The sequence below is a fragment of the Corythoichthys intestinalis genome, chromosome 14 (assembly GCF_030265065.1).
Source record: "Corythoichthys intestinalis isolate RoL2023-P3 chromosome 14, ASM3026506v1, whole genome shotgun sequence".
Classification (NCBI taxonomy): domain Eukaryota; kingdom Metazoa; phylum Chordata; class Actinopteri; order Syngnathiformes; family Syngnathidae; genus Corythoichthys; species Corythoichthys intestinalis.
The window spans coordinates 47,154,796-47,215,034 of NC_080408.1; the positions used below are offsets into that span (position 1 = coordinate 47,154,796).

The 60,239-nt window shown below is 39.5% G+C and overlaps 2 protein-coding genes across 2 annotated transcripts; both read left to right on the plus strand.

The window, feature by feature from the left end:
• The first annotated feature begins 10,903 nt into the window (after nucleotides 1–10,903).
• LOC130929449 (tomoregulin-1-like) lies at nucleotides 10,904–40,584 on the plus strand. The gene is made up of 10 exons (XM_057856578.1): nucleotides 10,904–11,240; nucleotides 19,694–19,803; nucleotides 19,879–20,008; nucleotides 20,143–20,172; nucleotides 24,652–24,748; nucleotides 30,139–30,287; nucleotides 30,370–30,429; nucleotides 34,997–35,120; nucleotides 35,294–35,455; nucleotides 35,541–40,584. Exons 1-10 carry the CDS (start codon nucleotides 11,093–11,095, stop codon nucleotides 35,623–35,625), a joined length of 1,095 nt encoding a protein of 364 aa, XP_057712561.1. The 5' UTR covers nucleotides 10,904–11,092; the 3' UTR covers nucleotides 35,626–40,584.
• A 163-nt stretch (nucleotides 40,585–40,747) lies between these two features.
• On the plus strand, nucleotides 40,748–54,739 carry cavin4a (caveolae associated protein 4a). The gene is made up of 2 exons (XM_057856579.1): nucleotides 40,748–46,045; nucleotides 52,171–54,739. Exons 1-2 carry the CDS (start codon nucleotides 45,647–45,649, stop codon nucleotides 52,771–52,773), a joined length of 1,002 nt encoding a protein of 333 aa, XP_057712562.1. The 5' UTR covers nucleotides 40,748–45,646; the 3' UTR covers nucleotides 52,774–54,739.
• The last annotated feature ends 5,500 nt before the right edge of the window (nucleotides 54,740–60,239 follow it).

A 60,239-nucleotide genomic window follows, 5' to 3' on the forward strand; every position in this document is an offset into this window, starting at 1 on the left:
TTTTTGCACGACCAAATTTAGGATATTTTTTAGATTTGTCCGATAATGACTTTTTAACCGATATCCTAGTGTTGTCCAACTCCAAAAATCCAATTATGTTATAAAACCAATACTGATATAGACAAGTTTCCGGAGGGAAATAGGGGCGGCACCATCTTAGAAAATTTGTGCTTTGAACTTCCAGTTTAGAAAAGACCTTATGAGTTAGCAGTGTGTTGACAAAGTTAAAACTGCAAAATCAAGCCAGAGGAACCAATGGAATCTTCAAAAATGGATTCAGTATGACGTAGGTGACACGTAGAAGAGATTGTATGATTGTTCTCATCACTTTGTTGATCATTTGTGGACAAAATTATAACAACCTGTCAACATGTGTTGACGTGAGGTGTAGATTGATATGCCGGCCACTTGAGTGACCAAAATGAGGTGAAATTAAATATTATATTACATTTGCCGAATGCGGAAGGGCTGACACAGATTTGTTGTGACTAGGAAATACAACAAGGTATGTACATATAAACAAAAATACTATGTCATTCTTTTTTATTGCCGATATTGATCGCAATAAAACATTTTGGACAACATGATTCCATTTCTTGTTTTATTCAAAACGATAGGTGCAAAACAGGTCAATCAATCACAATTTATAAAATTATTGGAAAAATAGCATATGAGAATGTAATATCGGACAGCAGAGGTCCGGAGCCTCGCCAAACTTTCACCTGACAATACGAGCTTTCTCCTGCTGTCCTCGAGAATTCCAGCTCCAATAGCGTATCTTAAAGTTGCTGCAGTTAAAAAGCTCGTAGTTGGATCTCGGGATCGAGTTGACGGTCTGCCACGAGGCGAGCCACCGCTTCCAGCCCCAGCCTCTCGGCCACCCCTGTGTAGAACGACGTAGTCTCGATATACTGTATGTCCATCAACGTACAGTAAGTGTTGCTGTGAGGCACATCAACTTATCTTCCCTTGCCTAACAGCGTTTTCCACCTGTAAACAAACGAACAAAAAACTTGTAACACTTGCATTTATGCGTTGATTTAATTGTGCCATGCTACACGTACTGATTAGCAACAGGCTAGCTACAGTAGCTGTAGTAAATATTAATAAAGTGCGTGTGACACCAAAAAGTATGTTTCTTTCATATTTCACGCAGTGTTTTATGCTCCTGAATGAAATGGACCGCTTGGATGTGTGTGGAAGCAATCGTTGTATATTTTCCATTTTTGAATCCTGCGCCATGAAAATGAGTTACTTCCGGTGTAGGTGCACTATCCTATTCCCCTCACTATCCACTCGCGGGGGCCTGCGCTTGTCAGTGACGTTCCTTATTCTCGCTTTATGATTATACAACTTTAACATTTGTTGATAATACGCTCTGTGTGTAATATCATCCATCGCTTTTCCTTTTTAAATGGGCACTTTTAAGCGAACGCAAGTAGTAACAAAGGGAACATTTTTAAACAGGCATTTCACGGGAGTGCCATTTCGACTCTTCGGCCAATCATATAGCGAGAGCGAGTGGATGGCGAGGGGAAGAGGATAGTGCACCTACACCGGCTCCAGTTTCTGGTTTAGGAGGAAGGCAAATGTGACGTCACCTGGGTCAGCGTCTCACAATACAGCATTGCTTTATAGCATGCAAATGGACTGCCGATTCAGCTGAGTTTGCGGATTAATTCGTTTATTTTTCGCATCACGTCAGCCAGACAGCTGCAGAAAAATGTTGCTGCACCAAGGAGAGGCGTGTGAGCCTTTTTGGGGTTTCAAGAGGTTCCCATTCTCCGGCGGATATTGGCCAAAACAAGCCGTACTACTGTGGGACCATTGGACTTACAAGGAAGTGAGTGAACATCGTGTTTTGTATTATGTCAAATACTGGGATCATTTTAATATGGAAGTGGCTTGCATTTTGTGGCTAACATGCTCCTTGTCCACTTGGCCGACGACCGGCGGCTTGCCGCACATCCCCCCGCCGGGAGAGCACTATACTCTACTTCTTGCATTCTTGGTGTTCCCGGAGTTCTGTCAAATTTTCCACCCAACTTTGTGTTAAAAATGGCCGCAAATACAGTGATTACAAAGTAAATTCTACAAACTTTCTTTAAACAAAGGGACTATTTACTTACGTTTGATCATGGATGGACATGTAGAAAAGCTCTCCTAGGCTCAGACACATTCTGCCATGTTAGCTGCTCAACAACTGCAGCCGCTCTCCTATGACTCGCCGTTTACGTCTTCGCCGTGAAGTGAAGCATTATTTTGCCATATTTGTTTTGACCATGTGGCAGCTACGCGCTCCTCCGACGTCAACCGGTTTGTCCGGCTGTCATTGTCCAGCTGCTTCCCCGCAAACGAGCCCTCTGCCCTCAGCAGGGGAACAACGAGCTCTAACTTGCTCGCCACCGGGTGGGTTCCGATCGGCTAAGACAATCGACAACCCCGGTGCCGTGTGAAATGATCCGGGCTAGTGCTGTGTGATTTTTCGCTTCGGAGACTTTGAAACATTACTCGATTCAGGTTAGCATGTTGGCTAGCTGTCACACCTCTTGGTTTGTTTACATTCTCCGAAGCCGGGGCAGGGAAATGACAAAAGCCCGACTAACTACGGTGGCATAAAATATCGTTCGGGAGGTGCGAGAGTAAAGGTGAAGTCGACAGTGTTGGCCATTATGGAGTAATTTTGCCATGTCGTACTGAATAAATGCATTTTTATTATTTCATATTCCATTTAGCACAAGACTTATTTGTCATGACCATACCATTTATTTAGCTATTGGGGAAAAATACTTGGATAAAAAGAATGTCCTGTAAAAATAATGGAGTAGAGAGACTGAAACAATGACATTTTGCGGCTCTCTTCGTCGCATTTTCCACTTTCTGAATAATTCCTCCTCAAGGGGCTGAATAGTAAAACAGATGAAACCATTCTCCTGCCGACGTCATCCTCCTCTTGGGGACGCTAGGCCCTATAATGGTAGGCGTGGCTAACTGGCAGATTAAAAGACTAATTTCTCGTCATCTGCGCTTTGCCAAATTGTTGTATATAGTCGAATTGTCTCAAAATATGATTCTAATTGACATAATAATGCTACATAAGACTTTTTTTCTCTTCTGTCGTACCCACTTTAAAGATCATCATAATTACAATCGTCATTGTAACAACAATATCATAGACAACAAGTCGTTTCAAGATTTTAGCTTTAGTATTTTTGGAGCACCGGACACATGAAAATGCAGGGATAGGAACATACCTTCCATAACACAGCAGCAACATGGCTACAAGAACACGTGTTACGAGCTTGGTTCCACATCTGCCTTCATGAACATGTTGTCCTTCCCTGTCGTGATGATGGCGGATGGATGCGGTATTTTCAAATTGTCATTTTTTTAAGGGATTTTGATGAGTAGTGTTACTCCAGCTCTACTGTTGTTTTGGATGGAGAAATTCTAAAATAAAAGTAGCTTGCAGACATAAGAAAGTAGAGCGGAAGTACCTCAGAAACTTGTCTATATGCAGTCGTGAACTACACATATTATAGCTAATTCATGAATTTATAATTCATTATTTTTCAATTGTTCATTTAATTTTTGCGCCATGAATGCAAATGGTCTGCTCACATGAAAAATCCTACGCTTGTTAGTTTGGCGACCTCGAATGGTCAATAAGCATAACTGCTGTGCTAAGTATTGACCAGCCCTTGTGCAAAGGCAGAAGTCTTCTACATTCACTTTTAAGTCAACATGCATATTGGCCCAAAACTTATGTCGAGATTATCTGATATCATTTTAAAATGCTTTTATCGCCCGATATTGATGGCTGCAATTCCTATTATTTTTGCATTTTCCTTGTTGACTAGTTGGCTGCCATTGATGGCGCTAGATGTCCAATCCATTGTAAGTGGGAAGGTTCGCAGTTGGTTCATTCACTGCTACCCTCCCCGTTCAAATGGATTGAATGTCTACTAGTGATAAACTGGGGTAAATTTGATTGTAGGAGAAAATTGACCCATGTCACATGATTAGTTGACAGGAGGAAGGAACATGCTTTCAAGTAAGCAGTTCAAAGGAGCATGCTTCCAAGTTCATTAGGCAGATGAAAACAGCTGATGTGGAAGCGAGACAGTTTTTTGACCAACATCAGCAACAGCATTCAATAGCAGATTACGGCAGCATTTCAAAGTTCAAAGACAAAGTTGTCTTGTCGTTGTCTACTGCGTCAAGACTCATCGTTTGCCTGGCTTCTAGGTGCGTACGTGTATGGAATATCGCACCATTACTGATTTTGCACTACTCTTGAAAGTAATGGAGGATATTAAGCAGATAAACACATTGATACTATGAGAGTACATTAAATATACATTTGGTTAAATAACAGAAAAACACATTTGTAAAAGGACAATGCACAAAGGCCTTAATGTTTTTTTTTTTTTTTTTTTTTTAATCTTAAATAATAAATCTTATTTCAGTACACTGCTGGCCGAACGTATTGGCACCCCTGCAATTCTTTCAGATAATGCTCAATTTCTCCCAAAAAAATGATTGCAATTACATATGCTTAGGTAGTAATATCTTCATTGATTATAAACAAAAAAGTGAATGGGAAAAAAATTCATTATCATTTTACACAAAACTCCAAAAATGGACTGGACAAAAGTATTAGCACCGTTTGAAAAATCATGTGATGCTTCTCTAATTTGTGTAATTAACAGCACCTGTTACTAACCTGTGGCACATAACAGGTGGCAATAACAGTTAAAATAGATAAAAGTTGACTCAACCTGTGTCCTTCTGTGTACCACATTGAGCATGGAGGGAAAAAAAGAAGACCAAAGAACTGTCTGAGGACTTGAGAAGCAAAATTTTGAGTTGAGGAAGCATGGGCGATCTAAAGGCTACAAGTCCATCTCCAAAGACCTTAATGTTCCTGTGTCTACCGTGCACAATGTCATCATTAAATGTAAAAGCCCATGGCACTGTGGCTAACGTCCCTAGATTTGGACGGAAAAAAATTTGATGAGAGATTTCACCGAACGTTTGTGCGGATGGTGTATAAGGAACCTCGACTAACATCCAAACAAGTCCAAGCTGTTCTGCAGTCCAAGGGTACAACAGGGTCAACCCGTACTATCCGTTGGCATCTGAATGAAAAGGGATTCTATGGTAGGATACTCAGGAAGACCCCACTTCTGTCCCAGTGACATAAAAACCCAGGCTGGAGTTTGCCAAAACCTACCCGAGGAAGCCAAAAACATTTTGGAAGAATGTTCTCTGGACAGATGAAACAAAAGTAGACCTTTTTGGGAAAAGTCATCAACATAAAGTTTACAGGGGAAAAAAAGGAGGCCTTCAAAGAAAAGAACACGTTCCCCACTGTCAAAGATGGCGGAGGTTCCCTGATGTTTTGGGGTTGATTTGCTGCCTCTGGCACTGGACCTCTTGACCGTGTGCATGGCATTATGAAGTCTGAAGACTACCAACAAATTTTGCAGCATAATTTAGGGCCCAGTGTGAGAAAGCTGGGTCTCTCTCAGAGGTCATGGGTCTTCCAGCAGTACAATGACCCAAAACACACTTCAAAAAGCACTAGAAAATGGTTTGAGAGAAAGCACTGACGACTTGTGCTAGTGGCTAGCAATGAGTCCAGACCTGAATCCCATAGAACACCTGTGGAGAGATCTGAAAATGGCAGTTTGGAGAAGTCACCCATCAAATCTCAGATACCTGGAGCAGTTGGCCAATGAAGAATGGCCTGAAATTCCAGCAGAGCATTGTAAGAAACTCATTGATGGATACCGGAAGCGGTTGTTCGCAGTTATTTTTTCTAAAGGTTGTACCAAGTATTAGGCTGAGGATGCCAATACTTTTGTCCGGCCCATTTTTGGAGTTTTGTGTAAAATGATAATGATTTTTTTTTTTCATTCTCTTTTGTATTTTTTCATTGCAAGCAAAATAAATAAAGATATTACTACCAAAGCATTTGTAATTGCAATTATTTTCTGGGAGAAATTGAGCATTATCTGACAAAATTGCAGGGCTGCCAATACTTTTGGCCAGCAGTGTACAGTATATTTTCCACATCACTTCTAGAAAAAGAAAATGGCACTAGTCAATAAAAATTGCTTTACTTTTCCCATCAATACACTCAAGTTAATAAATTTCCCGACCAAACCCGATGATGTTGACGCTGTATTCACAGCTTGCTTTTTCTCACTAAAAATGTTTGACAAGTTATCTCAAGGATAAACACAAATTGGTGGAAAACAAGTTTATCTATTATACCCCAACTCCCATGTGGCTTAAAACTGCAGACACTAATTCCCATTTTGTCTAAGCATCTGTATAGGGCAGATAAAAAAATAAAAAATAAAACAAGTCTGTCAAAATCATTAGACCCACTAAACTCACAATCAGCAGTTGTGCATGCATCCTGCGTTTGAACAAAGTTCAAATGATTTATTTTACACACGATACACTTGACAACATCGGCGGTGTTATTGCTATCCATGACCACTAAGTGTTGCTGTTATGTAGGATAGTTTGGCCACCGGCCACATATGCCATGTCATATACAGTACATCTATTTTGATAGTAAATAAACTGTTGACATAATTGACCTTAAAATTGTCCAAATATCCAGTTTTTATTTTTTAGAAATATACTTTTTTTTTTTTTTTTAATGAAAAATAAATTGAAAAATGAGAATTTTTTTTACTGTTTTTACTTTTAAAAAAGTTAGACAATTTTCTTCTCATTTGTTTTTATATCAAGAAGTGTAAACTTTACAGTTGAATAAAAATTTTAAATATTTTGAAAAAAATAAATACTGTAATTCCATTAAATAATTTAAAAAGATTAAATTTAGTTTTTCCTCTTCGTATACTCTGTATTAAACAAATAAATTGCATTTTAAACAGGAAAGCACAGACAAGACTGAAATCTCCTTCGCATGTTTTAAACTTTTAAACAAATTACGTCACAATGAAAAAAAATGGCGTCTGTAAAAAAGTCACGGATATCTACCTCATAACTATCGATTAATTGTATTTTTTTTGTTACTGTCACATTTCCCCCAATATGTTAGAATAATCGATCCAAACAAAGGGAAAAAAAAAAAAAACATTTAAAAGGGTAAATATATGAAAAAGAACATCTCAATCACTCGTTCATGTCTGCGATTTCTGCATCGCGACTGTTGTTATATTACCATGTTTCACCTATAGAATCCCCAGAAATCCGGATGTGGCCATTCAAATCTGTGTCATGACACTCGATGATACATGCTACATGGAGTATTTGGATTAAAACAAAGTAAGCACGCGATAATATCTCGTTAAAATCATGGCGTCTTTAATTGTGCTCTCAGTTAGGGTTTTGCTGTTTAAAAAAAAAAAATTTTTTTTTAAATGCCCTCCTGTTCAAATGTTTTCTTCCCCCAGAAAATAGAGATTTTGAGCTTTCCAATGATGTATCACACATGCATATAGGACAATTTTGAAAATTTGGTCAAATTGGGAGTCTCAGAGTGGAACTTCAAGTCACCTGAGTGTTTTCCGCCCTATATATATGACGGAAAACACAGACAAGACTGAAAAAGCAGTTTCTGCTCTTGCACCCCCCTTTAGAATTAACTGCTGTATTTTAAGCCAAAAGAACTGTTGCGTTTGATAGTACAATATGTCTATATACTGCTATAGCAGATTCATGGCGCATTAAGCCCCCGAACTATTTTTAATTTGTCCGCTTTACCCTGGAAACCCCCTTTTTACAGATGTTGCGCAACCGCTTTTGTTTCAACTCAGCCATAAAAAGAAGGGAAGTAATTATATTTATCATTCAAAATGTCTGTCATTTTTAGCTTAGAATCATTAATTGATGTCTAATATTTCGCTTAAAAAAAAAAAAAACGACTTAGAATGAATGAATATTTTAAACTTTTAAACAAATTACGTCACAATGAAAAAATGGTGTCTGTAAATAAGTCACAGATATCTACCTCATAATTATCGCTTAATTGTATTTTTTAAATTTTTTTTACTGTCGCATTTTCCCCAACATGTTAGATGATAAATAATCGATCCAAACAAAGAAAAATTGAAAGGAAAAAAAAAAACGTTTAAAAGGGTAAATATATGAAAAAGAAAATCTCGACTCGATTTCTGCATCGTGACCCTTGTTATATTACCATGTTTCATCCATGAAATCCCCTAAAAATCCGGCTGTGGTCATTCACATCTGTGTCTTGACACTTGACACACTAGGTGATACATGCTACATGGAGTTTTTGGATTGAAACAAGTTAAGTACGCGATAATATCTTGTTAAAATCATGACGTCTTTAATTGTGCTCTCATGCTCTCACCTCCAGTTAGGGTTTCGCTGTTTAAATGATTTTTTTTTTTTTTTTAATGCCCTCCTGTTCAAATGTTTTCTTCCCACAGAAAATTGAGATTTTAAGCTTTCCAATGATGTATCACACGTGCATATCGGACAATTTTGAAGTTTGGCCAAATTGGGGTCTCAGAGAGGAACTTCAAGTCACCTGAGTGTTTTCCGCCATATATACAGTATATATACAGTATATATAAAGTGATTATTTGCTATCATCTCATTGACTACCAATGAAGGCGGTAGACGCGAATCCTTTTGAAGTGGGAGATGAGTTGCACATCTATTAGTGATAAACTGACAGTAGAAGGATAATTGCATGGACACCGCATGAATAGACATCTGTAATCGTCAATGGCAGTGAAAATGTTAAGGTTGTAGCATTTTGTGGGAACGTTGCCTTTCCATGCCACGGGCAAGCTGCCGCCATGTGTCAATGGGAGTAAATAAAAAGCTTGAAATGAAGCAAGATTCTCATAAGTGGATTGAAAAGGAAATCCTCCTTATCGCAGTCTGTGGGCTCTCGGGCGACTGCGCCTCGTCAGGCTTCTCATCCTGATTATTCGGATTCTAAAAGCTGTTCTTTTCATCCAATAAAGGCTTGCAAATCTGCATTCTTCTTTTGCTTTTTCACTGTAGTAGAAGAAATACTATGTGCAGATCTTAAGCATTGTTTTTTTGCAGAAAACCACATTTAATTTCACATGAATGATTCTATGGGAGTAAATTACTTATATTTCTTCTTCTTTTTTTTCTAATTAAAAATACGTAAGAAAATATAAAAAAGAAAATCTACTGTTCCTATTTTTATTAAAAATATTTTCGTAAATAGATATGGACAAATAAATAGAAACAAAGACAGTAAATAGTTTGTTGTTGTTTTTTTCTAAAAATTTCAAAAATTACAAAATTTAAAAATAATCGATGAAGCTATTAAAAAAAAAGGGATTTGGACAATTTTTAGGTTATTCGCCACCAATGGCACTGAATTGTTGGCTGTCTATCCCAGCATTACAACATACCTCCTTAAGTACCCTTGGTGATATTTACCCGTTGTTTCACTAGAATGCTAAGTCGCCATTTCAGAGTGTTGTTCTTGTGGACACTGACTTTAACTCGTACTCCTCTGTCATTCGTGGCCCAATTGTCTTGAAACTTGGTAGCTGTATAGCATGGGCCAGTATTTATCTATGAGCCTGATTTTTGATATTTTGTATCAGGGCTGATTCATTATTTTCGGAATTATAGTTTGGAGTTAGCCAGTAGAGGGCAGTCTTCTGTACGTTAGGAATTTGCCAGGGCATGCACGGACAGAACATGAGTTTATTGGTGCCTGTCTTGCCTGTAGGTTAGGAATTAGCTAGTAGATGGTAGCCCGTAGCAGAACACAGGCGCTTATTATGAACAAAATATTTAAATAATAAAATGGCAAATGTACAATTTTTTTTCATTATAAAAATGTAAAAATGAATAAAATAAGAAATAAGGAATATTTACAATTAAGATGGACGATTTACAGGTCAACAATGTTGACGATTCATCCGTTATCAAAATAGTTGAATTAGATTGATAACCGATAAACCGTAGCATAGCCGGCAATCAACGTCCAATCCATTTTGACCGGGAGGGGAGGCAGGGATTATTTAATCTGTCAATGGCAGCTAATGAGTTAACGTTAGCATTGGAAATGAGATGCAAGAGCTCCCGTATATGCACTTGAAATAGTGTGCGAGATGGAAAAGTTGGTTTCCATGGCGACCAGTCGCTTATCTGAAGGAGAAGACGGACCCCCTGCAGGCCAGCCAGGATTATCCTTCGGCAGCTCGACAGGGGCGGTCGACCGGCTGCAGATGGCGTGGCACGCCGCGGTCGTCACGGCGACGGAGTCCTATGACGACCTTGTGACAAATATGTAGGAAGCATTTGTTGAGCATGTCTGACATTGTGTAGTAACGACGTGATGAGCTTGCCGTTATCGTGTGGCAAATATTTTCTAATAAGCATGTAATAAGCCTGTTATAACATGTGCTAAGCAATTAGCCTGCTTAGTGCCGATTCAGCACAAATGTAGCCATATGGGGCTCTAAATAATCGGAGATTTGGTTTAAATCTTGCAAGTGGCCAGCGAGGCTGATGAAGATTAGCTGCCCAGATAAAACCTCAGCACGGATTTCAGTCAATGTTAGGAAGTGTGGTGAAAAGCAAGCCAGTAAGTTGAACTCATTGGCCGCCATTGACTGCGATAGACGTCCAATCTATTTGAACTGGGAGGGCGTGGCAGCCTGTCAAAATGGATTGGATGCCGATTACACTCTACGCTAACACAACTAATTCGAACACGAGCTCTTTATACTGCCATTGACGGCGCGAAACGTCCAATCTATTTGAACTGGGAGCTCGAATGGATTGGACGTCTATCGCCGTCAGTGGCAGCCAATAAATAAGCACTAGTCCACCATGCAAAGAAATCCTTGCTTTGTCTTTGTTGTTGCTCCTCTTGCTCTATCAGTGGGGCGCATGCGCAGCATCCTTCCGGAAGAAGGAGGTGCCTCCCTCAGGAAGACGCACGCGCACGCACGCCGAGGAGGAAGCGCGGAGGCCAGGATGCACGCCTTCGCCGCTGCCACCGTTTGGTGAACGTCCTCCCATCATCTTGTTCTTCCTCCTCCGTCCGTCTTCTTCTTGTTCTTCCTCCTCCTCCGCCATGGCGTCGGGCGCCGCCGGGATGCTCGGTCGCCTCGTGCGCGCTTGCACCTTGTCTGTATTGCTGCTGTTGCTGATCGGTGGTCCCGCGGCGACGCGCGCATCCTACCAGCCTCAGGGCGGAGAGTGTAAAGGAAAAGCGTGTGCAGGTAAGACAAATTCATTTTCATAACTCTCAAGGATGACGACGAGGAAGATGAGCACGTTCCGCTCGCGCTGATGCGCGTCCGCGTGCGTGCAACCTGCAGCCTCCGTCGCTCTCCTGTGGCGCGTGCACGCGCTTCGGGGGGCTGAAACCACATTTGATGAAGATCATAAATACTGCAAATGGAAAAGTTCATTCATGAAGTGGCTTTCATTCAGAGATATTGTTGACGCTCTTATTTATTTGCCAAGGTTTATCATATTTGACGTCATACCACGTCATAGTCTTGAAGGCTGATAAGGAGAAGTGGTTATAGCAGAGTCTTGGGGGTCAAAGTCTGAATCTTTTGTCTTCCTTTGTGGAATTGAAAAAAATTAACGCATTTACTGCCTTCACTGCGATGGACATCCAATCTTTGAATTGGATTGGACGTTTATCTCCGTCAATGCCAGCCAATGAGTTAACCATCATTAGGGCAAGTGACTATTTTTGGTCATTTAAAACAATTAAGCCTCATAAAAGCTTGGCTTCCACATACTTTCTTTTACATATATACAATATATATATGTGTATGTATATTGCGGAAAACACTCAGGTGACTTGAAGTTTCGCTCTGAGACCCCCAATTTAGCCAACTTTCAAAATTGTCCGATATGCTTGTATGATACATCATTGGAAAGACTGAAATCTTAATTTTCTGGGGGAAGAACATTTTTGAACAGCAGGGCATTTTTACAAAAAAATGTTTTTTAAACAACAAAGCCCTATCTGGATGTGAGAGTACGCGAGAGCAGAATTACAGACGACACGACTTTAACAAGATATTATCGCGTACTTACCTTGTTTCGATCCAAAAAACTCCATGTAGCATGTATAACTGAGTGTCAAGACACAGCTGTGAATGGCCACAGCTGGATTTTTTGGAGATTTTATGGGTGAAACATGGTAATATAACAGGGGTCGCGATGCAGAAATCGCAGACATTAAGGAGTGGTCGAGAGTTTCTTTTTCATATATTTACCCTTTTAAACGTTTTTTTTTTTTCCCAATTTTTCTTTGTTTGGATCGAATATTTATCATCTAACATATCGGAGAAAATGCGATAATAACAACAACAAAAAAAACACAATTTTGCAATAGTTATGAGGTAGATATGCGTGACTTTTTTACAGACGCCATTTTGTTCATTGTGACATAATTTGTTTAAAAGTTTTAAATATGTGAGTGAATTTTTTTTTAAAGTTGTTATTTTAAACGAAATATGAGGCATCAATTAATTATTCTATGCTAAAAACGACAGACATTTTAAATAATAAATATAATTAATTACCTTCATTTTATGACTGGTTGAAACAAAAGCGGTTGCGCTACGTCTCTCATTTGAGCTATTATATAAAAAGAATGAAGGAAATTAAAAGAAATAAGAGAAATTTCCCCCTTTTTTTAATTAAAAAAAAGTCAAAAAGAAACTAAAAATTATTAAAAATGAATAAAATATTTTGTCATAACTCATTTTCTGCCATTGACGTCCAGTTCATGAAACTCACTGGCTTCCATTAACCGTGAAACACGTCTATTCCATTTGAAGTGGGATGGCTGGCAGCAAATGAACGTGACTGAAATTTTATAATAGTCTTTGGCACTGACAGAGCTAACCTGCTGACACTGACGGAGGCATTCCATTGTTTGTCCACCTCTGTGATTGACTGGTGACCAATCCAAGTCATATGCCACCTATCACTGAAATACCAATGCGACAGGTTCAAGTAACAATGTGTCCGTGTTGCTACAGCGACATTCATCAAACGGCTTGTGATTGGTCATGCATTGATTGTTTGATGGTGGTTTTTCCTAATAACGACGGCAGTGATCAATAGTCATTCCTTTTATTTTCTTTGGGATGTTGGAAGTCGCCACTGCCTCGGTTTGTCACTTTTACGAGTGCTCGTGAACACGTTGCCCTGGAAACGAGCGCCTTGGATGCCATCTTGGTGCTGATGTCACAGAATATCAAAAGACTGGCATAATAACAATGACTGAAATAACAAACAATTGACATTATTGACTGGTCACCAATGGAGTGGTATAGGTGGGTTCGCCTGAATTCCATAGCCACTCATAGGCACCCCTGCAGAAAAATGATCGATATTTAGTAGAGCCTCCTTTTGCAGAAATAACAGCCTCTAAACGCTTCCTATAGCTTCCAATGAGGGTCTGGAATCGAGTTGAAGGTATCTATTACCATTTATTACCATCAGGTTAGATGGCTGCCGAGGATCGACAGCCTGCTTCAAATCAGACTACAGACTTTCCATAATATTCATGTCTGAGAACTGAGATGGCCAGTCTAGAAAGTTGTACTTGTTCCTCTGCATGAATGACTGAGTAGATTTGGAGCAGTATCTACAGGGTCATTGTCTTGTTGAAATAGCTGCTAACTGAGACTTTGTCGCTGACTCTAAAACATTGTTTAAAATAATCTGTTGCTTTTGACTGGAGTCCATGCGACCTTCAACTTTTAACAAGATTGCATGTGCCTGCAATGGACACTCAGCTCCATAACATGATAGAACCACCACTAAATAGTAGTAGGCCTGCACAATATATCGTTTTAACATCACCATCGGAATGAGCGCATGTGCAATAGTCCCATCGGAGGACGTACAAATATTTTTTTTTTCCTTCATAAAAGCAGCAAGTGCCTCCTGGATCCCCTTTATATACTAGTACAGTCATGTAAAACAATTAGGACACCCAAGCTTGTTTGTTTTTTAACATATTTGGTCATATGGATATTTAATATCAATTTTAACAATCCTGAAAAAAAGATTTTTTTAATAACTTTTTGTAAAATGTACATTTAAATAGATGCAATTTCCGTTGAGGAAATAAATTAGGAAACCCCCACATTTAATCCAACCTAAAATGGCTAAAATCACACACGGGGTATCAGATCAGGTGCCCATGATCAGAACATTATTACCCAGTGTTTTGAAGGCAGCTTGCTTTATTTAAACCTCCCATTTAGTTTGGTGTGCCCCTGACAGTTGAAGTGAGAGAAAACACCATGGTAAGATCAAAGGAGCTGCAGACGCTTTTGAGTCTGGTAAGGGATTTCAAAAGATCTCAAAAGAATATAAAATCAGCCAATCCACTGTCCGGAAAATAGTCTACAAGTGGAGGACAATCAAAACAACTGCCAACATGCCCAGGTCTGGCCGTCCAAGCAAGTTCACCCCAAGAGCAGACGTCAAGATGCTAAAAGAAGTCACCAAAAACCCTAAAATGTCGTCACGGGACCTACGTAGCGGTTCCCTTTCTCCCATTGATTTTTTAAACCTGGCTTTGAAATGACCGTGCGCCGCCTTTGACTGACTATTACTAAATGAAAATTCAAGCTCGGCCACCTATGGTAAGGCCTCGCGCAAAGAATGACGAAGTGTCACGTCAATAGGTAATGAAGTCCATGTGTGAGCCTAGTATCGCAAATCGTATGGTATCGTGAGGTACACAGAGGTTCCCACCGCTAGTATGAACCCCGTTATAGGGTGCGTTCAAGTGGATTTGACATGTGATGCTTTCTAACTACCAATTCCAGCGCACTTCCGTACCCAGAATCTCGAGAAGAGCGAGGCAAATGAACTAACTACTTGGATCATTATTTCTCGCCTTTAGCTTTGTCCATGTGACCAAATGTCCTTCTGTGGTGACACACCTTTATTCTCCCACTTTTCTGGGTTCGCTTCCTGCTGTCACTTTGTGCGTGGCTGTTAGCATGCTAGCGTCTTGCTCGTTTACATCGTGTGAGGTCAATAACAAAAAGCTCCTATTTGCCGCTGTGTTTATAGAAATGAGTTCCAAAGTGAAGTTGGATGTTGAGTTTGTCCGACAGCAGCTCAGCACGCCGCCTGTTCTTGCCGCATGCTAACTGCTGTGAGGGGGAGCCGCGTGCGCTTCCAGAAAGACAAGTGTGTGTGTGCGTGTGATCAAAGGCGTACTGCACATCTCTGTGGTGAATTTTTAATCCATAAACATGATACTGACGCATTATTTTTTTTGCATGCACACACACACACGCACGCAAGTTGAATTTGACAAGAATGCATCCCTCACGGTTCTGAGGTTCAGAGTTGGAATCTTCTGTGGAATTTCGATTAGGACTGGTCTTCTCAGATGCTGTGTGATGCCAGGAGGCGTGGAGGTGTTGGGGGCGTGTGACCACAGGTGGACTGGCCATTGGGTGTACCCGGCACTTCTCGGTGGGCCGACACACATTTTGGGCCGGTGAAGCTGTTTAATCATATAATTAAAAAAGGTTATTCGGCCGTGGCACGCTGCCCATTCGTTAGTCCAATGAAATATCTCAGTGCTCCGCTCACCCTGCCCCCCGATATCTGAAACGGAAATGAATGAGAGGGAGGTGCAGGGACGTTGCTGACAACCCTACAGGTTGATGCGGCTATACTGGAAGAATAACTGACATATTTATACGCATAAAACCCTGTACAACATCAGCAAATGCCGGTACATTGAAGGCACTGCCACTAAAGAGCTAAACTGTTAAGCATGTTTTTAAAAATACAACACTTATTAATGAATTAATAATAAATTAAAATCTATGAATAAAATATTAATAAATTAATAAACATCCTGTGCCCCCCTCTCTCCATCATTTAAGCCAAACTGATTTTAAAAAAGTGGAGGAGTAACAGGGAGAACAGGCAGGTTGTGATTATTACTAAAAACATTGGTGTATACAGTATATAATATATACAGTTGTACCTCAACATACGATTGCTTCGACATACAATTTTTTTGACATCCGACGTAAAATTTGACACGCATTTCTTTCTACGTCCAACGACATGCTCGAAATACGCCGATTTATGACCGCCACAGTTTCTTTGTTTTACCGCAAGACGGACACATAGTGGATTTTCTTGTGAGAGAAATCAACATAGGTTCCAAGAATGTTAGTGCAGGTGGTAAAAAAAAAAGGAAAAAGCTGACGCTTACCAGTGAATAGATGGAAATGATAGAAAAATATGAGCGTGCTGCGCGTGTCCGTGACCTGGCTCGACAATACGGCGGTAGAATGTCTACGATCTCGACGGTCCTCCTCAGACCTCCTTTCGCCAGTCTTTATAAGTTAAGGTGACAAATGACAATTATTATTGTGCTAACATCGCCAAAGAAATCGCCAGCTTTGTCAGGTTTTTACTCATTTAACTTTTGCAACATAACACGCTTACTGTCCGCCGCAGTTGACGACAAGTTCACCCACAACACAACATGAAAAGTGAAAGTTAAAACTTAAAGGATATGTCAACCCCTGGGGAAATGTTAATATTCCATCATTTATCCATAAACGCATGCCGTTTGTAGTCATATCATGCCACTTCGTGTAATTACACACAAGAAAATGAGAGAAATTTGGATCGATTGTCAAGCTAAAATGACCGGCGCCCGAGATCTGGCAGATTGTGTGCGTGACGTCATTACAAGTGAAGAGAGTGCCACCGGCCACTAGGGGGGCAGCGCCTGTCTGCATCAATATAATTCCTTCTAGTGTGGGGAGAATTAGGGGTGTTTTGAGCTGTTTATGCTGTTGCATTGTTCGTCCTGCTCTGCACATATTCCAGGTTCCCTCATGAAGAAACACCCCTCGTTGTCAATAAAAGAGAATTCAGAATTGACAGTGAGGGGTGTTTCTTCAACAAGAAAAAGGCTCAGTGCTTTAATACTGAATGGCGGCGATGATGGCAGACAATTTCGTTTCTAGTTCCAGCGACGAATCCGACGTAGAAGGACGTAACGAATGTTCATCTAATGGTGACGAGGAGAGTTACGAAGCTTTAATTGGTGTTTTAGGTTACCAATTTGAGCCCAAACTAACGCAAATGCAGCGTAATGAAACGGTCATTGAGGGGAGCAATGACACTGATGAAATATCGGATATGATATGTTTTTTATTATAGAAGAGTACTCACTCTGGCCATTTCCAGCTTAGCAACTACCCTCCTTTGCTTTGCCTGGGATGGTGAGGTGGTCTCATCAGTGGCAGTCTTCTTCCTCTTTCTTCGTGTCTTGGGTCATTTGGGTGGCTGTGAGTGTATGGTGGGCACCCCATCTGCTTTGAGCAGCAATCTTTTAGCAAAACCCGATTTCACTTGTCTATAGTTCGAGAAGCTTTCAGCTGGAAAATGCGCACCACACAAAACCGTGCCAGAGGCTGTGTCTGGAACATTAGCCCTCTTTGCACGGACGAACTTTACCCATTGTCTGCGTAGTCCAGCTCTTTTTTTCGTGTTCGGGAACTCATGAATACTATATTCCGATAAATAGCTATTTGTACACCACATAGCACAGCAGTTTTGAACCATTTTAGTGATGTTTTGGTCAAACAAACCCGAACGCTACTCTCTCGTCGATAAAAAACAATGGCACCTGGCTCCACCTCGACTTTCATTCACTAGTAGTGACGTCACCGCCCCATTCGGCCGTTTCCGGAACACTTTCGGATATGTTCGTCATTTTCGATTTATTTTCGATAATTGCTCATTGATGTGATTGATTTTTTTGTTGACTTTATCAATATTTATTATCTTGGCACATAACAGTTCTATTGATGTCTCACACCACCTTTGCGTTTTCATACCCTTTAATGCACCTCTCTTACTCAGCCACGCGGTGCGTTCAGGGACACCACGCAAAACACATCCACAACATTAGAACCTGATTCGCTACATTATTACAGGTATTTATTCATTTGTTATTACTATTATTTTATTATTATTTGCATTTTTATTTATAATTAATTTGTTAGTCTCTGTGTAATTGCTTTTTGAAATAGTACCAGCAGTTTTTATTAAAGATTTAGTGTAGGTTTTCGGGTTGTGGAGCAAATTAATGGAATTATAATGTATTCCGGGGATCCTCAAATACAAATCTTGAAGGTCCAAAATGATTTTTTCCATACAAGCATGGGTCCATTTATTAATGTCGGTCAAGTACAAGGCAGGTCGAAGGTGGTTTTCTTTTGACCAAACAAAAATACAGCGCACATTCTGATTAAATAAAAATAAATTAAGAAAACATTTTCTTGACTTAAAATAAAAATACAAAAAAAAAAAAAAAATCAAGAACAATGTTTACACATGTACACTAAATAATTGACAAGATCTGTCATCAAGGTGCAAACAATAACTATTGACAGTACATTTTGAAACTGTAAAACACAGCTTGAAAAAAAAAAGAAAATGTGCAAGTAGTACAATACATGTTCACATGTACAGAACATAAATGACAAGCTCTGTCATTAAGGCACAAACATAATATTTATTGACAATAACTTTAACTGTAAAACACTGCTGAGTGAGAGAAATGGCATTTGGGGGTCACAAAGCTGTTTACTCACATCATCAGCCATTACTTCAGTGTGTCTTGTGGTTGATGAATCTGAAAGTGAGATTTGATTTTTTGTTGTCAAAAAAAAATCAGAGTTGCAAATCACCACGCTCCTACTTATTGTCCCATCAATAACGGGATAAACTGTATATATACAGAAGGACAGAAATGCCAGGGCCATTTTGGTTCCAGTCCACTCCTGCGTGACCCCTGGGAACATACGTAATTATTTCTGCCATGTTAGAATAAAGTGTATTTGCGCATCCACGACAGCAGATAGCAGCGGCGTTTTCATTGTCGAGTCAGGTAATTGCCATAACTGCCATCCCCCTATTTTTTTGTTTTTTATAATTTATACATTTTCAAATAAAAAAATGAAACCAGAAAGAAAAATATGCACTGGTTTTCAGTTTTTTTGTTTTTTACTTTTAAAAGTAAATCAAATCATGAAAAATGAATAAATGTAAATTTGACAGTAAATAAGATTTAAAAAAGACATAATTTAGATTCTTTATTTTTTCAGCATAAAAAAACAAGACATTGAAAACAATATTACTGAAATATCTACAGATTTTACGGTTTGTATTAAAAATATACTGTACTGTAATTTTTGGAAAATGAGGCCTAACCCACCATATTCTACAAGAAAACACCATTTGTTTGTAGATATACAGTATATAAACGGCACTGGACTATAATCTGCAGGCATATTCACAACAAAAGACATGCAGCTCATAAACCTGGAAAAAAAATCCCCATATATACTGCACTGGAATACTGGACATAGGGTTCAAACTAAAAAAAAAAAAAAAAAAAAAGTAGTAGCGGCTTATAGTCCAAAAATTACATTAAAAAAAAGAAAAAATATGTACAAAAATGTGCCATTAAGGGGCTATGTCTCTAAATCATTCATCCACCATAAAGATAAGCTTAATTTGATCATTGATTAGTTAATTAATGGTGGCAGCCAGACATATGGCCCTTTGTAGGAAACCACAAACCACAAGATGTGGCCCATGAAAAGTACAGTGTCTGTTTGTCGTTGTTCAGGCGTGTCTGAAAAGAAGAGCGACCTGCGCGTGTGTGACCAGTCCACGTGCCGCTTCGGAGGCGTTTGCAGAGATGATGATTCGCAGCTAAAGTGTGTTTGTCAGTTCCAGGTGGGTCACGACCAATCACCGCGCCATTGGTGAATAATCTTGTTCCAATGAGTTAACAGCTTTATACTTTTGCAGTGCCATAAGAACTACGTTCCGGTGTGCGGCTCCAACGGGGACACGTACCAGAACGAGTGCTACCGGCGCCAAGCATCATGCAAACAGCAGAGGATCATCTCCCGTGTGGCGCATGGACCTTGTTCTGACGGTCCAGACTCAGCTCCTCTTTAGTGCCATCTAGCAAAATTGAAATGCAATACACATAATTATGCTCAACCCCCCAAAAAACAACAATAACTCTTGATGATATTCAATATCATCTTGTTTGTTTTTTCTTCACAGATCCTGGCTCAGGTTCTGGTGATCCAGATGGTAAGTTCTAATAAATTACTTGCCTGAAATGAAGTAGGAAGAAGTACTGTAGAAACCAAGGGCGTAGGTTTGGTCTCAACATTAGAAGGGATGATATACTGTAACAGCATAACCAACATGTACACTTTTTGCTGGGGACGGGACATTAATAAGACCAAAAAGATTATTGAACGGGGGATAGGGCTACATTTCTCACAAGTATAAACCTAATTAATTGATAGGCTAAATGATCAATGTAAAATAAATCTCTATTGACTTACACTGACTTTCATGTGTATTGGGTAAAGTGATACAAAATTCGATTCAAACCTTTGTTTTCAATAACTATAAAAGAAACATTTTGAATTGCAAGTCACTTTATTAAAAAAACGGAGATATCCAAGAATGGGTCCATTTCTGGGGGACACGGTAGCACCCTTAGATTCAACTAAAGTATTGTAATATCAAAGTGATTTGGGGAAAAAATTAATGAAAAAAAATCTGAGATATCCTAGGACAGATCTATCTGAGGCATACTAGACTGCTGCAAGACTTGAACCAAAGTACTCTAATGAAATTCTGATGTGTGATTTCATTTCACAGATTTCTTTTTTCATGTCGGTTCATGTTCATGTCAGTTCATGTTCATGTCGGTGTCCCCCTGAAGTGGACCCATTCTTGGATAGCTCCCCATTTTCTTCTTTGCACTTGCACTCTGAAGCCATATATATTACCGCATTATTACCGCACATAATGCAAATAATGATCCAACTTAGGGACTGCTTGCTTGACTTATTGTTCGTTGTGGCTGGCCTGACCGCAGTAGTTTTGTAGGTTAGCAAGTCCACACAGTTCAATGTGATGCTAACTCTGATAAAGGTCAGACTTTCAGTAGAAAAATTAGGCATGTTTCGCCCACCTCCACAACATTTATCGTCTTTTTACATTGCTTACAGTGGCTTCTGCTGGCCGAAAAAAACCTTCTAATATCTCTCCTCGGAGGAGACGGCATGTTGTCGACATGAATCTGTTGGGGTTCTGTGAGTGGGCGTGTGGCGGGTGACCATGTCATCAGCCAATCAAACGTACGTTGGAAGGGGGGGGGGGGTGGACCAGCACATTCAGCAAGTGAAAAGGGATAAATATAAGTCTGAACATAATGAAAATAATTCACTTAATAATGGTAGTGTCTATTTTATCCTTACATATGGGAAGACAATCTAAATTACCTATCTAACTGGACTCGTCATAAAATGCAAATAAGGTTGCTTAAAAGTTGGTGGGGACAATTTGAGCATCCTGAAAAGTTGGTAGTGTTTTGTCTCTACCGTCCCTTTGCAAACCTACAGTGCCTTGCAAAAGTATTCGGCTCCCTTGAACCTTGCAACCTTTTGCCACATTTCAGGCTTCAAACATAACGATATAAAATTTTAATTTTTTGTCAAGAATCAACAACAAGTGGGACACAATCGTAAAATGGAACAAAATGTATTGGTTAATTTAAACTTTTTTAACAAATAAAAAACTGAAAAGTGGGGCGTGCAATATTATTCGGCCCCCTTGCGTTAATACTTTGTAGCGCCACCTTTTGCTCCAATTACAGCTGCAAGTCGCTTGGGGTATGTTTCTATCAGTTTTGCACATCGAGAGACTGACATTCTTGCCCATTCTTCCTTGCAAAACAGCTCGAGCTCAGTGAGGTTGGATGGAGAGTGTTTGTGAACAGCAGTCTTCAGCTCTTTCCACAGATTCTCGATTGGATTCAGGTCGGACTTTGACTTGGCCATTCTAACACCTGGATACGTTTATTTTTGAACCATTCCATTGTAGATTTGGCTTTGTTTTGGATCATTGTCCTGTTGGAAGATAAATCTCCGTCCCAGTCTCAGGTCTTGTGCAGATACCAACAGGTTTTCTTCCAGAATGTTCCTGTATTTGGCTGCATCCATCTTCCCGTCAATTTTAACCATCTTCCCTGTCCCTGCTGAAGAAAAGCAGGCCCAAACCATGATGCTGCCACCACCATGTTTGACAGTGGGGATGGTGTGTTCAGGGTGATGAGCTGTGTTGCTTTTACGCCAAACATATCATTTTGCATTGTGGCCAAAAAGTTCAATTTTGGTTTCATCTGACCAGAGCACCTTCTTCCACATGTTTGAGGTGTCTCCCAGGTGGCTTGTGGCAAACTTTAAACGAGACTTTTTATGGATATCTTTGAGAAATGGCTTTCTTCTTGCCACTCTTCCATAAATGCCAGATTTGTGCAGTGTACGACTGATTGTTGTCCTATGGACAGACTCTCCCACCTCAGCTGTAGATCTCTGCAGTTCATCCAGAGTGATCACGGGCCTCTTGGCTGCATCTCTGATCAGTTTTCTCCTTGTTTGAGAAGAAAGTTTGGAAGGACGGCCGGGTCTTGGTAGATTTGCAGTGGTCTGATGCTCCTTCCATTTCAATATGATGGCTTGCACAGTGCTCCTTGAGATGTTTAAAGCTTGGGAAATCTTTTTGTATCCAAATCCGGCTTTAAACTTCTCCACAACAGTATCTCGGACCTGCCTGGTGTGTTCCTTGGTTTTCATAATGCTCTCTGCACTTTAAACAGAACCCTGAGACTATCACAGAGCAGGTGCATTTATACGGAGACTTGATTACACACAGGTGGATTCTATTTATCATCATCGGTCATTTAGGACAACATTGGATCATTCAGAGATCCTCACTGAACTTCTGGAGTGAGTTTGCTGCACTGAAAGTAAAGGGGCCGAATAATATTGCACGCCCCACTTTTCAGTTTTTTATTTGTTAAAAAAGTTTAAATTATCCAATAAATATTGTTCTACTTCACGATTGTGTCCCACTTGTTGTTGATTCTTGACAAAAAAAATTACATTTCATATCTTTATGTTTGAAGCCTGAAATGTGGCGAAAGGTTGCAAGATTCAAGGGGGCTGAATACTTTTGCAAGGCACTGTATACCCTTGGTCGAAACATACTTGTTATAGGCCCCTAAAATCAGTTTCTAGCTTTTTCGTAGTTCTGCTTGTTCTTCTTAAGTGGCTATTATTGGTAATTAAAAAAAATAATTAAACTCATCAAGTCCTGCCGTCCACTTACATGGACTTGAAATTTTGGGTGATTTATGGCAGTATTTCCCAACCTTTTTTGCTCCACGATGTGATGTGGGCATTTTTTTCTTGGACCGGCAATATGTGGCAGGAAATTACAGTAAATATAAAATAACACGTCGGGGCTAAAAACGACCATTAAGCGCAGGGAAAATGTAACTCACCATACGCTGAAACAACCTTATTTAACATCGGCCTCTCAGAAAACTTGATGTCAAATATCCTTGGTCGCGGGCAAAATGAGTTCTTCTGCATTCGTGAAAGGTTTCTTAGCTTGAGCAATATGGTTCGCCACAAGGTATGATGCTGTCAGTGTAATCGCTTTTGTTGACTCGTTTGCTAGGTTATAGTAACATATTATGCAGGATGAACTTGGGTGTAGGCTCCTCTTCTGGCTCAGCAGGTGGCCTTTTCCCCGTAAAAAAGACGTCTGTTTTTCAGTCATCTTCGCTAACGTGTGGGCTTATTATTTCCAGGAACAAATCTGATGCGCCTACGTCATTATCGAGGACAAGTGCACATAAATAGCTAATCCGAGCAAAATGATCGGAAGTACCCAGTCCACTATTGCTGAGGTGCGCCACTTGCAGCACACAGCCAACAGCAGCTAATCTTAATTTTACATTGACCCACGATGGGCTGCTATAGGTGTGCAAACACTCCAGTAATGGCGGGCAACCACTAGAGGGGGACGTACACAAATCTCTACTTACATTATTAAATAGAGTAGACAGGTATATTGATGTGTCAAGAGGCAAAGGCCAAATTATCGGTACCAAATTATTAATTCTCTGCGGCCTGGTAGCAAACGCGCCACGGAACTGTACTGGTCCCCAGCCAGGTGGTTGGGGATCCCTGGTCTAGGCCACAATAATAACATTTGGTGTGCAAGTGTGGCAAAATGTGATGTCCAAATATTATACTGCCTGTGTATACTGTATCTACAGTACTATCCGAAAAATTACAATATCAAGTAAAAGCTGTTCTATTTTGGCAACTGAATATGAAAACAACAAATTTCATTGCACCATTACACACAAATTGACATATCTCAAGCAGTTCCTTGTTGGAACCTTACTGATTACGATTTTTCATCTTATTGAAATTGCAAACCCACAATCTCAGAAAATTACAATTCTATGAAAAGCTTCAGTTCTGTACACAGTTGCCAGATGTCTAAATCAAAACACTTGCAATAGGGTGCTGAACTTTTAAGAACTCAGTTTTAGGTTGGAACAGAAAAGTTAACAAATGGGGAGGACTGCTGATCTGACAGGATATTATAATTGTCTGAGTAGAACTGTGTATGTATAGTATTTTTTAAATATTTTCTATATATTTCATCTTTGTTCTTGATCGATTATCCTCGCAGATGAAGAAGAAGGTTCTGCTTCTGATGTAATCAAGAAAAGCAAGTGCAGCACATGCAAATACGGAGCAGAATGTGATGAGGACGCGGAAGATGTATGGTAAGACCACAGGACATGACATCAATAAAATTTCACAAAGATACTTAAGACCCTGAGAGAAAACATCTAAGCAAAGACCACTTCAGTAAAGCGCTCTTGTCAGAGTGCCTAATTACAAATGCGTCATGAAACGTATCTCGCCACCTGAACACATCTTGACATACTAATTAGTACTGTGCAATCAGTGCTGTTTTCGTAAACAGTGACGGAAATATTTTGTTGATGAACAATTTTTCCATGACGATGACACAGAGACTTCACTATTAATTGACGGGGCGCAGGGCCAATTCATGAGAGACCCATTTTAAAAAACTCAAAATTCAAATATTTTCAAAACCAAAGCCGCTAGCGACCTAAAACCAAAACAGGCACCTACCTTAGGCATATATGAGTCTCCATGAGCAGCGGCATAAAAAAAATTCAAAGTCGTTCCCTAATAAAATCCTGATTAATTATTTTTATATAAGTATAACAAAAATTAAAATGACTATAAAATTCTCAGATTATACGCTAGATGCACAAAAATCACCAAATGCAGAGATAAACTTCTATATTTTCAGGATCAATAGCAATATTTAACACAATCTCCTGAAAGAACTTGATGTTGGACTCCAACTGCTCATCAAAACCTCGCGAGTGTTCAATCCAATTTGGCGGCCACCTAGCAAAAGAAAGAGCTTTGTATGTTGAAAAATCTTGCGATTAAATGCGTAAATCCCTGAATTTTTGATAGATATGAACGTAAAACAGTCTAGATTCTTGGATAACAGCAAAGAAAAAACAGGCAGTTATCATTTATTTTACGTAAATATTTCGAAGTATAACGCTAGTGTTTAATCCAACGTGACGGCCGCCTAGCAAGAAAAAGACCTTTTTTAGTTGAAAATTATTGTGAATAAATGCGTAAATCCCTGAATTTTTGGTAGATATGAACGTAAAACAGTCTAGATTCTTGGATAACACCCAAAAAATGGTCAGTTATCATTCATTTTACGTAAACATTTCGAAGTATAACGCTAGTGTTCAATCCAATGTGGCGGCCGTCGCAGCTAATTTTTCCCATTGTATTCACGTTTCATAATGCATGCATAGTGCGAAAAATATAATAATCATCTTGAATCCTCAACCAAATCACTCTTGAGACACTTGCTCACCTGACCTTGCTCTTGTTCAACTTTCGTCCTGTTTCAACCTAAATCCAGCATTAGAACGCGACGTGTGTTTGACGATAACAGCTCTCGCTGCCTACTATCGGCCTCCTTCGAGAAGGCGTGGCGCAATGTCTGGGGGAAGTGTCCCGTCAATTGATTATGAAGTCTATGGATGATGTCATGATGACGAGCTAAAATCCTGGTTGGGAGACTAGAACATAACGAGACGAATGCCAGTTTTCGTCTGACGAGACAACTATATGTAAGTGCCACATAATTTTTGTCGTATGTTCACAATGAGTGACATTTTTATATTGTACGTGGAGTATGTCAGCTTGCATCTTAGCAGTGTTTGGGTCGTGTCACTTATGTGAGATGTGCTGCGCCTCTCCCTCACTCACTCACCGGAGAGTTTAGGATGTGTCTAAAGTTAGGCTGCGCTCCATCTCGCTTTTTTGAAAACACAGATTTGTTTTCCTATCTTGGCAAGTGAGAATATGTAATGCTGCTTGAGCTTTAAAAGGTCTGTTCTGAGTGATCATCAGACGGTAATGTAACTCCTAGCATTAGCGTAGCGTTCGCATTAACTTCAGAATGGCATGAGTCCTCTTAAAACACTGGCTGGTCTAAAGCAGAGCTATTCGGCTTTTCTGGTCAGTAATTGTAGAGGACAGCCAGTTGACAAAATTGAATTTAACTATTAGCCCACTTGAGCTGTTTTGTTGGGTAAATGAGCAATTACTAGGAAATACTGATTGCTTGCAACTTCTGGCTAGAGTGGGCGTCAGCAACACACGGCTCTAGAGCTGCATGCATCTCTTTAGTGCTGGCTTAGTGGCTCCCTGGAGCTTTTTCAAAAATGTTTGAAAATGGAAAATGATGCTGGAGGAAAATATATTTTTAGTTTTAATATATTTTTGTAGGATGACTAACATGACACAAACATTCCTCTAATTCATTAATATTGTACTTTAAGTTAAACTTGAGGCGGCATCGTACAACAGAGTAGTCACATTCTCTATAAGACGCACTGTAGGGAAAATAAACATTTACGTTATTTTCCGTACAATAAGGCACATCGGATTATAAGACACACCTTCAATGAATGGCCTATTTTAAAACCGTTTTCATGTGTAGGGTGCACTGCATTATAAGGCGCAGCAGTAGTAGTAGTAGTCGTGGTTGGCATTGTGTTATTTATCCAGAAGATAGAGCTGAGCTAAATGGAATGTCATGCCGTGATCAACCAATATTGATCCATATATAAGGCGCACTGTTGGCTTTTGAGAAAATTGAAGGCTATCAGGTGCGCCTTATAGTGCGTAAAATACAGTAATCATGAAGGTATTGGTAGCAAACCTAGTCATTTTAATAGTAGGCTAATATATATAATATAGATACTAGTCCTTCACAAAAAATTAGCATATTGTGATAAAGTTCATTATTTTCTGTAATGTACTGATAAACATTCTTTCATATATTTTAGGTTCATTACACACAACTGAAGTAGTTCAAGCCTTCTATTGTTTTAATATTGATGATTTTGGCAAAAAGTAAAAACCAAATATCCCTATCTCAAAAAATTAGCATATTTCATCCGACCGATACAAAAAAGTGTTTTTTAATACAAAAAATAAAAAGTCAACCTTCAATTAATTATATAAGCTATGCACTCAATACTTGGTCGGGAATCCTTTTGCAGAAATGACTGCTTCAATGCGGCGTGGCATGGAGGCAGTCAGCGTGTGGCACTGCTGAGGTGTTATGGAGGCCCAGGAAGCTTCAATAGCGGCCTTAAGCTCATCCACAGTGTTGGGTCTGGTGTCTCTCAACTTCCTCTTCACAATATCCCACAGATTCTCTATGGGGTTCAGGTCAGGAGAGTTGGCAGGCCAATTGAGCACAGTAATACCATGCTCACGAAACCATTTACCAGTGGTTTTGGCACTGTGAGCAGGTGCCAGGTCGTGCTGAAAAATGAAATCTTCATCTCCATAAAGCTGTTCAGCAGATGAAAGCATGAAGTGCTCCAAAATCTCCTAATAGCTAGCTGCATTCACCCTGCCCTTGATAAAACACAGTAGACCAACACCAGCAGCTGACATGTCACCCCAGACCATTACTGACTGTGGGTACTTGACACTGGACTTCAGGCATTTTGGCATTTCCTTCTCCCCAGTCTTGCCCCAAAATCTGGCACCTTGATTTCCGAATGACATGCAAAATTTGCTTTCATCTCAAAAAAGTACTTTGGACCACTGAGCAGCAGTCCAGTGCTGCTTCTCTGTAGCCCAGGTCAGGCACTTCTGCCACTGTTTCAGGTTCAAAGACCTGGGGAATGTGGCACCTGTAGCCCATTTCCAGCACAGGCCTGTGCACGGTGGCTCTGGATGTTTCTACTCCGGACTCAGTCCACTGTTTCTGCAGGTCCCCCAAGGTCTGGAATCGGCCCTTCTCCACAATCTTTCTCAGGGTGCGGTCGCCTCTTCTGATTGTGCAGCATTTCCTGCCACACTTTTTCCTTCCCACAGACTTCCCACTGAGGTGCCTTGATACAGCACTCTGGGAACAGCCTATTTGCTCAGAAATTTCTTTCTGTGTCTTAGCCTCTTGCTTGAGGGTGTCAATAATGGCCTTCTGGACAGCAGTCAGGTCGGCAATCTTGCCCATGTTTGCGTTTTTGAGTAATGAACCAGGCTGGAAGTTTTTAAAAGCCTCAGGAATCTTTTGCAGGTGTTTTGGGTTAATTCGTTGATTCAGATAATTAGGTTAGTAGCTTCTTTAGAGTACCTTTTCATGATATGCTAATATTTTGAGAAAGGGATTTTTGGTTTTTCTTGCCTTTTTTGCCAAAATCATCAATATTAAAACAATAAAAAGGCTTGAACCACTTCAGTCGTGTGTAATGAATCTAAAATATATGAAAGTCTAATGTTTATCAGTACATTACAGAAAACAATGAACTTTATCACAATATGCTAATTTTTTGAGAAGGACTAGTACATACGGTATGTGTTGTTGATGTGCAGCTGTTAATTTTTTGAGGCTCTAGACATATTTGTTGTTTTTTTTTTTTTGCTCCAATATGGCTATCTCAACATTTTGGGTTGCCGACCCCTGGGCTAGACTCTAAGAATAGCAACAACAACAACAAAGTCCCAGACTTCCCACTATTAAATGTTCAGACAACTTTGTTTTACATACAGTTCCTGGCTTCCAGGTGGGTTTAATTGAAAATGTATAGATGAACTGCTTTTCCTACTGGGTGTGTATATCATCACCAAGTTGGCGTTGTCTTTGTAAGCGCTACAATATGCGCTCGTCTATGTTCATTCGAAAACCTTTATTTTTGGACTAAAACTTTTGAATTTGAATTTTACAAACGAAAGCATTTTCAGTAAATGCCGAACAAAACTAGACGAAATTTGTATGTGATTTCATCGACTAAAACTAGACGAAGACAAACCCCTTTTTGAAATGACTAAAATATGACTAAGACTAAGTATTTTCGTCCAAAAGACTAAGACTAAAACAAAAATTAAAAGGGCTGCCAAAAACAACACTGGTGCAATATGGAAAACAAATCTGTCATGATGTAATTCAAAAGTGTAAGTTAAACATTGTACTACAATTATGACGGACCCCCCCCCCCCCCCCCTCGCTTTATTTTTGAATTGACATTGAACTGAGCTTCCACAAATGTTAAATGTTATAAGTAGTACTTAAAATTATCTAGTGCAAACAGGAGCAGCACAGTAGCATGCATATTTTGCCTCAAATGTAATGATATCTAATTGTTGTGACAGTGGTTTTGACTTTCAAGACAGCTGTATAATAAGTTAGCATATTAGCATTGATTGAAAATAAATAAATATTAATATTGGAACGAATTGTGTTGTCTGTGTTCTGTGTAGATTATCTGTTGCTATTTTCAATGGTCTTACATGCATTACTCATGTACTATTGGCAGGAGGCGCCAATGGTTAATTATTGAGTGGCGACATCCTGAGGCCGATTGGTGTTGCAGTACTACTATGGAAATGGAATGGAATCCCATCAATTAAGCATTTCAGCGCAAATTGGGCGCCATCTGCTGGCCAAAATTTGTCGAACTTTCATTCATTGGCCCCTCACTGTTAAAAATCATTAGACGTCTTCAGTGGCAGCCAATGAGTTCATTGAGTTAGTTCAAAGGTTAATATTAATAGGGTGCGCTGAAGTATCTTTTGTTGTCTTCAGGTGCATCTGCAACATAGACTGCAGCGGCCACAACGAGAACCCAGTATGCGCCACCGACGGCAACTCGTACAACAGTCCGTGTTTGGTCCGAGAGGCGTCCTGCATGAAGCAGGAGCAAATCGACGTGGAGCACCTAGGCAGATGCCGAGGTGAGCCACATGCAGCAACAATATGCAAATGTCCGCATCCCCAACTGAAGCCAGTCCCTCTCATCTTTTCCTTTGCCACCAGCCGACAAAGATAAATTCAGCAGGAAGGACGACGGAGGTCCTTTCAAAGTAAACGTCCTAGGTAAGACCACAAGGATGCCACGTTGGGATGACAACTGACTACGCTTCCCGTCTGTGATCATGTGTTAGTAAAAATCTACTAACCCAGTATAGGCCATTTTGTCAAGTTATCAATATGCCACAATAGGTCTGTTCGAGCTTGCCTGAAAAGAAAATTCTGATTTCCGATATCAATTACCATTTATTAGCAAAATAAAAATAATGACAAATTATTTGGAACGGCTCCTATTTAAAAACGTTTTTCCTGAAAGTGCCAGTGAATTTAACTCTGCTAATACAGACAGAACAATCCCTTGGGATTTAGAGCATTTTATTTATACAACAGATTCCATCTCTGTTCTGAATTAAAGTGACATTGAAAGAAGAAAGTGCATGTACCTTACCAAAATCAAAAATGAGAAAAGGTAGTCAGTCGGTCAGTCTATAAACCAAATAGTCTGCCAACCAGCTAGCCAGCCAGTCAATCAAGGCAGTTAGGTGAAGAAGGTAGGCAGCCAGGCTCAGGGTGATGTCATATTTCTCTCTGGTCTTACTTACATAAATTATTGGTTAGTGCAAAATTGTCACACAAAAATGACAATATGCAAGGTGGCAATCACCTTGTCTAAACAAACACATATATGCACCTCAGTGAAGGTAACAAACAAAACCCTTAGGTGTATGGGCACCTCATATTTACAAAAGACTGGTAAAAAAAAAATGAATGGGCCAATGAACAATGTGCATTTAGATTCAATTTTCAAATGTAGACCTATGCATTTTGCCAAAATATGTTATTGTATTAGGACAAAAAACAACATGTTATGCTTGTAGTTACTGTAGATTAGTAGCAGCAGTCTTGACAGGAAAACGAGACAGAGGGACAGACACATGTTGCAATCAAAAATGCTTTGGTAGTAATATCTTCATTTATTTTGCTTGCAATGAAAAAACACAAAACACAATGGGGAAAAAAATCAATTATTATTATTTCACACAAAACTCCAAAAATGGTCGGACAAAAGTACCCTTTGAAAGTACCTTTTGAAAGATCATGCGTCTCTAATTTGTGTAATTAACAGCACCTGTTACTTACCTGTGACACATAACAGCTGGTGGCAATAAAAAAAATCAAAAAAGTTGAGGTTTTTGGGAAATGGCATCAACATAGAGTTGACATAAAAAAATGAGGCCTTCAAAGAAAAGAACACGGTCCCCACAGTCAGACATGGCGGAGGTTCCCTGATGTTTTGGGGTTGCTGTGCTGCCTCTTGCACTGGACTGCTTGACTGTTTGCATGGCATTATGAAGTCTGAAGACTATAAACAAATTTTGCAGCATAATTTAGGGCCCATTGTGAGAAAGCTGGGTCTCCCTCAGAGGCATCCTTCAAATCTCTGAGCAGTTGGCCAAAAAAGATAGGTCTAAAATTCCAGCAGAGCAGAGCCAATTGGCTAATTAATGACAGGGACTTCTTGAGTCCGATTGCTGGTCCTACTATGACATATGTAATCCCGTCAATGTAGCAAGTCACTGCAAGTTGAGCGCTATCTGCTGTCTAAAATGTGCAAACAGCATACCTGTCAACCCGAGGCCTTTGGCAGTCTTACAAATAGTGACTAATACAACCAGTGTTGTCAGTGTAACGCGTTACTGTAATCTGATTACTTTCTTCAGTAACAAGTAATCTAACGCGTTCATTTTTCCAAGCCAGTAATCTGATTAAAGTTAGTTTCCCTAGTGCCTGTATGTTACTATTTTGTTTTTGCCTCATAATGTATGTAGAATGAAGAATACTGTAGTCATGTACGAAGAGCATTTCTCATCGGGGGGAAAAAAAAAACGGGTCACGTGTATTACGATGCTGTATGAGCGCTGTCTCCCACGGCCGTCAACAACATAGCATTCTGACGAGGCAGCGAGGCTAACAGTGAAAGGCAGGATATATACCGCAAATGGATGCCTTTGCTCACTGGAAATACAGCCATTACTTCACATTTCTGTCCAGTAAAGATGACAAAAATATCTCCGTGCGTTGCAAACTTTACGCTGGCTGAAAAAGACAGTCAGCCGCTAAAAACTCTACATCCAATTCAACAAGGAAGCACTTGGAATTACAGCACAACGCGACGAAACTCGAAACCTTCAGGTAACAAGACAGCCAACACTTCTACAGTTTGTAACCAGCCTTTATGCGCATTTTATTGTCAGTGTTTGTAACCATAGGCGGAGTTTTATTTTTGTGGGGCTGGGGGCAAAGCATGTTGATGACTGAAACGAAAGTCAAAAGTTTGGACACATCTAAACATTTTTACATTTTATATATTTTCACTACTATTGTAAATCCTCTCTGAATACATCAAAACTATGAACAAACATGTGGAATGGCAAAAAAAAAGTGAAATAACTGAAAACAGTTTTTATATTCTACATTCTTCAAAGTATCCACCATTGAGGTGTCGTCAAACTTTTGGCCAATACTGTATATATACAGTAACTGTTCAAGCTCAGTTGTTGTTGATTGCGTTTGAAAGCTTAGGTTTACAGAAATTCTAAATATCCATCCTGCCTCTACAGGTGTAGTTTTGGCTTAGCAAAGCAAAAGATAGTCTCTTAGGTGGTAGTCACATGATCTGCTCAAAAATGATTTTGACCCATTATGAAATACGTTGTAGGTTTCTTGTTCATTTCATTAATTTTTGTTGTTTGTTTTATTGCTTTACAACTTTTATAGACAATATTTTAACAGCTAGGTCTTTATTTTAAAGGGGAAGTTCAGAATTTTTGACATTAGGCTTTATCTTGGAGTTAGCAGGGGTTTATTTAGTCATTGGAGTTGATTTGAACAAATTCTGTGCAGTTTGTCATTTATATGTTAGTTTCAGGGCTCCGGGGTGGCTAAGCTAGCGCGAGTCAATGGTGGTTGAAATCAACTCCATCGACTAATTAAACCCCCGCTAACTCAAAGATTAAGCCTTATGTGAAAAATTCAATTACATGTGATGACATTTTGTTGTTGTCATTTTTATGTTGAGGTAGCAAAAGGAGAAAAATTGGTAAAAAGTAACATAAGTTACTTTTAAAGTAACTTAGTTACTTTGATAATAAAGTAATCGGTAAAGTAACTAGATTACTTTTTTGAGATATAATCAGTAATCAGTAATTAAATTACTTTTTTAAGTAATCTGTGACAACGCTTACAACGTTGTATATAGAGCGCAATATGAAACAAAAATAAAAGTCAATTTTTAAAATAATATGAATTTATTGGTAATATTGTAACATATCCTGGTGCAATCAAAGAACAATCATTATCTTCAGCTACATCATGATTTCTAAAAATTTAACAGTGACTTTTGTTATAATTGTATGTAGCACTTTAAGCAATTTCTATCATGTCTTGATGGCTGCACTTCAGCTCGCAATTCAGTTTGACTTGAAGGTAGTTCGTTAGTGTTTCCAATTATAAATTAAAAAGGTCAGTTGATAAAATTAACTTACCGATGGAATCTTTGAGTCAGGGAACATTTCTTTTGCTGATTCTGAGAAGTGATCAGCAATAGTTGCGGGCAAATTGTGTTAGGCAACAAATTGGCAGAATAAAATCTCCGCTTTCGTCACTTTTTATTCTGCAGATTTCATCTTTATGATTAGTGTTGTTAATCTTACTTTTAAAAAGTAATTAATTACAGTTACGAATTACTTATCCCAAAATGTAATTGTGTTAGTAACTCAGTTACCTGAAGGTAAGAGTAATTAGTTACTTGGCAAAGTAACTGGTGTTACCTTTCATGTTTTTTGTTTTTTTTTCATAAAAAACAAACAAACAAACATAGTAACCTTTGCTATGTTTGGAAATCGTTTAATGTATGAATCAACTGTTAAAGTTGTTAAAATTGCTACCGTTTTTGCATAAGTTCCCTTCTGTCTACTTTCGACATGTTAAAGTTTTAAAACTGTTTCATCATTTAAAGATAGATTCAAGTCAAGATTTTGCCGATTTAGGAGTATTTTAGATGAAAAGTTACTTCAGTTTGCCAGGAAGGTTCACTACAACAAAGCCTTTCTGAGAAGTGTTCTGCATCAAAATGGCGGCTGTTTATTAACACCGGCGTCTGTCATTTCGCATGTAGTTAGTGATATTAGTTATGTAGTTATGTGATATCTAGGCGTAGATTGTAGGCTGTCGGCTACAGTCAGGTAATATTGGAGCCACCTAACCTAGCATCGCGTTTGCTACAGCGTCACAAAAAACACTCTTCCTTCTCAGTGTCTCTGACTTTTCTCGCGTCATTCAACCAACGTAGTAAAGCATCGCAAAGCACATTGTCTCGTTGCCGAAACGGTGACAAAATCCGAATGGAGAAAAAAAAACGTAATGCACTAAAAACATATAGATTTTGAATGTACGGCGTACACATCTAAAAATCAGTGCTCACTTGTACAAATGATGCCGAAAACGTACAACTTGACAGGTATGTTGCAGGGACATGTCTCTAGCGATAATGACGGCAGAATTTCTTAGACCGTTTTGGCGATATATATCATTTTGTACAGCACTAACGTGTACGTTTTGTCTATTTGGTTAGAAACTAAAGGACTGGAACACGGAGATGGGTTCTACGCCGGAATGCCAAACAGCTGCGGTGACTCGCACCCTGGATTTTGTCTGCACGGCCGGTGTGAGATCCACTATAACATGCCCACCTGCAGGTATCGCTACTAATACGACTAACACCTACTGCCAATAATTACTGTGTGTGTATTTAACCCTACTACGACGTAGCTCGTTGACTAATATGAGACGGGCTGGATCAGGCCCCAAGTTTGAGACTGTGAGTTTGTGACGTACAGCTAGTGAATGTGTAACCTTCGGCCATGTGCAGGTGCGAGTCTGGGTACAAAGGCGTCCGCTGCGACGAGCTTCAGGACTTCAACGTTCTTTACGTAGTCCCCAGTGGCCAGAAACTGCATTACGTCCTGATCGCGTCCGTCATCGGTGCCGTGCAGATCGCCATCATCGTGGCCGTTGTCATGTGCATCACCAGGTTCAAAACGCACCATCACGCTTCTAGGCTCAGTCTTATACTCCTTGACAAATTGTGTCCGTCTGTCTGTCTGTTGCACCCACAGGAAATGTCCAAAGAACAACCGCGGCCGTCGACACAAACACAACCTCGGACATTTTTCTGCAGAAACTAACTCTAGGATGGTATAGCCTTCCTTTGCTTCTTCCTCCTCCTACTTTCCTCCTTTTTCCCCTGCGTTGCGGTTTCGGAAAAGCATAGAAGAAGAATTCGAGCTCGGGTTGCCTTATTTCTTCTTCCTGTGCTCAGTGGACGCGCTCGGCGTCCTCCAACAACTTGGAATGTTAGCGTGTCCCTCGCGCTCTTATTTTGGCAAAGCGGATGACCAAATGAAACTCTTGATGATGAAATGTTATTTAAATAACCATGTCATCGTGATGTACAAGTTGTCGTCGTGTGGTTCTTCCGTTGGACTTGAGTTGGCATGACAACCGGTGTAATGTATTTTTCCCAATTGTATGTTTCTGTGGCTTGCAAGGTGGAGGCGCGGCTAGAAATGGGGGCGTCTCTGGCCATACGTCACAAGACAGCACTAACAGTGCTCCTAAACCACATCACAAGAAAACGCCAAGAATAATGCAAATAAATTGTAAACGCCGAGAAATCTCCCAGATATGCACTTTGCCAATATCTGCTATATTCTTTTACTGACCAACCAGCTAGCTTCTTCTAACTTCCGCAAGCTTCCCGCTAACATCCATTGTTAGCGGGCTTGTGGTTGAGGTTAGTGTCAGGGGTGTCACTAGACCTAATACAATACTGGGGCACAGTGGGGCACTGGCAAGCGAGCAAACTTTTTTATTTTTTTTATTTTTTTAGCACTTATCCATCATAAAAAGTCAGAAATAATGCTTTAAACTATAAACAAACAAACCAAAATGCAAGTTTCTGTACAAAAATTCAATTTTTTGTTTTATTTTTTAGCCATGAGTATTCAAAATCAAAATTGGGACATCCCTTGTTGATAGTCAATTCTCATTGACTTCCATCTCTCTTTCACCTCTTCCTGCACTCTGCTGCTCTATTCTCAATTGGTAGGTTGTGACCTAAAAGTGGTTAATATGTTGCCAAGGTGGGTTACCTAGCTTACCTCTCTCATTCCTCCTTGCTGATTTATTCTTGCTGCGAGCAAATAACTTTCTAATATCAATTTACAAGAGTAATGCTGTTTGAGTAAAATAGAAATAAAAAGGGACTGCAGTAACAAATAAAATGCTTTTAAAACAGCCGGAAATTATGATGAGCACACATACAAAATTGATAGAGGTTATATCCCAAATTAATTCATATACAGTGGGGCAAAAAGGTATTAGTCAGCCACCAATTGTGCAAAGTCTCCTACTTAAAAAAATGAGAGAGGTCTGTAATTTTCATTATATGTATACCTCAACTATGAGATACAGAATTAGCAAAAAAAATATCCAGAAAATCACTTTGTCTGATTTTTAAAGAATTTATTTGCAAATTATGGTGGAAAATAAGTATTTGGTCATGAACAAAATTTCATCTCAATACTTTATATTTCTGTTGTTGGCACTGACAAAGGGTGAAACATTTTCTGTAAGTCTTCAAAGGTTTTCACACACTGTTGCAGTTATTTTGGCCTATTCCTAAGGCAGATTAAATCGTGATGTTTTCAGGCTGTCATTGGGCAACACGGCCTTTTACTCCCTCCATAGATTTTGTATGGAGTTAAGATCTGGAGACTGGATAGGCCACTCAAGGACCTTGAAATGCCTCTTACAAAGCCACTCTTTGTTTCCCGGGCAATGTGTTTGGGATCATTGTCATGTTGAAAGACCCAGCCACATTTCATCTTCAATGCCCTTGCTGATGGACGGAGGTTTTCACTCAAAATCTCACGACACATGGCCCCATTCATCTTTTCTTTTATGCAAATCAGGCATCGTGGTCCCTTTGCAGATAAAATGTTGTAAAGCATGACGTTTCCACCCCCGTGCTTCACATTAGGTATGGTGTTCTTTGGACACAATTCAGCATTCTTTCTCCTTCAAACACGAGAAGTTGCGTTTTTACCAAAAAGTTCTATTTTTTTGTTTCATCTGACCATATGACATTCTGACAGTCGTCTTCTGGATCATCTAAATGCTCTCTAGCAAACTTCAGAAGGGCCTGGACAAGTCTGGCACTGCAGGATTTGAGTCCCTGGTGGCAGAGTGTATATTTGATGGTAGCCTTTGTTACTTTGGTCCCAGTTCTCCCCAGGTCATTCGCGAGGTCCCCCTATGTGGTTCTGGGATTTTTGCTCACTGTTCTTGTGATCATTTTGACCGCACAGGATGAGATCTTGATTTCTTCAAACCAAACTGCTTACTATTTCAGATTAAGTCTTCCCAGCGAGGTTCAGGTCTACAATTTTGTTTCTGGTGTGTCCTTTGAAAGCTCTTTGGTCTTGGCCATAGTGGAGTTGGGAGTGTGACTGTTTGAAGTTGTGCACAGGTGTCTTTTATTCTGTAAATGAGTTCAAACAGGTGCCATTAATACTGGTAACGAGTAGAAGACAGAGGAGCTTCTTAAAGAACTTACAACTCTGTGAGAGCCAGAAATCTTGCTTAGTTGAGGGTGACCAAATACTTTTCTACCATAATTTGCAAATAAATTCTTTAAAAATCAGACAAGAGTGATATTCTGGATTTGTCTCTCATAGTTAAGGGATACCTATGATGATATTTACAGGCCTCTCTCATCTTTTTAAGTGGGAGAGCTTGCACAATTGGTGGCTGACTTAATACTTTTTTGCCCCACTGTAAATTGATTCCATTCATTTTGGTCATATAAACAAATAGCAAGAAATAGCATCAGTATTGATACAGTTCAAATACCACATATCCTTTTTACATAATGTTAGACAAAGCTCTTGCGTGAGATCCTGTCACTCAAATAACATTTAATTCTCAATGTATTCATAGCCAGTTAGCTAAAATACGACTTCAGTTTGCGGCCAGAGTCGTTTACCGCAGTTAACTGCCTGAAGAGTAAAGTTGATACACTTATATTTACAATTCATGGGAACAGGCGACCCAACAAACATCAACACAGAGGAAAAAACAAACAACGAGGATGGGCAGTTTATCTGACACTAACCTGTAAAGCAGGTGGGAAGATGTCATTTGCACCATCGACTGTAAGTTTGGCACACGCACCGTAATATTGATGCTGCATTCACGTCTTGTTGGAGTAATCGAAAAAAATAATTCTTTATTACATGAGATCGATAAAAAGCGCCCAACAGTCAGTGAACTTGTGATATATCGCTGGAGCATTAAAATATGCTACTCTCCTTTATTTTTTTCATCCCACATTACGACTTTACAACACATCAGAATGATTTTCCAACTTGGGAAGTCAGATCTACCGATACACATGAACGCAGCCTATCTCTCGAAGGTCCTTCGCCGAGGTATCAACTCATATGCCAATCACAGCCAAAGCAAGGGCGTAGGTTTGCATAGGGACGTTAGGGACATAACACCGCCGACTTTTCAGGATGCTCAAATTGTCGCCACCAACCTTTAAGCAAGCTTATATGCATTATACAGGGGGATTAAAAAAGAATGTGCCAAAATCATCACGCATGCATTCATTTTAAAATCCGTGAAATAGAATGAATGATTAATTAATTAATTAAATTAATTAAAGTTAATAATTTAATAAGAAAATTAGAATTAAAAGTCTTTTTAACGAGTAAGTCATTTTAACAAATTTAAAGTTATATCGGCTTGATGTTGTCCGTGCCACTGGTGGTGGTCACATTGAGCACTTGTGGAGCATGAAATAAAAACTTGAAGTTACATACAATACTTGTGCTCAGTTAGTTATTGTTTTTTTTTTTTCTTTTAATATACCGCAATGGTTTCGGCACATTCTTTTTTAATTACCCTCTATAATGAGTTCGGTGATACAGATAATTTAGATTGTCTTCCCACATGTTGTAAGGATAGAATTGACCCTACAATTATTTAGTGAATTATTTTCATTGTGTTAAAACTTATATTTACCCCTTTTTCACTTGCTGAATACGCCGGTCCATCCCCCCCTCAAACGCCATTTGATTAGCTGATGACTTGAGCCACCCTTGACACACACATGCAGGCACACCCAGACAGAAATACATGCCGACAAAATGCCGCCTCCTCCGCCACCCCCTTGAAGAGGAGGAGTATTATAAGGTGTTTTTTTTCAGCCAGCAGTAGCAGCCACTGTAAGTAATGTAAAAAGATGTCAATGTAGTGGAGGTGGGGATCACACACTAAATTTTGCAAAGTCCGACTTGCAGCAGAGTTAGCATAACATTAAACTGTGTGAATTTGCTAACCTGCAAAACTCGAGTAGGACGCTGCTTGGAGAGAAGCGGGCGCTGCATAACCTCATATGTATCTCACACAACACAACATGCACAAAACCTAATCATAATTAAACATGTACATTAAAAAAAAAAAAACAACAACATTGGGATGCCGCGAGCTACCCACACTAGCATTGCGATCGACAGGTCGATTGTTATCAACGTAATGAACACCCTGGATTTAGCATATCAATTAATTCGGTTCATATTTGTGAGAAATGTAGCCCTGATCCCCATTCACCCAATCTGTTTGGTCTATTAATGTTCCATCCCGGCCAAAAAGTGTACATGCAGGTTATGCTGTTATATCGTCCCTACCAATGTTGAGACAGAACCTACGCCCTTGAGCCAAAGTTACGTGCATAATTTACTTCATAATTATTAAGGATCCTTGTGCAGTTTGGAGTGAATAGAGTAATATGACCATATTAAATTAACCTTTTTGAAGTTGCGTTTGGTCAGCCATTTTCAAAGAGCCAAAAATGGCATGAGGGCGTGCCAAAAATCATGATTTGACTTCGATGGGTAGTTTCATCCAATCATCTCCCAGTAATGGCAATAGCAACTAAAAAGGTGTATTTATTGGTTTAGAGACACGAACGCGTCACGTCCTTTAGCAGCATGCTTAAGTCTGAAGGGGTTAAATAAGCACATTCTGTAGATTGTGCTGTATGAACTTAAATCTCCAAAGTATTTTTTTTTTTTTTTTTTTTTACAGGTGAAATTTATACTGAGTCACTGCAGATCAATACTGAATAATAATGAAATATGTGAATATGTCTAGCGACACCTAAGGTTAGGGTTACTAATAAGCACCCTCATTTCCAGACATACCCCTATCTTGCAAGCTGCAGACGGACCCCTCTCGTATTTCGTGCGATCATTCGAGCAAACACACTAACATCAGCTTTAATTTCAAGTGATTGGTTTCCTTCCACTTTGTCTGACTAGACCTTTATTTTGAAGGCTGCAAAGGGAATTGTCAGCCACCTTCTTTGAATGTTTTGACCAGGGGTTCTCAAACTTTTTGGGTCCAGGAACTTCTTTGACGGAATGTCCCCCTGACATAATCCTAGCCGGAATTCATGTTTACTTCTAAATCGTATAATTCTTTTGACACTTTTCCACGGGAATGTACTGTAATGCGATGGGAAAAAAATCTCTGCCAATGTAACATGTAAAAATTGTCTCAAAGTAAGCTTTTATATGGATATATGTACTGAAATTATGCTTTTTAAGGGATTTTATCTTATTTTAAGTGTGATGAGATCTTTTTTTACTAGGACCTAGACACATGTTCTTGCTAGGACATTTTTTTTTCCAGTGCTGTAAATTTAAAACTCTTATAGCTATTGTTTCAGGAAAAGAAGCCTGTATTCTCTACACAGAAAAATAAGACAATTCTATATAAAGCTCTCTTATAAACAAACAAATCCCAAATAGCGCTGTCACCAAATTTTTTTGCACATCTGGGGACCCCAGGTTGAGAACCGCTGGCCTAGCCGACACTGTGACATCTTTAATTTTTATGGTATATTTTCATTACTTTCAAGACTTGTGTTCAATTTAAAAGTATCAGAGTATTTTCTTTTGATTTATACTTGAACGGTGAAAGCATTTAAAAATGGTGAGGCAATTTTTGCCAAGGAGAAAAACAGCTACGTGAATGTGACAAATGCAGCTAGTTTAAACAGGTTGGCCCAGGTTGCACACTTAAACATATATGATCACCTGCCCACAAATACACACAGTGACACAAAAACAGTTTGATTTTGGCTTTTTCTCTCATGCCGTTATCAGTATTAGCATAGCAACACAGCTAGCCCCCATTTTTTTGACAGCACAAGAAATGTTTTCAGCTTGCTTTTCCGCTCAACCGCATCGAGGAGAGCCAAAGCGACAATCATAAAACGTGTGTTAGCGTTGTGACAAGTGATTAAGGTTTAAAACGGAAAGATTGTGCTCGTGATGTCGTGTTATGTTGGTTAGCTTAGCATGTAGCGTTGGGGCGGGGTCATGAAGGCCGTGATGAGTCAACAAATGTTGTCTCAATTTTGTCATTTTTAACATTTTTTAATGATCATCACCAGCACCCCCCAACCTACAAACGGCCCCTCCCTCCCCGAACGTTTGTCTTGTCGTTATTGATCGTCTTACCGTGAGTTCAATGTGTTGACTTGCATGTATGCTTTGAATAAAAAAAGTTTTTTTTTTCAACAAAATATGGCAAAAAGGCTTGGGTTTTTCTCTTTGCTTTTCTGCCAAAACTGTATTTGTTGTCCTTAGACATCCAACTAATTTGCACGTTCCAACATTGTAGAAAATACACACTTCGTAGATGGTGCTGTACGACATGACAATATATACTGCTAAAACATTATAAACCCTCTATTGACGTTTTAATGTCTATGGCAGTGTTTTTCAACCACTGTGCCAAGGCACTGTGCCGTGGCGTAGTGTCTGGTGTTCTGTGGAAAATCATATACTTTCACCTAATCGATGTTAAAAATGTTTGCTGACAATGAATCCGCAAATGTGGTGTTGCTGAGTGTGTGCTGTACAATGATCAGTGCAATAATTTTCCATATCAGTAGATGTTAATAGGTAGCTAATTACTTTGTTTAGTGACGCATGTCAGTACCCAATCTTGACGTGCTACCAGATCGCGTCGGATAGCTACTGTGCATGCACGAACCGACACCATTTTCTCTTGAGGGATGACTGGAGATTTAGATATGTACGTAATAGATTAAACAATAAATAAACATTTTTCTTTCTTTTTTTGGTGATAATGGTCTCCGAAGGGTTTACTTGGGACTGCACTGTTTAAATTCTTGAAAGACATTAAATATATGTCTAGATCGTAAGGGTGAAAGCATAGGCTTTGCATATTCTTGTACACTAGATGGCGGTATGAACATGAAAGTTGCTTGCAATCCGCCATTAATCAAAAGATTTTTTTTTTTAATCTGCCGCGATGTCCCTAAGGTGATTTATATGTTAAATTCAGACATATAAAACATTATTATAAAACCCACATGCCAGACCATTCGAAGAATAATTAATTCATATGTCCGAATCTCTCGCATTTATAAGCATAAAGCTAACGGAGGAAGTGACATAGCGCAGTCACGTGAACAGCCAGTCGCAATTGTGTAGCCGTACTTAGCATACGCGTTAAAATTCTTCTTCTTGCAATCAATTTTCAGCCGCATACTTTCATCCAGTGTAGAAAATGTACAGCACCCGTACAATCTTTACATCAATTTATGCCTTTCAAGAATTTAAAAATTGCTTTTCTTACATACCTGTTTTTTTTCTCTCCACTCACCCCAAATAAACCCTTCAGAGACCACGCTGAAAATTTTGAACCAAAAACTTTACTTGAACATTACAGACTTCGTTATAACATACAAGGTTTTTCAGATAAGGGGTGAAGGAATGCCTATAGTCCTGTATATGCATATGTTAGTATAGTTTGTTTGAGTTTATGTTCTACACATGTACAGTAAAACAGTTTTAACATTTGAAGTCATTATGGTTACTTCATAATCATTGGATGGTTAAAAAACAAAATCACCCAATAAAAGAAAAATGTATTTTTCATGCTTTAATCTAACACGTACATATCTATATCTATTGTCATCGCTCGAGAGAAAGTGGTGTCGGTCCGCGCATGAGCAGTAGCAGTCTGTCTCGATCTGGTAGCCCGTCGCAATCGAGTAGTGACAAGAGATAAGACTGGCATTAGAGCTAGAGGCTAGGTAGCGAAACTATAACAGTGACATAGATAGACAAGGATTTAAAAAACGAAAGATGGCTTTGAAGTTACTAGAGACTAAATGGTATTTCAACCAGAAGACCAAGACGAAAATTAAAAAGGCTGCAAAAAAATGCAATATAACCAGTCACACTGATTGAGTAAAAATATGCTTGTAATATGAGTTTTTCTTTGTCTCTGTTTGATTCCTATTCAGTGCACGACTATACATCATTAATATAGGCTACAGAAATTCGTTTTTACATTTCTATTTTTGCTGTTGATATGTCTTCGGATTTATTTTTACATGAAAAAAGTGTGCCGTGGCTCAAAAAAGATTGAAAAACACTGGTCTATGGTCATTATCGCCTTAAATAGACCTTTTTCTGCAACACACATTTTGGCCAGCAGAGAGTGCCAAAGTTTAACTTACTTGCTGATTGATGGGATTTCACATGCAATACTACTAGTCCCAACAATCTCCACAGAAGTTACTTAATTTTATATGTATATTATTGTATTTAAGTTTGTGTTTTTTAATACTTTAAATGTTCTCCTTTTTCTTTTCTATTTTTTAAAATTTAAAAATAAAAATAAAAATAAAAAATAAAAAAAAAAGGGAGGCAAAACCCACTGATATATATTTTTTTAAATTTATTTAAATCTATTTTTACCTTTTTAAAAACTCATTCACTGCCTTGGACAGTGACAGACGTCCAATCTGTTTGAAATGGGATGGTTGGCATTGAGTGATCATGGTTCACTGCCATTGCCAGCCCTCCCAGTCATATTGGAATGGACATTTATTGCTGTCCAGTCGTAGTCCGTAAATTAATTAGAATGACATTTTCAAAATGAATAAATTGAAGAAAATATTTTTTTTAATAGGGGGAAAAATATTCTTTCAATTTGATTTTATTGAGAACCAAAAAGTCGACGCACATGACGCACTTTTGTGGACCACACATACAGCGGGCTGGATCAGGCCCAGGGGCCTTGAGCTTGACACATGTGTTATATACGGTCTTGCATCTGTGGCAATCTGTGCGTATGTAGTGCAGAATGAGAGGAACGGTCATCAGTTACATTTTTAATTCCTTAGGGGTGGGGTGGATTAGTGAAGTAAATTTAGACTAATAATAACACAATTTCTGTTGGTGTAGTTGCACGCAGTTGTTGGCTAGTTATTTCATGTCGCTAACTGATTTTGGCTTGCCCAGCTAACGTAGGGATTTTAAAGTTGTCACGGAAATGAAATGAGTAGTTTTTTTCATGTGCAGGTAGCATGAAAGTCATCGGTGACGCATGACTAGTCACATTCTCAACAAGTCAAAGCACCAAAGAGATCCATTTGGTCTTCCCAGAATAACTTCCCAGTCTTTGGACTCTTGGGGGTAGGGTGTCCTTTAAGCTGGAGATCTCTTTGGCAGAGTGACTATCAAAGTGTTGATGTTAATGTTAGCTGTGAGATTTTCTAACGCTTTGGAGCGAGAAAATAGCAAGAAAATACCCGATACCAGCAGGACTTGGGATCGTACCCGTGGCATTCCCCAAATTGTCTGAGTGTCTTATTACTGGAGCTGTATTTTTAGCAGCTGGCCTCACTGCCAGATGCTTCCCTTTTTTATTGAGGGGTTGGGTGGAGTTACCCCTCTCTCCTGCGACCAGTCATCCCAGCGGGTCACTGGGCTTGGATCTCTTTGTAACCACAGCATTCTCACCCCCTGTACGGAACTTACGAAAGTTGGAGCCAGAGCCTTCTACTCTACAGCTGGATTCCTCACTCCCAAACCTGGAGACTTCATCCCTAAACTCAAAGCCTTTCCTTAAAAGAGAGCCTATCACCCTAAAACCTCTACCCCATACCTGGAATCTTGTTCCCAAATTTAGAACGTCAGTGCTAAAGCAATCTTCTCGCTCAAACCTTCACCGTAACTGAACCCGGTTGCCCAAAGTGAGATTTTATTCCCTCTGAAGCCAGAGCTTTCTTCCCCAAATCCGGAACCTGGTAAAACCCTTGGAGGAGATGGAACAGCCAAAGTACGGTGTCACAGAGAAACTGGAGATCGTGGGGATGGAAGACGAGGAGGGGAAGCCCATCAGTGCCCTGAGCATCCTGTCTCTGCTGGAGCGCGTGGCTGGGATTATCGACAACGTGCAGTCGGGCCAGCAGCGCATGGAAGAGCGACAGCTGGATCTGGAGAACAACATCCGTAGCATTCAGGATGATGTCCTGAAGTTGACCAAGGAGCACTCTGACACCAGCAGCTGCCTGGACAAGGTTCTGCAGAAGACGCGAAAAGTCAGCGCCAACGTCAAGGACGTCCGAGCCCGCGTGGAAAAGCAGAATGGCCGTGTGAAGAAGGTGGAAAGCACCCAGGACGAGCTGCTCACCAGGAACAAGTTCAGAGTCGTCATCTACCAGGTCATACACATAAATTGATCTTCCTCTACCCACGGCTATGTTATGCTTCCTTTGACATCACTTCCTCCTCTTCTCCACTTCACTTCTTCCTATCCTTATTTTCTTCCACTGCACCTAACACAGTTTCTCGTTTTAATCTTCCTCTAGGGCTTCCCCACTCCTCTTTCTAATACAGTATTGTTCCTTTTCTGCACCTAATTTCCTCCTCAGCAATGCCTAAAATTCTATTCCTGTACATCTCACTTTCAATGTTTCCTCCTCTTCTTGCTAACCTAATTGAATGCCTGTCAAGTAGCCACTTAGGTTGTGCTTATTCCGGTGGACACTAACTTTGAAGTGCTACTCCTCCATCATTCATGAACCAATCGTTTTGAAACTTGGTGACAATTTTGCAAGGCCTAGTATCCATCCTTGCTTGGAGCCTAGTTTTTGATATTTTTGTATCGGAGCTGATGCGGACTTACAGTATTTTGCCTGTAAGGTTCGGAGTTAGCCAGTAATGGGCAGTGTGGACTTATTGTTGCCTGTAGGTTATGAGTTGTTTTTAAGGCTGCGACTCATGCTCATTTAATTTAAGGACTGCAAGAGACACAAAACAACTACAGTGGTACCTCGACATACGATCGCTTCGACACAATCTTTTCGACATCTGACGTAAAATTTGTTTCGCCATTTGTTTCTCCATCCGACGGAATGCTCGAAATAACGATGATTTATGAAAGCGTCGCATTTTCTTTGTTTTCCCGCAAGACGGATGCACGGCAGATTTTTCATGTGAGAGAAATCAACATGGGTTCCAAGAAGATTAGTGCAGGTGGTGAAAAAAGGAAAAGGGACACGCTTACCATTGAAATAAAGATGGAAAAGATGAAAAAATATGAACGTGGTGTCCACGTACGTGAACTGGCTCGACAGTACGGCCGTAGAATGTCTCTGATCTCGACGGTCCACCTCTGACCTCTGTTTGCCTTGTCTTTATTAGTTAAGGTGACAATTATTATTGTGGTAACATCGCCAAAGAAATCGCCAGCTTTTTCAGGTTTCTAATCATTTATTCCATCAACTTGTACAACACAACATGCCTACTGTCAGGCGCAGTTGACGCCAGCAACAAAACATTAAAAGAGGAAGTAAAATCTCTTCAGCACTCTCTCTCTCACTGTGACGTCAGCCACGTGGTGCGTTCAGGTACAGCACGCAAAACACACCCGGCACATTAGAACCTGATTCCTTACATTATTCAAAGGATTATTAATTATTATTATTATACTTTTGTATTATTCCCATTTTTATTCACAATTTGTTTGTTTTGCTATGTGTAATTGCCATTTGTAGTAATAACAGATGTATTTATTAAGGATTTAGTGTAGGTTTTCGGGCTGTTGAACGAATTAATGGAATTATAATGTACTCTTATGGGAAAATCCTGCTCGAAATACGAACATTTCGACTTACAAACAAGGTCCTGGAACGAATAAACTTCGTATGTAGAGGTACCGCTCTATTTAAAACACAATGGACCCGTAAGTCGCTGTGATGGACTGGTGAGACTGCAGTACTTAATGGAATTAATGGAGTGAATTTGTTTTGGACACTACTTGACAAAACAATTTACATACAGGAAATGTTCTGCTACACAGAGAGAAGTGGTTGACTGGTCTTCCTCATAGTTTTGTCCTCAGCCTGTTCGTATGCTGGGGCACACTCGTATGAACAAAAAGTCTGCATTGCCCTCTAGTGGCAAACTACTAACTTACATCAGGCTGCTCTATACTGGCTAATTTGAAAAAAAAAATAATTTTAGTCAAAAAACAACAACAACAACAAAGATTAAATATACTCTCTTTTAAAATAAAAAAAATCTAATTGTAACGTTTCAATTTTTTAAAACTATTTTTATTAATTACAAGCACTTGTTTGCTACTACAGGCTGAAGGCTGCCCTCTACTGGCTAACTCATAATCTAGAGACAACACAGGCATGCCACCTACTGGCAAATTCCTAACCGAGAGAAGGCTGCCCTGTACTTGCTAACTCCTAGCTATAACACCACTGATAATTAATCATCCCAGATACAAAAAAATACAAATCGGGCTCTGAGTAAGATACCGGGCCATACTACATAGGCCATACTACAAGTTTCATAACAATCAGTTCACGAATGGCAGAGTAATATGACTTCAAAGTTTGTGTTCACAAGACTATCTAGAAAGTTCATTTGTGCATTTATGAAATAGTTAACCGCGAGGGTAACCGGAGCTTAGCCAGCAGCTGCTGACAGTCTTTGACATAAGGTCCTATTCTGAGAGAGCTATACACCCCCCACACAGCCCTCCACCTGCTGTCTTCAACAGTCACCACTGACAGCGCGCAGGCCAGGAAGCGGCGAGTATAACTCTTTCAATGCCATTGACAGTGATAAACATCCAATCATGCAGCTGTCTACAAACTAAATTAAAAGTATTTAAATGAGTTCATCCATACACTTTATAATTATATTGACGGGTCAGATTCGACTTTCATTGCGGCCATCCCACAATCCGCTTCAGTTATTCGCAGTCGGTCGCAGCGATACATGGAGCTATCCAACGCCGGATTTAGGTTGAAAAAGTACTACAGCTTTATCGCATACAAACAGGAAAGATTGTCTTAAGAATGATTTGTTCGAGGATTCAAGGTAATTATTAAATTTTTCGTTTTTTTTTCACATGAATTTTCAACGTAAAAAGCTTTTTTGTTCTAAGGCTGTCACCATATTGTCTAACAGACTAGCATCATTCTTTGACATATTTATGTAAAATAAATGCTATCTGCCCGTTTTTGTTGCTCTTTTAACAAAGAATTGGGACTGTTTCACGTTCATATTTATAAAGCATTTATTCATAAGAATTTTCACCAAAAAAGCTGTTTATATATGGCGGCCGCCACATTGACTAACAGACTAGCGTCATACTTCGACACATTTACGTAAAGTAAATGCTAACTGCACGTTTTTTGGGTTTTTTTTTTTTTTTTTTTTGCTTTTAACCAAGAATCAAGACTGTTTTACGTCCATATCTATAAAGAATTCATCTCTGTTTACATTGACTAACAGACTAGCATCGTACTTCGACATATTTTCGTAAAATAAATGCTAGCTGCACTTTTATTTTGCTTTTAACCAAGGATCAAGACTGTTTTGCGTCCATATCTATAAAGAATTCAGGGATTAGCATTTACTCACAAGAATTTTCAACAAAAAAAGCTCGTAGTGTTTCCACTCGGTCAGCATTGACGGCCACGCCAACAAAGCAGGCCCTGCGCCCTATGTCCCGTCAATATCATTATGAAATCTATGGTTCATCACTAGTCGACGTCCAATCAATTTGAACTAGGAGGCTAACAGCAAATGAACATTGGTCATTTAAATTCACAGCAAAGGGAGGAAAAGAGCTACATGATTGGACATCTTTTGTTGTCAATGGTAGTGAGTTAACAAATATACATAAAGCACTGAAGGTAGAGTTGTCCGATTAATGACTTTTGAACCGATATCCCCATATCGTTTAACTCCAAAACTGATACTGCTAGTCGCAGACCTAACATATTAGGGCTAATTGTATTGTGATGACCCACTGAATGCTTTAATAATGTTTATTGTTCAACTCAAAATTGTGCAACATCAGTTTTTTGGATCAAGTGCAAGAGCAAAGTGCCAATGAAGCACTACCATATGCATATTGGCCCAAAACACACTGGAAAAATCGATGTCGATATTATTCGACATAATTTTAAAATGCTTTTATCAGCTGATATTGTCGGCTACTGAACTAACTGAAGGAATACATAGGTAGCTGAAAATGATATTGATTTACAAGAAATGCTTGAATGTAGAAAATTAACCTGAAAGATACAGATAAAATGACAAAATCCTAAATTTGAAAAAATCATAAAAAGGTTAATAAAGAAAATTTTGAATTTTTTAAAAAGATGTTTTTAAATAAATAATTGAAAATGAAAAAGTAAATTTATTAATAAAATCATTTGTATTCCCCCCAAATATTTTTTAACTTTCATTTTCAAAGCTTTTTAACTCATTTTCTCCATTTTCTTCTATTTCTATCAATTTTGATTCAATATTTGTCCCCCCCCCTCCAAGTTTCATTATAAATTAAAATCCTATGTTTTTATTTTTTAATTAGGATTACACTATTTTTTGTTGCACTTTTTAAGACAATATTATATATTTTATTTCATTTCATTTAAATGTTAATTATTATTTTAATGTTCAAATAACGCTCTAAAGTTGGCATTAGCTGTGAATGCTCATGTTTCAGTGCTATTGATGGCGCTAGACGTCAAATCCATTTAACCGAGAGGGGCGAATTACGGCTGTCAGTGGCAGTAAATGAATTAACTGAGTGTCCTGGAAGTGTTACAGTGCTGGCCAAAAGTATTGGCACCCCTGCAATTCTGTCAGATAATGCTCAGTTTCTCCCAGAAAATGATTGCAATTACAAATGCATTGGTAGTAATATCTTCATTTATTTTGCTTGCAATGAAAAGACACCAAAGAGAATGAATTTAAAAAAAAATCATTATCCTTTTACACAAAACTCCAAAAATGGGCTGGACAAAAGTATTGGCACCCTTTGAAAAATTATGTGATGCTTCTCTAATTTGTGTAATTAACACAACCTGTTTCTTACCTGTGGCACATAACAGGTGGTGACATTAACTAAATCACACTTGCCGCCTATTAAAATGGATTAAAGTTGACTCAAATTCTGTCTTGTGTCCTTCTGTGTACCTTATTGAGCATGGAGAAAAGAAAGAAGATCAAAGAACTGTCTGAGGACTTGAGAAGCAAAGTTGTGAGGAAGCATGGGCAATCTCAGGGCAACATGTCATCCCCTGAACTTTCCTGTGTCTACCGTGCGCAGTATCATCAATAAATGTAAAACCCATGGCACTGTGGCTAACCTTCCTAGACGTGGACGGAAAAGAAAAATTGACGAGAGATTTCAACGAAAGATTGTGCAGATGGTGGATAAAGAACAGTGTCAACCCATACTATCTGTCGCTGTCTGAATGAAAAGTGACTCTATGGTAGGATACCCAGGAAGACCCCACGTCTGACCCAGAGACATAAATAAGTCAGGCTGGAGTTTGCCAAAACTTACCCGAGAAAGCCAAAAACATTTTGGAAGAATGTTCTCTGGTCAGATGAGACGAAAGTAGAGCTTTTTAGGAAAATCCATCAACATACAGTTTATTGGGGAAAAAAACGAGGCCTTCAAAGAAAAGAACATGGTCCACACAGCCAATCATGGCGGAGGTTCCCTGATGTTTTGGGGTTGCTTTGCTGCCTCTGGCACTGGACTGCTTGACTGTGTGCATGGCATTATAAAGTCTGAAGACTAGCAACAAATTTTGCAGCATAATATAGGGCCCTGTGTGAGAAAGCTGGGTCTCCCTCAGAGGTCATGGGTCTTCCAGCAGAACAATGACCCAAAACACACTTCAAAAAGCACTAGAAAATAGTTTGAGAGAAAGCACTTGAGACTTCTAAACTGGCCAACAATGAGTGCAGACCTGAATCCCATAGAACACCTGTGGAGAGATCTGAAAATGGCAGTTTGGAGAAGGCCCCCTTCAAATCTCAGGGACCAGGAGCAGTTGGCCCAAGAAAAATGGTCTAAAATTCCAGCAGAGCATTGTAAGAAACTCATCGAGGCATAAAGGAAGCAGTTGTTCGCAGTTATTTTGTCTAAAGATTGTGCTAGCAAGTATTAGGCTGAGTGTGCCAATACTTTTTGTCTGAGTTTTGTGTAAAATGATAATGATTTAAAATTGTTTTCATTCTCTTTTGTGTTTTTTTCATTGCAAGCAAAATAAATGAAGATATTACAACCTAAGCATTTCTAATTGCAATAATTTTCTGGGAAAATTGAGCATTATCTGACAAAATTGCAGGGGTACCAAGGCTTTTGGCCAGCACTGTAAAAAAAAAAAAAAAAAAAAAACACATCATTTGTGCATGAAAAGGTAAAGATAGCATAATGAACAGGAAGTTTTTTCCTAGCTTAGCTAGTTTCATCATTTACACAGAGAAGTTTGAGACCTTGTTGTTGTGACTTCCTCAGGGAGACACCGAGGTCCCGTCGGTGGCCGTCACCAAGAGCCCAAAGCCGGGCCTGGAGGCTCTGGATCTGGAACCAGATTCTTACGACGTCCCCGCCGACCTCTCCTCAGACGAGGAGTACCTGAGCGTGGAAGAGTCCGACCCTTCCCGGGCGGCGCGATTTAAGAAGTCCATGGTAAAGAGCACGGAGACTCTGAAGGCGGCCTTCTCCAAGGAAAACATGAGCAAGACCAAAGACAACCTGGGCACCAAGTTCCACAACCTGGGCGAGAAGGTGATGCCGCCCGAGCGCCGTGAGAAGATGCACCAGGCAGGCGAGCGCCTCAAGCAGAGCGGAGAGCGCTTCAAGGAAAACATCGCCAAGAAGGCTCCCACCAAGGAAAGTTTCAGGATCAAAATCAAGAAGGAACGAGCCGTGTCCGAAGGCCAGGAGGTCGCAGACGCCGAAGTTGGGGCCGAAGCCGAGGTCGCCGTCCAGCCTCCGATCCAACCGCAAGCTGAACCTGCCTACACAGAGGTCACCACAGAGACCAAAAAGGAGGGCCCGACGGACCAGGTCAACGCCGCCAGGAGGTCCGAATTGGAAGAAGATTACGGAAATTAAATGGTCGTGATGGGCTGACGACATGAAGTAAACTATCCTCACAGGAAGATGACAGAAAGTGGTGCCTCATTACAGGAAAAGAATATCACGGCAGGTCGATAATACCAGAAGTAGAAAAAATGGCAAGAACTACACAATTATTGAAAAATTTCAGGAAGGACAACACCTTTGCAGTAAGTAGTAAGATGACAGGAAGTGGTCAATCATTATCAGAAGGAAGAGACAGTGACATTCACAGGAAGTGGACCCCCATTACAGGAAGTAGATCACAAATTTAAGGGAAGTCGCCCTCCATTACATGAAGATCACAGCAAGGAGAGCGCAAAAGCAAGATGACAGGAATTTGACAGCAACGGAAGAGAACAGTTTGTGGTTGATTGCGTTATGGAAGTAAATCTGTGGCACTGGGGTTGGAATTTCAACTTCTAGTTTTTTTCTGCAACAAATGTGAGCCACAAAAAATCCTGCCACAAAAATTCAGCCGCAAAAAAAAATCCAGTTACAAAAAAATTTGTGGTGAAAAAATCAGTTACAAAAAATTCAGTAACAAAAAATTAAAATGCAATCATATCAGCAGAGGTGGGTAGCAACGCGTTACATTTACTTCATTACATTTACTTGAGTAACTTTTTGAGAAAAATGTACTTCTAAGAATAGTTTGACTATACCATACTTTTTACTTTTACTTGAGTAGATTTTTGAAAAAGCAATGCTACTCATACTCCGCTACTTTGGGCTACGTGAGTCGTTACATTTTTCCTCTTTATTCTACATATTAGATTTCACTTTTTTTTTTTTTTTTTTGCCATAGTGCCAACAGTGCTCAATTTCACCAATGAGACGTCGCAACAATAATCACATGACTCCAATACACCAATCAGACTCAAGCTTGCCGTTCTTTGATCACGCCGGCCGTTTCAATCACGTGGCATCTTTAAAGCACCGTAATAAAGGAAGTATTAGACATAGAGCGCAGTCGTCAACTTGACTTATAAGCGCAGATTTTAGTCTCTCTCCCAGTTTTTATTTGGCACCAATTGACCACGTAAAAACAGCGGTATGATAATTATAGTTTCATAACAGGAAATATTTTTTCTCCACTAGAGGGCACTCTTGAACGAATAATGACTCATTTCTGTAGTTTCTTTTATCGCGCCGTAATTATTATTATTTGTTTTTCTTTGGTTTAATGTGGTTATGTAATTTGTTATCATACAGCATAATATGAACAGGTCATCTATATATACAGTGTATCACAAAAGTGAGTACACCCTTCACATTTCTGCAGATATTAAAGTATATCTTTTCATGGGATAACACTGACAAAATAACACTTTGACACAATGCAAAGTAGTCAGTAGTGCGGGTCATGCCCACCACCATGCTTGACTGTAGGCATGACACACTTATCTTTGTACTCCTCACCTAGTCGCCACCACACATGCTTGAGACCATCGGAACCAAACAAATTAATCTTCGTCTCATCAGACCATGGGACATGGTTCCAGTAATCCATGTGCTTTGTTGACATGTCTTCAGCAAACTGTTTGCGGGCTTTCTTATGTACCGTTTTCAGAAGAGGCTTTCTCCTTGGGTGATAGCCATGCACACTAATTTGATGTAGAGTGCAGCGTATGGTTTGAGCACAAACAGGCTGACCCCCCCCCCTCTTCAATCTCTGCAGCAATGCTGACAGCACTCCTGTAACGAGTCACATGACATTTTGGAGGGAAAATGACAAGCAGTACTCAATTTTGACATTTAGGGATGTACGTTTTTTCAAAGGGGTGTACTCCCTTTTGTGGCCAGGTGTTTATATATTAATGGCTAAATTTTGAGTTATTTTTTGGGGGGGAATAAATTAATTATATAAGCTGGCAAGCTGCACACAGACTACTTTTCATTGTGTCAAAGTGTCATCTTGTCAGTGTTGTCCCATGAAAAGATATACTTAAATATCTGCAGAAATGATAGGGGTGTACTCACTTTTCTGATACACTGTATTTGTGCTGAGAAAAAAAATACCATTGTTTAAAATAAATAAATAAATAAATAAATCTAACATTTTAAGCATTTATTCATAATGTTACTCATTACTTGAGTACTCTTTTCACCAAATACTTTTTGACTTGTGCTTGAGTACAATTTTTGGATGAGTACTTTTACTTGAGTAATATTATTTTGAAGTAACACTTCTCTTACTTGAGTAAAAGTTTTGGTTACTCTAACCAAACAGAGACAGGGATTATTTCTTCCTCATGTTGCAACAAAATAAATCTTGCGCAAGTAAATTTTTTGTGATTGAACTTCTGCTACGCACTTTTTCGTGGCGGAATTCTGATGTTAAAAAAGTGAGTGTTCGTATTCGATGCCGAAAAGAATTCAGTTTAGAAATTCAACCTGCCTCGGGACTGTGGATGTAAATTAGCATTTTTTTTTTACTAACCTTGCATATTTACATCTTTAAGATGTTCATCAATGCGCGCTGTCCCTATTACATAAAAAAAAAAAAAAGAAAAACTAAAAAAAAAAAAAAATCAAACTCTGGCGGCCTCCGTGAAGTTTGTGCTACGTTTGTGCTGAAAAAAATTTCGTTTGTGCTGCTATTATGTTTGAGATATCGATATATTAATCTCAAGTGATGACGTCACGCAGATATGTTGCAAAATGGACCCGAAATGGTGCAATGGTGAAATGGTTTATCCTACATTTGTGCTGTAAAAATTTTCTTTTGTGCTGCTATCGTTCTATAGATGTTGACATATTAATTGCGAGTGATGACCTTCAATCGCAGCACCTCTGTCGCGGCTGCGAGTCATGTCATTACTCGGAATTATTATCTCAAGCCCCCCATTTGCTGCAAAATGGACCCGAAGCGGTGCCATTTGTTTGTGCTATGTTTGCGCTAGTTGTTGGGACACAATTCTGTTCTTGAAAGAGTTGTTATGCTTTGTCAGCCGTTACGGAGTTGCTGCGATTGGTGTCGTGACTTGAAATTAATATGCCAATATCTATAAAACGATAGCAGCACAAACGAAAATGTTTACAGCACAACCGAGCATAAACTTAGGATAAACGAATGGCACCATTTCGGGTCCATTTTGCAATAAATCGGGGGCTGCATGATGCCATCACTCGAAATTAATATTTCTCACAAACGAAAATTTTCACAGTACAAACCAGCACAAACATAGCACAAACGATTGACATAATTTTAAGCCATTTTTAATCAAAATGGGGGGCTGGTTGACTTCAGATTGACCTATTAAAGAATTGTTAAAATCTCAAAAACGATGGCAGCGCAAACACATTTTTGTTCAGCACAAACCTAACACAAATTTATTTTTCAATAAATTTGCATCTGATGGGGCGCCAACTTCACGGAGGTTAATTTATGCGATTGGTTTGTTAAATGGTGACACGTGCTGGCCGTTCAACCCGTTTAATCTTTTATAAGGACAAAAAACAACACACACACACAAAAGAATTTCCTTTGCACTCTATCCACTTAACTTATTACCGCCATTTACAGCGATAGACGTTAAATCTATTTGGATTGAGATGACTGACCTTGAATGATCGCCAACCCCTCCCAGCCTAAATGGACTGGACGTCTATCGCATTCAAGAGTTAGCAATGGACTCAAAATGTATTTTTTGTTATTTTTATACCGTATTAAAATAACTTTGGTAGTCACTTTTGCTTACTATGACATGTATAATGTTAAAAGGGGTGTGACATCATGATTGACTGGCTGATGTCTAGCAATTCACAGATGACGTGGGAATGTCAGTAAGGTAAAATGTGTGTTTGTGTGATAGTTTGGCTTTTTGGGCACTTTTAAGAAAATGTGCACACTGGTTGTGAGTTGAATTCTAAAGTCAACGCTAGCACGCTCTCTGGTGTTCTTCAATGGAGATGCACTCATTCACAGGCTCGTGCTGGCTTGAAAAAATTAAAATGATGAAATTTTGAGCTCGTATTTTCCCTGCCATACAATAAAATAAAACTGTTACAAGCGTTCATACAACGATATAACAGTTCCCTTTTCCATGTCTTGTTACCAGTCTTGTTTATAACAGCGTTAGAGTATAACGACGTTATTATTATTTTTTTTATCAGTCGTGAGCAATCTAATTAATTACTTTTTCCGTATTTGCAATGCCGTTACCGTTACTGGCTTGGCCATGTTCTCAGTCTTCCTCCTGACCACCCGACAACAGACGACCTGAAGTTTGAACCAAAGGCTGCAGGCTGGAGACGACCACCAACAACACACAGACTTACCGTGAAGGATGCAAATCTGGTGGCACAAGACCGACAGTACTGGAGGGGCCAAGCTCACTTGGTCAGCTCTAAGCAATGGGACGGGAAACCAGCCCCAACGCAAGGGCTGTGACGATGATGATTACCCTTACTGAGGATGTGAAGGGGCGCGTTACTACAATTTGGTTGAAAGAAATGCAGTTGTCTGATTTTGTTACAGCTTCCTGGGCGAGAGCAGAGCGGGAGTGGGGAGTAAGGAAGGAGGTGGTAAAGCAGTTATAAACACGATGATGATTGGTTAGGTGGCTTAAAATGTCCTAAAACCACTGAAATGCACAAACAGCTTTTGGCACAGTTATAAATATAACACACAATAAAACACAACAGGTTTCACACACACGCAGTGGTTAGCACGTTCCCCTCACAGTTCGGAGATTAAAGTGCATACGACAGGATTAAAAAAAAAAAAAAAAAAGTCTTAAATAGCATTATTATGTGAATTAGAATCATATTTTGAGACGATTCGACTACATACAACAATTTGGCAATTCTCAGGTGACAAGAAATGAGTCTTTTAATCTGCCGTTTAGCCAGACCTCCCATTATAAGGCTCTAGCGTCCCCAACAGGAGGATGACGTCGGCAAGGTCATGGTTTCATCTGATTTAGAATAGTCCATTGAGTGGGAATTATTCAGAACAAGGAAAATGTGACAACGAGAGCCGCAAAATGTCATTGTTTCAGTCTCTCTACTCCAATATTTTTACAGGATATTCCTCTAATCGACGTGTTTTTCCCCAATTGCTAAATAAATGGTGTGGTCATGACAAATAACAGTCTTGTGATAAATGGAATACGAAATAATAAAAATGCATTTATTCAGTACAAAATGGCAAAATTACTCCATAATGTCAAAACTGTCGACTTCACCTTTACTGTCGCACCTCCCGAACGCTATTTAATGCCACCGTAGTTAGTCCGACTTTTGTCATTTCCCTGGCCCGGCTTCGGAGAATGTAAACAAACCGAGTGATGTCTCAAAGCCTTATTTCTGCTTTTCGAAGCGAAAAATCACATAAAACTTGCCCGATTATGTCAAATGGCGGCGGGGTTGTCGATTGTCTTCGCCGATCGGCAACCTGCCCGGCGGCGAGCAAGTTAAAGCTCGTTCCCTTGCTGCGGACAGGAGAGCACGCCGGGGAAGCAGCTGGAGAGTACCGCCAGACAAACTGGCCGACGTCGGAGGAGCGCGTAACTGCCACATGGTCAACACCAATATGGCGTAAAATAATGTTTAACCACACGGCAAAGACGTAAACTGAGAGAGAGGCGTTCAGTTGTTGTGCAGCTAACATGTCAGGATGTGTCAGAGGAAAAGTTTTCTACATGTCCGTCCTTGAGCAAACGTAACTAAATAGTCCTTTATTTAAAGAAAGTTTGTCGTGTTTACTTTGTAATCGATGTATTCGCAGCCATTTTTAAAACAAAGTTTTATTTCTAATTGGGTTGAAAATTTGACAGAACACCGGGCACACGAGGAGGGCAATAAGTCGAGTATAGAGGGGTGTGTGCAAAAAAGCTGTCGTTCGTCTGCCAAGTGGCATTCTCGGTGGACAATCCGCCACAAAATTCAAGCCACCTCAGTATTAAAACGTGTGCCATGATCCCAGTATTTGACATAATAAAAACATTATATGATGTTTACTCACTTCCTCTTGAGTTCACTGGTCCCACAATAGTAGGGCTTGTTTTGGCCAATATCCGCGGTGAATGGGAACCTTTTGAAACCCAAAAAGGCTCACATGCCTCTCCATGGCGCAGCAACAACTTTCTGCAGCCGTTTGGCTGGCGTGATGAGAAAAATAAACAAATTAATCCGCAAAATCAGCTGAATCCGCAGTCCATCTTCATGCTATAAAGCAATGCTTTATTGTGAGATGCTGACCCGGGTGACGTCACATTCGCATTCGTCCTAAACCTTAGACTGAAGCCGGAAGTCACTCATTTTCATAGCGCAGGATTTAAAAATGGAATCTAAAAAACGATCGCTTCCACACACATCCAAGCGGTCCATTTTATTCAGTAGCATAAAATACTACATAAAATCTGAAATAAACATGCTTTTCGGTGTCATACGCACTTTTAAGGGTTCACGGGTTATGGTCTTCCTGTGTGGAGTTTGCATGTTCTCCCCGTGCCTGCGTGGGTTTTTTCCGGGTACTCCGGTTCCCCCCCACATTCCAAAAACATGTATGGTATGGTAGGCTGATCGAACACTTTAAATTTATCTCTATGTATGACCGTGTTGGCGAATGGTTGTTCGTCTCCTCGTGCCCTGCGATTGGCTGGCAACAGATTCAGAGTGTACCCGCATCCTGCCCATAGTTAGCTGGGATTGGCTCCAGTGACTCTAGTAAGGATAAGCGGCTTGGAAAATGAATAAATGATTGGTTTCACGCATGCATTGGCTACTGCATTACACCGGAATAAGGCATAAAGGAGAAACTGATTTCAATTTAAAATTGTATTTTTTCACTGATTTACAAAATTCCATCTAAAACGCCACATAACTTATTTTTCCTCATTTCCTAAAATCTAAAAGCAAAACCTCAGTTTTAACAATTCAATAAAATAGGAAAAACGACATAAACAAAAAAAAAAAGTAAAAATAACTTACACAATGCACAGTGAAATGGAATATATTTTGAAGAGAAGGCAAACATTGACCTTTTGTGTAATTATAAAGAGATAAATAAGTAGCGTTACATAAATGAACAAACAATCCAAAGTGCACAATAACATGGAAGATGTTCTGAACCTCCCAAATAAAATAAATCTCATGAACTCTGTCCTCTCTCTTAAAGATCTGATCAATTTTCCGTTGCATTGCCCCTTTAATTCAACAAGTTTTTTCCCCCTTTATTCCTTGTTCCCAAAAAAATGCGTTTGAACTAGGGCTGTCAAACGATTAAAATTTTTAATCGAGTTAATTACAGCTTAAAAATTAATTAATCGTAATTAATCGCAATTCAAACCATCTATAAAATATGCCATATTTTTCTGTAAAATAATGTTGGAATGGAAAGCTAAGACACAAGATGGATATATATATTCAACATACGGTACATGAGGACTATTTATTATAACAATAAATCAACACGATGGCATTAACATTATTAACATTCTGTTAAAGCGATCCAT

Coding starts and splice junctions, on each gene's coding strand:
- LOC130929449 (XM_057856578.1), top strand. CDS start 11,093: ATGGCGTCGGGCGCCGCCGGGATGCTCGGTCGCCTCGTGCGCGCTTGC. Junction 20,173..24,651: donor AGGTTCTGGTGATCCAGATG/GTAAGTTCTAAT, acceptor TTATCCTCGCAG/ATGAAGAAGAAGGTTCTGCT. Junction 35,121..35,293: donor TATAACATGCCCACCTGCAG/GTATCGCTACTA, acceptor GGCCATGTGCAG/GTGCGAGTCTGGGTACAAAG.
- cavin4a (XM_057856579.1), top strand. CDS start 45,647: ATGGAACAGCCAAAGTACGGTGTCACAGAGAAACTGGAGATCGTGGGG. Junction 46,046..52,170: donor TCAGAGTCGTCATCTACCAG/GTCATACACATA, acceptor TGACTTCCTCAG/GGAGACACCGAGGTCCCGTC.